The 63,175-nt window shown below is 36.8% G+C and overlaps 2 protein-coding genes across 3 annotated transcripts in view; one reads left to right on the forward strand and one right to left on the reverse strand.

Moving 5' to 3' along the window:
• usp1 (ubiquitin specific peptidase 1) overlaps positions 1 to 6,632 on the reverse strand; it is a 13,225-nt gene extending 6,593 nt beyond the window's left edge. Inside the window, exons 1-8 of one of the 2 annotated variants that reach the window (XM_016239696.1) lie at positions 6,493 to 6,632; positions 5,927 to 6,108; positions 5,718 to 5,844; positions 5,414 to 5,512; positions 5,037 to 5,203; positions 4,247 to 4,911; positions 2,803 to 2,970; positions 2,503 to 2,704 (exon numbers count right to left, since the gene is read on the reverse strand). In XM_016239696.1, the coding sequence (XP_016095182.1) occupies positions 2,503 to 2,704; positions 2,803 to 2,970; positions 4,247 to 4,911; positions 5,037 to 5,203; positions 5,414 to 5,512; positions 5,718 to 5,844; positions 5,927 to 6,096 (1,598 nt within the window). In that variant the 5' untranslated portion in view covers positions 6,097 to 6,108; positions 6,493 to 6,632. Of the gene's footprint in view, positions 1 to 2,502; positions 2,705 to 2,802; positions 2,971 to 4,246; positions 4,912 to 5,036; positions 5,204 to 5,413; positions 5,513 to 5,717; positions 5,845 to 5,926; positions 6,109 to 6,190; positions 6,373 to 6,492 lie in introns of those variants that run through there. The other variant, XM_016239697.1, reaches the window with a different exon arrangement.
• Positions 6,633 to 9,849: 3,217 nt separating this feature from the next.
• LOC107556542 (KN motif and ankyrin repeat domain-containing protein 4-like) lies at positions 9,850 to 54,766 on the forward strand. The gene is made up of 9 exons (XM_016239684.1): positions 9,850 to 10,176; positions 44,349 to 44,416; positions 44,675 to 47,077; positions 49,114 to 49,207; positions 51,293 to 51,526; positions 53,261 to 53,345; positions 53,447 to 53,666; positions 54,147 to 54,289; positions 54,524 to 54,766. Exons 2-9 carry the CDS (start codon positions 44,401 to 44,403, stop codon positions 54,764 to 54,766), a joined length of 3,438 nt encoding a protein of 1,145 aa, XP_016095170.1. The 5' UTR covers positions 9,850 to 10,176; positions 44,349 to 44,400.
• The last annotated feature ends 8,409 nt before the right edge of the window (positions 54,767 to 63,175 follow it).

Genomic DNA, 63,175 nt, shown 5'->3' on the forward strand with positions numbered 1-63,175 from the left:
TTTTCAGCAGGGTAATGATACCCATACTGTGCTGCACATTATTGGCAATATTGAGCTGAAGCTTGACTTTGCAAATTTAAAATCGCAAATCAAATCGCAATCTCTGTCAAAAAAAATCGCAATTTGATATTTTCCCCCAAATCGCACAGCCCTACTCACACTGCATGCGTGCTGCGCCCAAGCCCAACTGAACCGTGCTCTGGCCCACCTCTTCCAACTGAGCCAGGGATGGCTAAACGAACAGCGCATGGCACGGAGCGATCACACTAGTCAAACGAACCGGGCTTTGGGGGACAAACGCGCTTGGGCACGGTTAAGATTGCCTAGTGTGAGTCCCGCATCCCACCCGCACTCGCCCATCAAGTGTTGTCTCCGTTGCATTAGGTCCCGCGATAGTGCAGGTCTCTACTTGGAAGGTGCCTGTTATAATGTTATGATCAAGGCTCTGGACTCGGAGCATAACTTGTTTTTCTATAACAAACTATAAAATATATTCTATAAAAAAGTGAATGCCCTGGCAGTGGCAAATAGCTTTGGTTTTATATTTAATTTGATTAAATTAATGTTTAAGTTGAAATTTAAAAGAAATTTTAACTGCTACTCTGTAAAAGGAATACTGCTGTAAAAAGTGTTTGCAAACCAAATGTTATTTCACTTTTGTTCATATAGCAGTACTTTTAAATGAAAAAGTGCGCAATACACTACTTTTGAATTCATTGAATTGTGCGCATAATGCGATTAATCTCGATTAAAAATTGTAATCGTTGCCCAGAACTAATATATATATTTTTTTCTTTTCTTTTAATAATTAAATTAATTAAACACGTTTAAATAGACTGCAGCAATTAATACTTTGTCACAGCGTCTAGTAAATTACACATTATTTTGTTAAGATCAAAATCGTGATTTCTATTTGAGACAAAAAAAAAATTGTGATTCTCAATTTATCCAGAATCGTGCAGCTCTAGAACTAAGCATTAAAAATCTGTAGAGGATACATACTCTGAGCCATTGGCAGCAAAGCAGCAAAGCATGATTGTGATGACTTCTGGTGTTTTGTCAAACAGAAGACTTCTCTCAGCTTCTGTGTAGTGATGACAGGTCGACAGGTCTTATTTATCTTCACCCATAATCCGCTCCACAGATGCAAATTGAGATATGGCCCACTTTAGAGTTTTCAGCTCAGGCTTGGGATCTGGAGAAACTGAAAAAGGAGGATAGTTATAAAATAATCTAACCAGCATCCGAGTGTTCACTGACAGTCACAAACAGAGATGGATTCGACACTGTCAATGTACTCACTCTGAGAATTGTCAGAGTCAGAGGAGCTGTTGTCCTTCTCTTGCACAGGTACGCTAATGTCTTGAAAGTCCTCTCTCCGCTCTGTGAAACACTCACATTCCAGGCAGCGTGTCCGCAGCACCAGCTGACCCTGGAACATCCACTTCAGCACATCCAGGCCTGATTGCTCTAATTACAAAATACAGGCAAATTCTTGTTATAGAAGTTATTGATCCTAAATTTACAGAGCCCCGCACATGACATGGGGGAATATATATATATATATATACCGTATTGGCCTGAATATAAGACGACCCTGATTATAAGACGACCCCCCTTTTTCCAGATGTACCTTTTGGAAAAAGGCTTTTTAAAAACCAAATCTTGTTTTTTCTCAGAAAAACACATTTTGTCTTCAATTATTTTCATATTGCATATTTTTCCTATTTTAATTTGTTTTGAAAGTATGGTAAAAACTGGTAAAATAGTCAAACGAACCGGGCTTTGGGGGACAAACGCGCTTGGGCACGGTTAAGATTGCCTAGTGTGAGTCCCGCATCCCACCCGCACTCGCCCATCAAGTGTTGTCTCCGTTGCATTAGGTCCCGCGATAGTGCAGGTCTCTACTTGGAAGGTGCCTGTTATAATGTTATGATCAAGGCTCTGGACTCGGAGCATAACTTGTTTTTCTATAACAAACTATAAAATATATTCTATAAAAAAGTGAATGCCCTGGCAGTGGCAAATAGCTTTGGTTTTATATTTAATTTGATTAAATTAATGTTTAAGTTGAAATTTAAAAGAAATTTTAACTGCTACTCTGTAAAAGGAATACTGCTGTAAAAAGTGTTTGCAAACCAAATGTTATTTCACTTTTGTTCATATAGCAGTACTTTTAAATGAAAAAGTGCGCAATACACTACTTTTGAATTCATTGAATTGTGCGCATAATGCGATTAATCTCGATTAAAAATTGTAATCGTTGCCCAGAACTAATATATATATTTTTTTCTTTTCTTTTAATAATTAAATTAATTAAACACGTTTAAATAGACTGCAGCAATTAATACTTTGTCACAGCGTCTAGTAAATTACACATTATTTTGTTAAGATCAAAATCGTGATTTCTATTTGAGACAAAAAAAAAATTTGTGATTCTCAATTTATCCAGAATCGTGCAGCTCTAGAACTAAGCATTAAAAATCTGTAGAGGATACATACTCTGAGCCATTGGCAGCAAAGCATTTCAGGTGGATTGTGATGACTTCTGGTGTTTTGTCAAACAGAAGACTTCTCTCAGCTTCTGTGTAGTGATGACAGGTCTCACAGAAATATTTATCTTCACCCATAATCCGCTCCACAGATGCAAATTGAGATATGGCCCACTTTAGAGTTTTCAGCTCAGGCTTGGGATCTGGAGAAACTGAAAAAGGAGGATAGTTATAAAATAATCTAACCAGCATCCGAGTGTTCACTGACAGTCACAAACAGAGATGGATTCAACACTGTCAATGTACTCACTCTGAGAATTGTCAGAGTCAGAGGAGCTGTTGTCCTTCTCTTGCACAGGTACGCTAATGTCTTGAAAGTCCTCTCTCCGCTCTGTGAAACACTCACATTCCAGGCAGCGTGTCCGCAGCACCAGCTGACCCTGGAACATCCACTTCAGCACATCCAGGCCTGATTGCTCTAATTACAAAATACAGGCAAATTCTTGTTATAGAAGTTATTGATCCTAAATTTACAGAGCCCCGCACATGACATGGGGGAATATATATATATATATATACCGTATTGGCCTGAATATAAGACGACCCTGATTATAAGACGACCCCCCTTTTTCCAGATGTACCTTTTGGAAAAAGGCTTTTTAAAAACCAAATCTTGTTTTTTCTCAGAAAAACACATTTTGTCTTCAATTATTTTCATATTGCATATTTTTCCTATTTTAATTTGTTTTGAAAGTATGGTAAAAACTGGTAAAATGTACCAATCACATTTAAAAAAAATACACTAAATATATTCACAAAAAACAGATAGCCCATCTAAATTAGGACATTTAGGCTATCCATCTAATAGTAGCCTACCAAAATCTTAAGAAAACAGTAGAAGTTAAATCTTACTGTAGACTTCAAATCTGGGTACTGTTTTACGTTTTAAAATCACAAAGGGAGTTTGGTCCCATCAGGCTAACGTGACCGTCACGACTCATGCAGCTGTAAGGTTTTCTTTTGTTTTTACTCACTATCTTTACAACACACATTACATTATGTATTTCATGGCACACTCGTATTATGCGTATTTGGCGCCACCTATTGTTGTGGGTGTATTATTGACATGTCAAAGTCTAGACCCTGAATATAAGATGACCGCATTTTTTCAAATGTATTTCCAAGAACAAAAACATCGTCTTATATTCGGGTCAATACGGTGCTCATATCCATTGCTCATATATATATTTATTTATTGTGGTCTCAAATTAGGAATTTGTTTCCTCGTTTTAATATATTGTGGCAACAGTGTACTAATTTGTTCCATCGTTTTTAATTAAATCAATGTGGCTGCAATATACTAAACCGAGGGAATGAATTAGGTTGTGGGAACAAATCCTCAGTTCGTGGCCATGATAAATAATTACAAACAAAAAAAAAAATCAATAAATAAAAGATAGATGTTTCATTGCAGCTCTTCAATTTTTTTTTATAATTTCTGTTTATACCTCTTTACTAATATATATATATATATATATATTTATATTTGTTTTTCCCCCATAATTTACCATCTCAGTTGCAATATATACATATGATCAGTTTGGCCAGTTAATAGTACACATCTTGTATGTTCAAATATTATGTAAAATAATATAGTATATTTATTTGCAATCGTTTAATTGTAGAATATCTGCATTATTAAAAGAATAATAATAATAATAATAAATGGCTGGAGATTTGGTCACAATATTTACCTTTATTCTTTTCCAGACTCTGTTGAACTTCTTGAGTTCTACTCTCATTCTCTGAGGTATCCTTCTCCTGCTTCTCTTGAACACTACAATCTGATTTCTCCTTGGTCTCCACTCTCCCTCCTACATGTGAAGTAATTCGTCCCATGCTGCGGAACTTTGAGAAGATGCTAGGCTGCTTCCCAGATGGCTTCAACCAGCCCAGCTTCCCTCTCCTTGTCCTCTTGCCCACCTCTTTTGGGGGACTGTCATTCTTCTCCTCCTCTGTAGTGCTCCTTCTGTCATTCTCTTGCTCTCTTTCCTCTTGCTCCTCAGTTCCATTCCTCTGGTCAGAACTCTCTGTGGTCATGTCGCTGGAGGACTTTCGTTTTGAGCGGGTCATAGGCACGTTTTCCTCATTTTTCTTTGATTTGCTTTGAGATTTTGGCTTTTTCTTAGCATTGCCTGCTTCTGTGTCGCTCTTCCTCTTTCCACTCAACTGGCCATCAGAGCTACCATCATCCTCGTGGTTAGACTCCTCCATTCCATTGCTCATTGTGCTGTCCTTCTGGTTGTCTGTTTGCTCTTTTTTAATATTGTCACAGGCCTCCTGGATGTTAGCAAGGATGCACTGCAGCACCTCCTGTGCATCATGCTGCAAGTAACCCTCATACATTGGATTAAGCTGCCTGCAATGGAGAAATCAAACAGGTTTGTTTGGAAATGCATTAAAGCCAAGGCAACAGTGAGAAAAACTGAGAGGTTTAAATGTCTTTTCAACGTTGCTGAATGATGCTCTGGCCCACTGCATTACCTGAGCGTGTTAAGCAGCTTGCGAGGTGGTGTGGCAAGCTCTCCGTCGCTGTATTTTTCTGGGTTAAGCAGAAAGCTGGATTGCAACTGTTCCACAGAAGAGATGAGGCTGTGGAAACTACCCAGCAGCTCCATGGGAACAGGTAGGGTGTTCTCACCAGTGTCCCCCTGATAACATAAAAACATGCCATCTTTAACGCAATCAATTATAGTAAAGGCAACCATTTTAACATGACAAACTATTCTCTACATTTATTCAATTAGAAGCTAAATTTTAGAATGACTTTTTCCCTAAATTGAAGCTATTAGTACTGATATGTAGTTATGGGCATAATCAAGGCAAAGGAAAACGCTTTTTAAAAGATTAAATTTACCAACCTCATTTTTGGCACCATCTTCTCGCTGTTTGTCTTTCAGCTTAGCCAACTGACACAACGATTTGATGGCCTCTTTAAAACCAGGACAGTAATATAACACCTAAAATTTGTAAGAAGGGTAAAACGTTTTGATGAGTGGGATCCAAACTACTGTAAAAAAAAATATATATATATATACACATACACACACTGTGATTAAATCATTATGATTTTTATAGTAGCTAAAATTTCAACCTATTCACCTGTGGTGTCCTGCCTGAGTGTCATGAATAATACATGATTAGTGGGTAAGATGAACAGTATACCTGAAGGATGCTGTTCAGATAGCAAGTGTTCCCCAAATTATTAAGCCCAACGAAGGGGACCAGGCTCTCACGCTTCTCACAAGTGAGAGGAGATGAAGGGCAAGGCATTGGCACAACCTGGTCGTGACTTGACAGAACAATTAGGAAAAGTTTATATGGTATTTTCAAATACAATCTGTATTAAATAGCCTAATAACAGCATTCCATACTTAGTAGTCTCCTCTGGTTCTGCAGTGCCGTTGTCTTCTGCCGGGGCCTCTGAGAAGTCCAGGGCTCGTTTGGTGTCCTTCTTCTGGAAGAACTTTAGAGAGAGTTTGCTCTTCTTCACAGGACTGCCAACTGCAGCCACCACTCCACCTTCACTATGCAGTCCAGGCATTTTAACTATTCACTACAGAAGATGAAAGAGAAACCAAAGCAAATGTTAAAAAACGAAACAAACTCAATCAAAACATTCACGATCAGCCACGAGCCGCGGGAAAGCCTTAGCTCTGATGTGCCCTAGAAAGTAATAGAAGCGTTTTTTGCTAAGAATATGACTTTAGTTATCAATTTTTTATTTATATATAATCGATTGATGTTAAATAGTTGCGTCATATGATCTCGAGACTCTTAGTTTGATCATTTTTAATTCATATGCATGAAGACACATATATAGCAGTGTGGCTAACTGAGTAGCCGCCCAGCCCACACAACAAGCACGTTCATTTTCAGCAAGAGTAACGTTACTTCAGAGTTACGTAATAAAAAATAGCTCTACATTTAATGGTCTTACCTAAGGAATCGTATTGTGCACGCGTTACATTTTCGCAAAATACAATCCCAAGTGCGCAGTTTCATTTTGAATATACACAAACTTGACAACCGCGTCTTCAGCTGTAGAACTTGGCGCTTTTTCCACGACTGAGACCCCTCCGCTAATGCCTGAACAAAATTCGATGGTCGAATAAATTGTGTGAAATAAAAGAAGGAGCACTGCCGCGAATTGTATAATAAATACGTATTTTTGTTTACGTTTTCAAAACCATGAATAAAAGTAAATATAATTTTGCAGGCATTTTAAACCGATCTGAGATCAGTAATGTGATTGTCGATTGTAACGGCCTTACGGTTTGGTTTTGTGAATAGAATAGAAGGCTGAATCTGGATCAGTGTAAAATAAGAGTTTCGCAGGAAACTGTCTGGACGACGGTACAAGTGGAGGCGTAGATGTTCATTTTCTTAGAAATAACTCGATTCTTCGGTTAAAATATTTTCAAGTGCTTTTTTTCTTCTTCAAAACATCATAACGGCATGTCTTTAAAGTCATCTCAAAATATTGCTGACTTAAAATGACGCAGGACGAGAACGAGGAATTTGATGTTGTTTAGGACGCAGTTATTTGTCACATTTACAAACGTTAGTGCAAGAAACTGCAACATAACTCTTAGCCAAAACATAAAAAATAATAAATTCCAGCTTGCTTTTTTATTCTAAAATAATACGTAAATAAATATGACAAAAAATACTTGTTTTATAGGCCTATAGGTGTTGTTATTATTATTATTTTTAAATGTACTAAAAGTATTTCTTACCTTTCACCAGTAGATGGACATCACGAACAGTGCATGAGCAATGGGACGTTCAATCACCAACCATCTTCATCGGGGGTGTCTAGTCCTGCTCCTGGAGGGCCATGTTCTGCAGAGTTCAGCTCCAACCCCATTTAAACACACCTGAATCAGCTAATCAAGGTCTTACTAGGCATACTAGAAACTTCCAGGCAGGTGTACTGAGGCAAGTAGAAGCTAAACTCTGCAGGACAGTGGCCCTCCAGACCGAGTTTTGGACACCCCTGATCTATATCTACTTTATTTCTTTCTCTCATATTCAAGACAGTCCTAGTTCTGTGTAATATAGCCTACATATTTACAATAAATTGTGTGAAATAAAAGAAGGAGCACTGCCGCGAATTGTATAATAAATACGTATTTTTGTTTACGTTTTCAAAACCATGAATAAAAGTAAATATAATTTTGCAGGCATTTTAAACCGATCTGAGATCAGTAATGTGATTGTCGATTGTAACGGCCTTACGGTTTGGTTTTGTGAATAGAATAGAAGGCTGAATCTGGATCAGTGTAAAATAAGAGTTTCGCAGGAAACTGTCTGGACGACGGTACAAGTGGAGGCGTAGATGTTCATTTTCTTAGAAATAACTCGATTCTTCGGTTAAAATATTTTCAAGTGCTTTTTTTCTTCTTCAAAACATCATAACGGCATGTCTTTAAAGTCATCTCAAAATATTGCTGACTTAAAATGACGCAGGACGAGAACGAGGAATTTGATGTTGTTTAGGACGCAGTTATTTGTCACATTTACAAACGTTAGTGCAAGAAACTGCAACATAACTCTTAGCCAAAACATAAAAAATAATAAATTCCAGCTTGCTTTTTTATTCTAAAATAATACGTAAATAAATATGACAAAAAATACTTGTTTTATAGGCCTATAGGTGTTGTTATTATTATTATTTTTAAATGTACTAAAAGTATTTCTTACCTTTCACCAGTAGATGGACATCACGAACAGTGCATGAGCAATGGGACGTTCAATCACCAACCATCTTCATCGGGGGTGTCTAGTCCTGCTCCTGGAGGGCCATGTTCTGCAGAGTTCAGCTCCAACCCCATTTAAACACACCTGAATCAGCTAATCAAGGTCTTACTAGGCATACTAGAAACTTCCAGGCAGGTGTACTGAGGCAAGTAGAAGCTAAACTCTGCAGGACAGTGGCCCTCCAGACCGAGTTTTGGACACCCCTGATCTATATCTACTTTATTTCTTTCTCTCATATTCAAGACAGTCCTAGTTCTGTGTAATATAGCCTACATATTTACAAATAATACTCAGATTTTTTTCCAATCAACTTTTTTTCTTCTTCCAATATTAAGATTGCATTTTAAAATGTATATGAAATACTTTGGAAAGTGTAACAAATTAAAATGTAATATAAGAGGTCGAACTGCTGTATGCATAACAATGATAAAAGAAAAGGCTGTGTAGAATAGTGCTGTATGGAGTGTAGCAGATTACACAACTGGACACAGCTGTCACTGCAGTGGAATGTAATTTCACCTGCCCATGTACATTATTATACAGAGGCATATAATCTGCAGATGTGCTTGAGGAGGCTGATCTCAAACCACTCAAATCATCTAAGCATCTGCTGATCATTTGTATCCGCTTACTTAGAAAATTATTTTCTTTTGTGAGTGTGTGTGAATGCACCTTTTATGTAGAGGAGACTGAGGCTAGTTGGCTATATGTCAGTAACCACACAATGCATTCAGGCAAATTGTGGTTGAACTGTGTTTTTAGGACAAGAATATTTGCAGTTGAGGCAAGTAGTCACATGTGTTTAACATCTTGTATTTATGTGCAAACAATTAAATGGCATGAATTCATTTAAAATTATGACTATAATTATTATAATGCTATATAATATTATTTTAATAAAATAATACATTATAGTATTTATATTATGTTTGCTCAAAACAATGGTTTGATTTTTTTTGTATGTTACCTTTTATGTCTTTACTGTATTCATTTGTGTTTAATCCATTTCAATTTACAAACAGAAACCACCTCAAAACATGTATGCATCATGCAATAAATATTCACTAGATTGGACAAGCCTGGTCTCCCCCATAAGCCAAATATCAACTCTTGTATTACTATACTTATATCGGAATGTAGGTAGAAACCCGAGGAAATGCATCTCTTTTTTATTCCCCTACAGTGTTAACCATGAATTTTTCAAGAACGCAGTCACTGTCGGAGGAAAAACAGCCCTGGGAAGAAGCTTTTGAGTCTGGAAATGCGGAGAAATAGACCAGTGCGCTCAAAGAATGAGAGGCATGTCCTGCACTCTTTTCAGCCTCAGCTGAGCTGTGTGCTGTTTTTTAAATCACTTTACCATACTAAACCTACCTCAGTGTCAGTGACACAATACACACCAGCTGGATCACACACACACAGATGATGTCAGCTCTTGGGGCAGAGCTCAAGCAGCATAGGCAAAGTGGTTAAACAATAGTTTAATATTTTATCAGTCAGCTGTACTTTAATCCTAAAGCATTTGAATGTGATGGGGAAGCTGGATGGGGGGTGTTGGCTGATAAGGCTGTGTGTGTGTGTGTGTGTGACCCTCTGACTGCCATTGGATGAGCTCTGTGGGAGGGGGTGTGTTCAGGCTCACAGTATAGCTTGTTATGAGAGCCTTCTGCCATCCCCTTCCACAAACCTCAATAACAACAGTATCTCAGCCTCCGAGGCTGAGTGTGTGTGTGTAGGGGAGTGAGGAGTGCCTCTACCGCCGTTGCAGCTGGTTGCGGCTTCCTCCCTGTGCTGGATTTCCTTGAAGGCCTCATCACCTCTGCATTGCCTAGGAAAAAATAGGGCCCCCCCAGAGACTGAGGTAAGTGATGTGAGATAATACATTCCATATCTGTCAGCTCCATTATTCAACTTTTCTCTTGTTTACCTTTGGAAAATGCAGCACACCTTTATAGATCCCACCCACCATCCCGTAAAACTACCCTTTTGATTTCTTGTTGAGCATTTGAGGCAGTTCTTCTTATTATGTGCTGTTCTTCTAGTAATAATTCAGTGTTCTAGATTGTACTACATCCTTCATTGCAGACCTTGGTTGTTTTTATAATAGCTACGCTTGCCACCTTGACAGCATTTCTGGCCATAATAGACCCCTAAATGTTGTTAAGGTGGGCAGCCCGTATCTCGTAGCACAAATCATCCCATCTTGCGCTTGGCAGTGCTGTTTCAGTTTACCACCCCGCTGGGTTGTCGTTATGCCGAGCAGCGTGTCAATCTGGCAGAGATGCGAGACACGCGAGCAGGGAGCGATGCGTCTAACCGTGCCGTAGTGCAGCACTCGTCTGCAGTGCTGCTCGATAGCTCAGGCTCGGTTATTTCGCGATGGTGACTGGCTCATTTGCAGCGACCCAGAGACGGAGAGCTCAGCTGGTCAAGATCTCTCTGATATGCGCGATGCCCGAGGCGAGATCCTAGCTGCCATGTAGAAAGGTTCCGGTTTGATTTGCGTGCAGAGCGTGCTTTCTTGCTAGTTTCAAGCGCTACAGAGGATAGAAGGTTTTGGATGCAGATGCTATGGGTTGGTCACTGTGCATATATTTGGACATAACAAGGTTAGGCTGCTTTATTAAGCAATGCATTTTCTAAACAAAACAGATATGCATTGGAGAGTCCAAATATTATTATATTCACCTGACAAAAAATATGATCTCCTTACAGACAGTCAATTCCTTCTCACAGTGTGCAGATTATAGAGCATATTGGGGGGGGAGAGAGATTCATTATTGTTTTAATGAATCTCTTCATTAAAACAAGCATGCAAGTTTCAACACGGTTTTCAAATGTTTAAATAAAGATAAGAGTTCAGATAAGACCAATGGCCCATGTGGATGATTAGTGATTTCAATTAAATGTTTTGTTATGATGTGGTTTCTATAGTAAAGTCCATCTTGAATCTTTACTAATAATTATGGTTTAATGAAACACACGTGTCAAAAGGGGGGACCGGCTTGTAAAGGAAATCACTCTCTTTTAATGTTAGATTTAAAAATAAATTATGAATTTCATGTCCTAGGACAGTTTCAAATGAATATGAAGATATCAATTGCCGCTCAACTTTATTGATCTTAAAGTTCTTTTTAATTGTATCCATTTTTTGTGTGAACTGTTTCGCTTAAACTCGAATGTGCAGTGTTTTGCAGAACCAAAGAATATAATAAACCAAGAATATATTATAATATTGGGGAAAAAAAGATACTGCAATGCAGAAATACTACATAGAACAAATTGTTATATTTATTTTATATTAGAAAAAGTAAGTAAATCAAACAATTCAAGGACCTGCAGTGCTTCTGAGCTGGTGTCATGTATATGAGAACGAGCTGTCTGATTACTTGTATGCTTTAACAAAGTGTTTGTTTGTTATTATTCATGCAACAACATTAAATAAATGTATTTATAGAAATATTATCCTAAAAGAGACAAAATTATCTTAAAAGAGACAAATACAATTGAACAATAATATTTAAAAATTAAAATAAAATAATTTAAAATAAAAATAAAATGTAAATAAATAAAAGCAATATGTTTAATATATTTTCAATATTATTGGCAAATGTAAAGATAAAATAAGTTCTATAAGCATTTCACAGAGTTGGTAAACTAATATGCTATTTGTAAATTAATATATACAACTATATTACCAGTGCATGTCACACACACACACAAAAAACTTGTTTTAATTTAAAAAATATTTATTTAGCTGTGGAGCCTAATTTTTGTTGCGCAACGGGAACCTCTACCAATTGCATGCTGCCTTTACAAAATTGCCTTTACATTTTCATAGTTGACCTGACCTAAAAATTCCTCTAGATGAAATTATCAACCCCCTTGCAAGTCTTTGTATAATTGGCTCACTGCCTTTGCACATGTAATGCCTCCCTAGGAGTCTACAGGCTGTTTGATGTTGTCAGGAATGCAGAGGTACATTAAACATGTGACCTTAGGGCCACCCAGGAGCTCTGACTCTCTAAAGAGTGTGCAAGTTTACCATCACTCTGGTGAGTCTTACTATGTGATTTTGCAGGCCCTGTGTGTGTGTGTGTGTGTGTGTTTTTTTTTTGACAGGTTTTTGTCATAACTTTCCATTCCAAATACAACTTGCCAGATGCCACTACATGTCATTTATTGTGATGAAGGCCAGCTTATTTATTCATTGGTTGCATTTAGTTATAGATTTTTATATTATTTATATATTGTATATGTTTATTTATTTATTTGATTATGTTCATCCTTGGACCGTTAAAGTAACATCTAGTAAACCCAGGAGACATTTACTACAGAAATAAATGGTCATGTTTTTGCTCTTGTGATCAGTCATGTGGGCTTCTTGCACCAGTGACTGTAATTCCATGACCTGGTAGAGCTCTGAAACAGGCCCTTAGTGGAAACAATGCCTAGAGAGATGTACTTTAAATCTACCAGATAAGTTTTAAGTCTCTTGACTATTGCTGTTAGACTAAAATGGTTGTATTGTATGTTTCTTAGGTTTTTGGATGTCTGAAGTGGTGGGCATGAGAGAGCTCGTTGTGGAGGTTATGGAATTTGGCATAGCGTGGTCTCTTGGGAGTTCACATGTGAGGCTCTGTGGGGGCGATTCCATGTCCATTGTTTTCTGCTGAAGGACATTTCTCACAGAACGGAGATGGAAACAATGGCTGATATAATTTGCAAGCTGCTCCTGCCCTTCAGATGTATTCCTCATATGTGTGTCAAAGAAAAAACGTAGTATGCGATCAAGCAGACACAGAAGGATATCTTTTAGAGCTACTCAAAGGAAAATCATCTGACAAAAGTAGTTGTATATTGGCTTTTCATGGATCTCGTTCTTTTTTTCCCAACCGTTTATCAGTGAAAGCAGCATAGTGAGTTAGGAATGTAAATAAGTTTGCTCTATATCAGCGTAGTATCAGCAAATCAGTTCCACTGCGTTTGTGTGCTGGCTTGTGTATGTGCTTGCAAATGTTCAAAGACAAATGCTGGTGTTTAAGTGTGTTCTTGTGGTTGATCTTTTGAACAAATGTTCAGTTCAATTTGATGGGATCCATCCAGGCACATAATGTCTTCACATTGTCTCCTGGACAAGTGAAAGCCACATGGGTATTCAAGTTTCATCCAAATTCCCATACCACCATTTTTTTATTTCAGTTTTTCAAATCTGACAGCACTGCAGCTTCTGTTGCCTCATGGGATAGCAGATTGCCTGCTGGTTGCACAGAATCTCAGCAGATGCATTGTGTCATCTGGGTATTGTTTTCCTTCTGTATGATAAATACTGATAATGAATACAGAATATTTAGACATCCTACTCATCTTTTTCCCATACTAAGTCACAGAAAAGCAAATGCATGTTGTATTTTCCCCCAATCCTCTTTTCTTCAGGCTTAGAGAAGCTGCAGATGTATTTCATCCATAGAAAAGCTTGGAAAAGAGGTCTACGCAGCTTTCTGTTTTTTTATCTAATATTTATATTTTATTTTATTTCAGCTTTTTTCTTTAGATATGCTGTAGATTTCGGACTTAGAGAAGCTTGGAAAAGAAATGCTGAATGGAGGAGTTAAAATCGTCTGACCTCTTCAGGCAATTATTTCTGTTTGTGTCTGCTTCTGCCTGAATTCTTTCCTGTTTTAAGTCATAAAAAGACACTTGCGCAACCTTCAAAACATAGTCTTCCTACATATTTCATTATTATTCCATGACAACAGTGACATTTATGTAGGTAGTCATAAAGATTTACATTCTGGACTAGAAAGATGCAATTAGTGCTGCATGAGTTGAGAAATCAAATCATCTTTTTTTTTTTTACACTCACCTTCATTCACGTTCACCTCTGCACAGCTTGTGCTGGATATAGAGGTCTTTATAGATATGATCTGTCACGTACTGTGAAATCTTCAGAGGATGGGGGTTTGTCTATTGCCTTTCTTGCACTCTTAGATACGCAGTGACATCAGCAGTCTCCAGGAGAGAGCTGATGCAGCAGTCAGCAGAAGTGCAGAGAAACAGAGAAAGAATACATTGAAGAACCTTGTTACAAACGCTGAGATTTTAGTATGCACATTCTGATGTTGTGTGTCGAAACAGCCCTGTACTATTTCTCTGTGGACTCCAATAATGTATCCAGACAGTTGGGGGTGTAGTAGTGTCAGAGATGTAGGTCATATGTAAATATGTTTTTAAGTAATCCTTTTTTATTAATGCCCTGTCTGGCATCAAGCTTCTCTGTATATGTCTTTGTTATGAGAATATATAGTGTAACCTGGTAAAATGCTGGTATGCTGGCTACAAAATTAAAGCTTTGTTACTGATGTTATAAGCTTTCGTTTTGTCAGATGTTTAAAGCTTCTTGTCAGACGATTTGCCACTTGCCAACATAGTAGATTTGTCAGTCATGAGGTGTTGAACATTAATATGAACGATGAGCATCTGTTGCTGTGTTGCTATGTTGTGTCTTACAGCTGTTTCTTATTTAGTTTGTCTTTGATGTCTACACCTGATGCTTGAATTTATGATAGTGGAATGGGTTATTGGCACGAAAAAATTGCTGTTGACAGCTTAGACTTTTCATATAATATTCACAATTCAGTATTTAAATCTTAAAGAACAAAAATCTGTTACGTTTCTGGCTTTTCGTCAAATATTTACAAGATATTGAACGTTTTATTCGTTGGATGCGCAGAGTAGTTTACTTTTTCAGTAGTTTTTCAGACTGTTCATGAAAACAATTACACCATTTTTGGTCTAGATTTACACTGTAAGAAATGTTTGTAATATTTACAGAAAAAGTCTGTAAAAATCTTATAGTACAAACCTGTTAATTAACACTGTAAGTCACCTTACCATATACTGTAAAAACAGTAAATGTTTTAGCATTGCATTATATGCAATTTTACTGCAAGATACTGTTAAATTGATGTTTTTTGGAAGTAAAAACCATATAATAACGAGACAATTTACCATGAAAAAAAAGACATTCTCAGAATTCTCTGTGTGACACATTTTGGTTCAAATAGATTTTATTACATTATATGCTTTCATATAAAAATATATGTGGTTATAAATAAGCATGCACCAATATGCCATGTCGTAATACCAGAAACATTGTCACAGTATTTTTTTAAATGTTTTTTTTATTATTATTATTTAATTGGATATTTTATTTATTTATTTTACAGTGATTTAGTTGTGTTACAATTAAGTCAGATAAGCCCTAAAATGTTAATGTGAAATATCAATAAAACATTTAATAATTAGAATGATTATTTGAAAACTAGATGAATTTACTATTTAACATAATTAGAGTTTGCTCCTGGCTGCACTGAAATGTAATCTGAGGCTTAGTAACCATAAAATCAATTTATCTGCCTTTAACATGCATTGTATAATCCATGGTATAAAACTAAAAGCTTGTTTGATGATATCTGATTCATAACAAATAGGCTATTGGCAAGATTTAAATATTGTTGAGAAAACTTGGTATGATCATCTTTGAAGTTGGTAAAAAAAAATTTAAAGCTTGCCCTCCATATCCTGTTCTCATTCTCTCTAATTTACCATAGCAGACAGCCTTTCCCCCCCATTTTTAATTACTATTGCACCCTTGGGTAACTTCCAAAGCTGGCTTGAAATATTTCATACCTGAAGTATATATTCCATGCAAAAGCAATCAAAGGCTGCAAAAGCTTTTATTTTAATTTGAGAAAACCTTCTCTATGACTCAAAGACCATGGTGGCTGTTCTAGTGGTCTTTTTTTGTATAATACCCTGCACCGAAAGCAGAAACAAGATTTTTGCTGGGCGACAGATGTGCAGTGGAGGAGACAAAATAAGAGCCATTTTATTTTTCTATACCAGCCTTTTTTTTCCATCTTACTGTGTAGCATTGGCCTTTCTATATTTCTGATAACATTATATACAGTACCTCATGTCACTATAGCTGTTTAATGAGTGGCATCACTCACTGAGCAGTACTTACTTAGTGTTTCTTGATATTTAGCATCGATAGTGCTTTGATGAAGAGACGTTAATTGCTCTGCAAAGCAGAAAGCTTGACTGAGAGTGGTCTCATCCTGCTAGATTAATGCAGAGGAAAGCTGCACTGAAACTGATTAGACACTAATCCTAAGGGACGGTCATACACATTTACAGCTGTGCAGATGCAACCAACACTTCCACCGCTGATCATGTTATTGTTCTCACATCTATTAAAGGGATAGTTCACCCAAAAAATGAAAAATATTACTCACCCTCATGTCATTCCAAACCCGTAAGACCTTCGTTCATATTCGGAACACAAATTAATGAGTAATTAATGACAGAATTTTCATTTTTGGGTGAACTGTCTCTTTAATCATTATCTTCCAAATGCATTGTTTCATTTCCAGCTTGATTTTGCTATCTAAAACGGCATGAATGTTGTTCAAAAATCCATTCTGGATTTGAAAATTCCTCTATAAGATTCTTTGCTTATTTTATTTAGAATACTGTGCTTTTGTGTTTTATATTTGGGTTATAAGGAACAGTTTTATGTTTTCAATTTTAATTTAACAATACAATAGCGCTGTCTGTCTGTGTGGTGATTAACAACGTGCAACAGATGGCTTTTTTTGGATCACTTTTTGTCAGTAGAGCAAAATTATATACAAAATAACTGGCCATATTGAGTCTAAAATTTAGGTTTTAACCATGATAAATGTTTCCAATTGCCATTAGTTGAAGTAATAACAAGCGTCCAGTATCCTCTGAAATCCAGCCGGAAGAGCACCACATTTTTTTCTTGTTATTTCTGGTCAGAACTCTAGAAAGAAAGTAGGGAAGTCTACATTGCAAAATACTTTTGGTCCTAAAGGAAGAAGATGTTTTTATGCTTCTTATTAATTCAGCCACATCCTAAATACAATACGTGCCCCTTCTCAAGATCTAACAGAAAAACCTGAAAAGGAATTCAAGCTATAATTTAGGACAACAAATCTGTTTTTCATTCACAGCTTTGGTAACTACCACAAAGAAAGTATGTGGCCACCTGCTTTTGACTGCTTTTCTCTTGCTGTTCCAACCATCCGTTTGTGTTATTTAGATAACAAATCTTTCCTGTCTGAAATAAAGCCTTCATCCAACCTGTGCTATCTAGAATAGCAGATTGAGATGGTTTGAGATTCAGAATGGATTTGACACAGAAGGAAAGAATAATAAGAAAACAGATAGCGACACAAGTGGGGAACTGAAATTGCTTCAGAAAGCAGCTCTGATAAGAATAAGATGGCATCACTGGATTAGAGAGCGAGTGAAAGACAGAGTGATGAAGAAAAGATATAGATGCAATGTGCTGCATTGCCTCTAGCTCTGCTTTGGCCTTTTGAAAAGGTATCAGACTTTTCAATATGGAAGATTCTCAGTGTGCCAGATGCTTCCTGTTGCAGATGACCGCTAACTGAACCCCAGTCCACAAATAGCAGTTTCATTTATGCCTGTGTGTGAGAACAAATATACAGAATAATTTCCCAACCACTTTTGTGTTCTATGCTAATTATAGAATTCATTTGTTGATAGTTATGTTTATACAAGAGAGAATGAGAATAAGAAATTGTAAATAATAAAATAGCAGCCATTCATTGAAAAAAAGATCCCATCTCCTCTTTGTTTGTGCATTAGCCGGACTAGTGTACTAAAAGAGGAAAAACTGATCAATCATTATTAAATATTATTGCTGATTCAATAAGCCATCTTGTTAATTTATTAATGTTTAGATGTTTTAGAATGTTCTGATCATTCACTCTCCACAAGCTAAGGTAAATTCAGTAGGCCTAACATAAAATATATACACTTCAGACCTCTGACCTCCTTATGACTCTTAAGTTCAGAAAAAGGGCAGTGTTACGCCTATGCAGTTTAGGAATATGATGATAGTTTTAAGCACGGTGTAATTGTGAAATTAGAAACAAGCAGCTTCACATGGCTAGAACTTGCTGGCTAAAACAGTGTCAACTAGAAAATTGCTGACAATGCCAGTACATGAAGAATTTATAGTTCATAGCATGTGAACATCTAGGATTTCCTCTGTGGCTGAGACATTTGGAAATTATTTTATTCCTTTTAGATTTCTCAGAGTGCTTGCATGTTCATTGCATATGCATTTTTACATAAATCTGCTGTTTCTTCTGTAGCCTTATAGTCTTATAAAACACAGTTCAGTGTTAGCTTAGATTGTCTTTAGTGGTTCTTATTTTGTCCTTCAGAGACGTAATGATCAGATGTTTCACCATCAGCGGAAATGGAATAGGAACCTTGCCCACAGTTCCTTAGAGATGGGCTGCACTACACGAATATGACCTTGAAACTCTGTACTGTGTTATTTCCTCTTAAGCTGGAGAAGTTTTGCATTTCATATGGCCTTTTCTTTCTTTTTTTTCCTTCTTCCTCCTGCTTTCTTTTTTATCTATCCTCAGGAGTTATGAGAGGACGGACAGTGTTTTCCTTTAAATGCTAATCTGGGAAACTGTAGCGATTGCTTTCAAAACGGCGTCTTTAGATACCATAATATCTGGTATATGTTACACCAAAAGACAGATAGCCGACTGATCCATAAGCAGAATCAGTAGCGATATGTGATTTATTGAAGCAAGAGATAGTTAATTCAAGATCCCTTCCATGTCAACTGTTAAGATATCAAGTATTTTCCTCAGACATGTCCAATGAGGGAATTATCCAGACTCTTTTCCAGCAAGTATGTTATCACATTTCCAGATATACCGCACATGCCATTTACTGATAACAGAGAGCACTTCAAGTTCAAGTTGTAAGTGAAATGGTGCCAGGTGTGGGAGAAGATTCCTTTAAAAACTTGATCTGTTTTTCTAAGCTGTTACTTCTTAAACATTCTCATGCCTCTGATCTGAGAGATTCACTTCTGGAAGCTTCCAGCCTTTGGAAAAATGAGGATAGCCAAGAGAGGGGGAAAAAAGAGGGAAAGAAAAAATTAAAGAGATGAAGTAGGCAGATCAAAGAACAACACAATGCTGCTTGTCTGCTGGAAGAGGAGGAAGCCAAAGCCTGTGAGCTGTGGGTCAAAGAGGGAAAGTTACGGTTCCAGCTTTGTAGAAATGTGTAGAAATTCCAAACCTCATTTTTCAAGAAGTAACATTAAAATGTGTCTAGAAGCATATTAATATATAAATAGCCATGTACACTTTCCAAAGAACTTGTGAGCAATTTGTGTCTGAAAAGTGTTGGAGGCGCTATATGCGTTAATTAACTTGAAAACTTTAACCAACCTCTGTAGGCAAGAAAAACCTTTTTGGTTTATTAGAAAAATCTCTCTGCAAAAGAAGAAAACATCAGGCTGGAGCTCTTGCCATTAAACCATTTTAGGTCCCCCGAGAGGTCTTGTGTACTGCCCACTGAAATGTAACCAGGTTCTTATTTCCCACAATGCTAGAAGGCAAAAAGCTGTGTTTGCTTTATAACCACCCCCACTACTGTATCTAATCTGAGCGACACGATCTTCCATTTTAAGCATTAAAAGATTCACATCTAATACATGTTTTGTTAGGAATTTAATTAGTTGTGTTATAACACCCTGTAGACTATATCTGGTACATACTGTAGTTTTAATAGCTATTGGTAGAATTCATGTGTAAGCTTTTATCAGACACTTCAATCCTTTATGTACTGCGCCACTAGCAGTGCAAATGTCCACTGACAACCAAGAGCTACCAAAACGAGATGCTGGAAGTGGAAAATCAATTCACTTTCTCTTTTACTCTTTCTCTCTCATAACTGCGAAAAGCTCACAAGAGAGCATGCAGCGTTTTGAGATTGATTCTGTTGACAGTAAATTTGCAAGTCTGAAAAGTTGCAAGTAGTTAGTCATATAAAAAGTTCTCAATCGATGAAACAGCATACAGAGCAGAGCATATATGGGCTTTTAACCGAATCATTGTTTTGCCTCCTGTAGGCATATTTTTGGACTGCTGTATTTTTCAAAACTGCCATCAAAGTGCTGAATGAAGCATTTAAAAAAATACAATATGACATTTCTGTCATAAATATGTATTTTTTTATGAGTGTGTGCAACCCTATCTGTCAGTATTTTTGCAAAAGTCTGTATGTGTGTATATTTGTGTTGTACTTCTTATGGCCTTTTTCTTAGTGCCCAGGGCTTAGAGATACATGTTGGTACAGCTTATGAGAACTAGCGGACCTGAGCTTCACTTGTCTGTCATCGCATTTCTATATGAGCATTCTTGCTTGTTTGCAGCTTCTTGTTTGTCTCTCTCTCTCTCTCTCTCTCTCTCTCTCTCTTTCCCTGTGAGTGTGTATGTATAAGTTCATGTTTCTATTGGTGAAAGGTAGGCTGATGCAATGACAGCAGTTCAGGGGCCATTCTCTACCCACATTTCTTTCACCACATCACATGAGCAGCAGACTGTCTCTAGCTATCAGTGTTTAAAAGAATGTGCATGTTGTTACTAGTATTTAGCCATTGATTAAAAAAAATAGTGTATACATATTACTGTTTCATTTTAGGGTTGGTAAGATTTTGAAAATATCTCTTCTTTTTCTCCAGCCTGCATTTATTTGATCAAAAATACAGTAAAAGCAATTATATTATGAAATATTATTACAATGTAAAATAACGGCTTTCTTTTTTTAATATTATTAAAATGAAATGTATTTCTCTCATAGCAGAGCTGAATTGTCAGCAGCCATTACTGCAGTCTTCATTGTCATGTGATCCTTTAGAAATCATTCTATGCTGATCTGGTGCTCAAGAAACAATTCTTATTATTATGCTTAATATTTTCATGAAAACAAGGATACTTTTCTTCAGGATTCTTTGATGAATACAAGGTTCAAAAGAACAGCATTTATTTGAAATAGATAAATTCAATGAATTTAATACACCCTTGCTGAATAAAAAGTATTTAAAAAATCTTACCGACCCTAAGCTTTTGATTTATGTATGTAAATATGCCATATTCCAAGGTTTGGGATTCATACAGCCAATTTACTTGAAATTATAATTAACGGCAAACACCATTTGTTTGGGCTAAATACTGTCAAAATGTACAAACCCTCATTTTGTTCCAAACCTGTAAGAATTTCTTATGTGCAAATATTTTGAAGAATGTTATGAACCAAACTACATTGGAGCCTGCTGACTGCCATTGTATGAGCAAAAACTAACTAACTAAATAAATAAAACAAAATCAGGCATTTCTCATAATATACTTTTTTGGGGTGAACTATCCCTTTAACTATGCATGTGAGTAAAAGATGGCAGAATTTTCATTCTTCAGTGAATTGTCCCTTTAACTATGTTATTTCAGTTTGTATTCCCATTGTGAATGTAATGGACAGACTGTAAGGGTTTGAGAGGAGCTGAAAGAGCACAGGGAAACATATCTTGGGAATGAGGGAAAGAGTGACAGTAAGTTATTGTGGAATGGGCTGGAAAACAGCAGTACCCTGTCAAGAAGTAAATCAAGCAGGAGGGATGAAAAAATGGGCCAAACAACATATGAGTTTGCCCTCACACACATACACCTCTCTTCATCTGTTGACATCAGGTCGCAATTCCTGAGAGCATCTTTATCTCAGCAGAGTGACAGTCCCATTTCTCACACACGTTCATTATCCCACCCTCACTCCTGTGTGTGCGGCCCAAAGCATCTCTCCATGGTGACTCGTAGACTAATACAAATCTGCCTGCCATATTTTGGTATGAGGGATAACACTGCAGTCAGACAGTCAGTATTGCATTATGATGTTTACTTTACAATAATGACCACTGACTCTTCATTATCCAGCTTGTTTATGCCGATAAATACATGAACATGAAGAATTATTATGTTATTTTATATATATATATATATATACACACACACACACACACACACACACACACACACACACACATATATGTCTGTACAGTAATTCAAGTTAATTACTGCTTGGCTAACATATTTGCATAGCTCCATGTATTCTATGTATTCTACTTAAAGAATAGAAAGAAAGAAAGAAAGAAAGAAAGAAAGAAAGAAAGAAAGAAAGAGATGTGTAATTTTGTCTACACAATGAAAGTTTTTTTTTTTTTTTTTTTATAAAGTAACAGCTGAGCCGATGCACATCTCCATTCAAACACAGCGGTGATTCGTTTATGAATGAACTGCGTTTTTAAACGAATCTAGTGAGTCAATCATTCAATTACCCATTCATAAAGATAGTCACGTACTTCGTTCCTGAATGATTCAGCAGTTCGAACGAATCAATTGAATGAATGATTCAGTGATAAAATCAGTGACTTGACGCCACCTGCTGGCAGTTTTAGTTAAATTTTTAAAGCATCTTTTCTGTTATTTAAATCATTTCTATATTCAAAATGTTATATTTAAAACATTAACCTCAACATGAATTTAATTGCACTCATGCGACCTCTGAGCCTCATTAAACGCCACAACACACACACACACACACACACACACACACATATATGTCTGTACAGTAATTCAAGTTAATTACTGCTTGGCTAACATATTTGCATAGCTCCATGTATTCTATGTATTCTACTTAAAGAATAGAAAGAAAGAAAGAAAGAAAGAAAGAAAGAAAGAAAGAGATGTGTAATTTTGTCTACACAATGAAAGTTTTTTTTTTTTTTTTTTTACATTTTTCAAAATATCTCAGAACTGTGAGTTTACATCTCGCAATTCTATTTTTTTGTCTCCACCATGGAATAAAAAAGGTAATTGCTCATTTTTATGTCACAATTCTTACTTTATTTACCTCACAATTCTGACTTTTCTTAATTGCGAGTCACAAATCTCACAGCTCTTTTTTTCTCAGAATAGCAAGTTAATGTCCTGCAATAGTTTTTTGTTTTGTTTTTGTCTCACAATTATGAGTTTCAATCTCGTAATTCTGACTTAATTGTGACAATTATGAAAAAAAGACAAAATTGTGAGATATAAATTTAGAATGAAAACAAGCTTCCATACTTTAAATTGTCCCTGTTCTCACCTTCATGACATGAATGAAAATCAATGGAGGACAGACATAGCATGCATGTAAAGTATGTTATGCATAGACTGCTGCTGCCCATCCATTCTGGAAGACAAGAAACTCTTATCTGGTCATATGTTTTAAAATTTGTTTTCGAATACATTGTCAGGATTGCTCTTGACATCTCATCATTTTGTCTATTTGTTTGTCTGTCTTTCTAAGACATGTTTAGAGGACTATAGATGGTTTCTGTTTATGCTGAGCAATCTGCAACCCATCAGCCTGTATATCTTTTTTGTCTGAATAAATAAATGCAATAAAAACACATTTTTGTTTACCCATGTGGGATCCATTAAATAGCTATGCTCTAAACACAATATTTTGTTACTGTTCAAGATGAATTCATTCAGTGCTTTTTTCAATGAAAAAGCATAGGTTAAACAAAAGAAATTCCCAAAGGACCGATAAGTCCTTATCTGTTTTGTTTTGCTAGACTCCTTTACACTTTTGTTTTGTTTTTTTTACAAGTTTTTGCCCCAGGGTATTAAAAGAATGATTTGGCAGATATTGATTTGAAATGATATCTCTATTTATATTATGTAAATTTCATTCACACTAAAGAAAGTGGAACCCATTTGTGCTCAGTCTCTATTAACTAAAGCCATTTACTAATTTATCACAAAAAAATAAATAAATAATAAAAACTATGCCAAGAATAACTGCAAATACTGCAATTTTACTGCTTTTTGCCTGAAACATTTTAATCGGAATTTGATATTTCTATTATACAGGCTATGTTTTATTTAGGTTTTAATTAAAATGTACAGTATAATAATCTTCAGCAAAAGAAAAATAAACCATATATGTAAAAAAACTATTGAGAAACGGAAAAAAAGGAGTAAAAATAGGGTTAATCCACTGAACATATTCTGAGGCCTTGTGCTGAGAGCCCCACACACATCCCTGGCTGGGAAACTCGTGATTATTGATAGTGGGAGCAATTTGGCCACATCCTCAGCAGCAGAGCACAAACAGCCCCCAGCAGCAGATCTGTAGAGTTCCAGAATGTGCCTTATACACACAAAACAGAGACTGTCCATTTAGGAGACAATGAAAAGAGCCTGTTTTCTTTCTATCTTTCTCTTTTGCCTTCTCTCTTCTTCAGTCAAACACAGTGGTGAATTGTATAAACAATTGCACAACATTTGTGCAAAAACCTGCATCTTAAGATATGGTAACATTAGGCAAAACAATTGTGAATGTGAAGTGACGTGAAAGACATGTATGACCTCTGAGAGAAGTCACTTTCAAACCAAGCAACTTTCTGTTGGTCAACGTTGCAAATTGATTTTGCCTTAAACATGAGCAAAAACTATGCAATGAACTTTTTCAACCTCATGTGAACCTCTCAACTGTGCAGATTCTTATTGATTGACTGGCTTTTGTCTGTGAAATTTCGCCAAGCAGCAGTAAACGCAACTTTATGAACCCCTAGTTTGGTTTATTCATATCTGCGTTTATATATTTGGTCTGTTATGTATATTTGATTTTTTTTTCTGTGTAAAGTAAGCTTGACAGCAGACTGAAATTTGGAGAATCGTGCCATGCGAATTGCATACAGTGCAATTTTTTGGCCGTGATTTTGCTGTTACTTGATTTGCATAATTCCTGTAGTGTGTCAGGTGCAAAAACAAGCCAGACAGTGCATGGAAATGAACACTGCTGTCAGTGGGCACAGTTTGTTTTTAGTCATTCATCCCTCAGTGCATTCTTACTGTATTCTCATCTGTTTGTATAGACTAATGGTGAAATGATATGCTACAGAATGGCATCACCTGCATTAAGAATGGGGATGGGTAGGGGGATGTCGGAGATGCTTGCCCCTCCAACATCCCCCTACCCATCATAATCAATACCCGTCGCTTCATGTGCCTCCTATGCCCATGGTGGCCCCAGACTGGATTCTAATTTCCAGCTCTTTTGTCTTCCCAAGCATGGACATTTTAGTATGAGTTTCAAAGACCATGCAAAATTAATGAGGTTGATGTCTCTGAAAAGTAAAGTCTGTGGCACCATCAAAACATTGCTATTTTTGAACATCCTGACCAGCCCAACACAGTAACATTGGCTTATCCAATGCCATGAATTTGGGGAGCTCTATCTGTTTGGCTGACCAATTATTTTATTAATGTAATATTTTTAACAGCGTGGTCTGTCTCGATTCTCAAATGCATCGACAAACATGTTGTATAAGTCAGTGTATTTGTATCGTGTAAAACAATTCATTTGACTTCTTTTGCCTTTAGTGAAGTATCATGCAGAGCAGTGGGATAATTTTTTCATAAATCGTAACCAACCCACATTTCTATGTAACTGCCTGCCTCTTTTCTGTTCCAATTACTTATGACTAAATCTATGCGAGATACTTTTAACAGGGCCACAAAGTTTTATTGTTGTGGTCTCTCTCTCTTTCTCAGACGTTTCCATTAGTCTGTATTCTGGTCTGGTCCAGACATGGCAGTTTGAACACAAACAGAGGTTCTTATCAGTCTTTCTCACACTGCACTCTTCCCCAGGAAACCCGTTGAAAGCTCACTTTATCACACGCTCTGCCCTCCACACCTCCCTCAGCTCCAGCCATTCCCACAAGCACACTTTTACCTTTTTGCTTGCTCCCCTCTTCATCTGAGATATTAAACATATTTTAGCTTTTTCTCTCTCCATCTAAATCCATTTCACCAGAAGCAATGTCTGTCTCTCTCCTCTCTCAATAACTCTCTTACTCTTTGTGAGTTGTTCATTGTTTTTCTAGTTCATATCTTTCTGCCTTTTTTTTCTTTTTTTTGTGTTAGTCATGTGCTAGAGTTCCTTTTTTCCTCTTGAGATTGTTATAGCTCTCATTTAAGGGGCATCCCAGCAAAGCAAAATATGTTTTTTAAGGCCTAAATACAATAAATGACTTTTCCCTCGATTTACAGTTTGAATAAGTCGACACTAGTTGCCGAACATCAGAGCCAGTCAGCAGATTTGAGTTGACAGATTTAATTGAAAATTGCATAGTGTATGATGGTCACAGACTCCAATTTTTTAGCTTCAGACTGTGATTCCATCCAATCGGAGGATATCAAACATGTTTGATATTTTGAACTGATTTTAGAACAAGTATTGTTTTCATTTATCATGTTTCACATTTTATCATGCGAAAAATGTGTGAACGTTTGATTTGATCATTTTGCAAACATTATGGAAACATCACTTTTGAATGTTCTCTGAACCATCTGAAACAAGTAGTAAGTACTAACGTTTAAAAAACATTAGACAGACATCCAACTAAAATGAAAAAACTTTCCTAAATGATGTATAAATAATTTTTGTAAATTATGTATGAAATTCTGTGCTAACATTTTAATAGTTTTATTACCTCTTTCCCTGCCATTGACATCATTTTCCATCATTTATGAGACAATGCTTCCCCTTCATTGATGGAATCTTTTGGCTTTCTGTGTTTTCAATGTTATATGGTAGGATGCGCTATTACAAACTTCTGAAAGAGTACTGAATTTCCGGATCAAAACACAGTGAAGAAGTAGAAACAAGAGATCACATATGTAAGCAGATCCATATGTAATATAACGCAATCATCAAACATTTACTGTTACCAAATTATTTGTCGACCCAGGAAGTGGTATAGGACTGTGCAAGCTTTGGAGGTGCTGATGGAAGCAATCTACTCCATCTATGATTTGATCACCATTCTGAATCTGATCTGGATATTGTCTTTGAAAAAAAAAAAATTTCTCAGCTTTTTGTTAAAACTTTTGCTGTCTCGGTTTTTCTTTTGACATACTGCATGTTCAGATATTCATACAACAAAATATTCTGGGGGCCATGAAAGTTTTATGAAAATGCTGAAAAATGCTGGCAGTGGCTGGCAACTTAAAAAAAAAAACTCTGGCAGGGAAAGAGTTAAAGAGCAGATAACTTTGAACAAATGTTCTATAAATGTTACTGAAAGATATGAACATTTGTTAGCTGAGATTCCACCATTTCCACAATCTAATGGCTTGTAAGCAGTTTGTCCCCTTTATGATTTTGATATATTAAATATTTTAAAACATTGAAACACTGTGGCATATTTTTATTTTTTGGTTGTTGACATTAACTGAATTCTGAATTCAGATGAAAAAGCCTCTAAGTGCCGTCTGAAATTTTCATCTAAAATTAGCATTTTTATCAGTCGCCTATATTTATTTTCAGTTGTTTCACTTTAATGGCATAGAAAGAGGACCTATACATTGCCATTAAAATAAAATTACTGAACCTAAGCATAGGAGCCTGATATAAATGCTCATTTTAGATGAAAATTTCAGACGGCACTTAGAGGCTTTTGCATCTGAGCTCTACTCTTTTGTAAAAGGTAATTGTATTTACTCCCAATCCTGCAATATTCCAGAGCCTCAGTAAATAGAAACATTTGATGCTATTTTTGATGTGGAAGCATTTGATCTGTTAAAGAGTTTGGTCACCTTCACTCCACCCAAGGGGGGTTTTGAGGTTTACAGCAGATGATGAGTAATGCCATATAATTTGTAATCTAATCTACAACGATGCTCACATTGCTCACTTCACATTGTGTGAGCATTAACATCAATTCCTCTCATGCTTTGAGAGAGCCACATGACACAGATGCCAATGTGCAGTGAAGCTTTAAGGAGAGAGCAGAATTTGATACAGGATTGTGGTTAAAGCCAGCGGAGGGCTTTCACGGCTCAGTGTGTTGTCACTGTAGTTAACACATTTTTCAGTTTCTACAGAAAGTTGAGCAGTTTAATCATTTTGGTTACTTGATTTATCTGAACCATTTTAATTATGTGTTGATAAAACCACTATCCACTATACGTTGGTAGATTACAATTTCCTCATAAATGTAGTCTAAATGGAAATTGTCAGCTAAAATAATCGTGAGGTTGGCACCCCACCCACTGTCTGGCCCACCCTCAATCTTACAGTACATCTTACATTTTAGAACTGGGGCTGAGCCAGAAAATCCCCCACCCCTTGCATGTTCAGTTATAAAGAAAAAAGGCTAATTTCGTAATGTTTTCAGCCACTAATAAGAGTTTTAAAACAATTCAAAATTCTGTATATTCAAAATCCGTCATGGCTGAACTGCAACAAATGTGTACCTCTAAATTGACACTGTAATTTGAAAACATCTGCCTGAAAAATCTGGTTATTAATGATAATAAATACTGGGAAATTAAGAACAAGCATTCTAGTCCGATGAAATCAGACCAGAAATCTTTTTCTATACTGCATATGGTACTGAAAAGCTTCAGGTCTGCTGCAATTGTTAGAACAGTTTACATAGTGTTTACTGAACTTATGTTTTTACAGGGAACATGTGCAGCCTGCATCAATTTTCTTTGCAGGAGGCTGGCATTTCTCCTAGAGAAAAGATGTTTGTCTTGGCTTAGATCACTATCCGTTGTTGCTTACTGTTGCATTTTATTAGTATTATTTGCACAAGAGGTGAAGGTTTTGCCTCCATTTCGGCTCTTACAGTATCTCTAATTTCACCACTTTATACTGGATATTGCTAGATCATTATTTTTATTTTCATACAATATTGAAAGGAACTAAATATACTGAGATAACAGCTATTATGCAGTATTAATGGCTTAGTTCACCTAAAAATTTGAGTTTTGTCATCATTTACTGACCCTGATGTTAATCCAAATCCTTCTTTGTTCTGCAGAACACAAAAGAAGATATAATTACATTTTCTCAATGTTTTTCAGTACATACAATAAAAGTCAGTAGGGTTCAATGTTGTTTTGGACCCCGTTTGACATTCGTTATTGAAACATTCTTCAAAATCTCTTCTTTAGTCTAGACAATACGATTGACATACTCTAAAAAATGATTTTTCAAAAGATTATCGGAATACTATTGTACTCTTTCTACTTTCAATTCAATTTCATGTTTAATTTAATGCGTTGCTTGCCATTTCTTTCAATTTCTTTCTGACAATTGTTTCAAAACAGATGATACTAAAATAGCAGACCATCATGGGGAAAAAAAAACATTAAAATAATTTTTTTTTAAAAAGCCAGCAGAGAATGTGATCATAATTTCTGCCTGACTAAAAGTAGTAAGTCCAGAGTATTTCACAGCCATAATTCAGTGAATAAACAGCCTCTGGGCGGTCCGTGGGCATGCCGTCTAAGACTGTTAACACTATACATGGAAAAATATGCTGTAAAATGTGCAAATATGTGAGTCTGACATATGTTAGGGCCGATATGATATCCTGCAGGTTTACCGGACCTTGAAATAATAGATAGGGCCATAAGTTTCTCAAGTGTGTGTACACAGCTCTGCGCTGTGTAAAGTTGTCGACTTTTATGGCTGATAAAGATGGTTGTGTTTTGGCGTGGTGTATTTATGTGACCTATTTTATGAACAGTACTGATATAGATTGCTTATATGCTCACTCTCGCTCTCCTTTCCTTTAGACCCACTGCCAACAACCGCGCTAATGAGCGTGTGCATGTTTGTGTGCATTTGACTGAGAGCCAGCTCGCGTGTAAAATGTAGGGGGTCGGAGTGTGTTTACACACGTTTTCCTCTGATTCAGCCAAGAGACAGTCAAAGGAACAGCAGGAGCAAAGATTCAGACTTTTATTAAACTGCTTAAAAAGATCAGCCGAAACTCACAATACAGAATAAATGCCAGAGATGGCCTCTCAGTAGATCTAAAAATCCATTTTGTGTGTGTGTGGAAGCGTGAACGTGAGTTTGTCTCTCAGAGATGCATCAGAGAGAGTGAGAATACGTGGGTGAGTGTTTTGTGTGCATGTTTGAATGCTCGCTTTTATTAGTGTCTTTAAGACCACTGTCTACTGAAGTAGGAAGAGCACTTTATGGCTACAGGGTGCATTTCACTGGCAATGTATAGATACGCTGAGCACTCTACACCTCCTCCTCTCTTCAAGTCTGCTTTTAATCTAGGCTCTGACACTGGCCGATGACTCACTCTGGACCCAGGTGAAATATGGTCATGGCAGGGCCATCTCAATTCTGTGATTAGACAGACCTCTCAAGCACATTGCAGAGTTGAATAGCTTCCTCCTTAAGGGGCCACTTCAATTTGTTTGCTCCAAATGAAAAAGCCAAAAGGCATACTCCATGGCAGAATCTGTGACAAGAATACAAGCTGGCTTATCTGTGGGATCATCTCAGGCACACACAAATAAGTACCATGTTTTTCTTTAGACGTTTGCAATGGTAAAATCATGGTATTCGGACGTGCTAGTGGCTTAGTTGTACAAAACATTAAGTACATATTGTACATATTATTCATTTTGTATGTCCTGTTAGTGTAATAATTTCTCTCTTTTTTCTGTTTCATTTTTCACATACACCTACCAAACCCAAGGATGATGGAAATGGCATCATCATGAGGCAGCAAAGCAATAGTCCAAAAAAAAAAAGCATGTTAAAATCTACAAATATCAAAAAGCACAATTCAGTAATAATAGTAATAACAATATTTTTGGTTAATTAACTTTTGATTTTAAAGTAGGTTAATATGCTTCTTTTTTATTGAGAGCATTAGAAGTGGCCTTCTGGTGCTTACAGGAATAGTTCCCTCAGGAATAGTAAAAGCGTTTTTTTTTTTTTAAGGTTCATATGAAATCATATTTGTGATGTGACAGACCAAAATTTTACTTACAGGTTTATTCACACAAAAATAAAAAATCTGTCATCCTTTACTCACCTTTGTTTTATTCCAAACCAATAAATGTTTTGTTATTTTTAATATTCTGTTATGATATTTGTCCATAGATTGAAGTGTAGATAATAATTTTCAAGCTTTATTTGTGTACTTTTTTAATAGCTAAACTTTAAGTGTCTGGACAAAAATGATGAGGGTGAGTAAATGATGACATTTTCATTTTGGGGACGAATTATTTCTTTAATTGTTGAAAATCTTTCCTTCCTGTGAGCTGTTAACTGTTGCAACTAGATCATTGTGTCTGCAAGATGAAGCCGAGAACCAAATCAGTCGTATTTGTAAATGATTCAACCACCATTCTTGAGAGCCAAAACATCTGACTCAAATAAATGTTCCATTCAAGTACTTGCCATTGCTACTTATCTCTAGAACTCTGGACATACTAAAGAGAACTAGGTCAGATGTCATAATTTTGCAGAAGGTTCATATGAAATCATATTTGTGATGTGACAGACCAAAATTTTACTTACAGGTTTATTCACACAAAAATAAAAAATCTGTCATCCTTTACTCACCTTTGTTTTATTCCAAACCAATAAATGTTTTGTTATTTTTAATATTCTGTTACGATATTTGTCCATAGATTGAAGTGTAGATAATAATTTTCAAGCTTTATTTGTGTACTTTTTTAATAGCTAAACTTTAAGTGTCTGGACAAAAATGATGAGGGTGAGTAAATGATGACATTTTCATTTTGGGGACGAATTATTTCTTTAATTGTTGAAAATCTTTCCTTCCTGTGAGCTGTTAACTGTTGCAACTAGATCATTGTGTCTGCAAGATGAAGCCGAGAACCAAATCAGTCGTATTTGTAAATGATTCAACCACCATTCTTGAGAGCCAAAACATCTGACTCAAATAAATGTTCCATTCAAGTACTTGACATTGCTACTTATCTCTAGAACTGTGGACATACTAAAGAGAACTAGGTCAGATGTCATAATTTTGCAGTGAATAACAACTTGAATTTCAGTCTGCTCCCACACAAAACTATCATATGGCTTCAAAAGGATTGAAATATAACACGAGTCATAGAAACCACTCTTATGTGTTTTTAGTTTGCTTTTTTTGTTATATTGGAGCCTAAGGCTTTATTAAATTTCATTTCTCATTGAAAAGAGTGGCTAGCCTATTCTTTAAAATAATCATTTATTTGTTACACAGAAGATGGGAAGTCAAAAGGCTTTGGAATGATTGAATGAGGGTCAGTAAATGATGCTAGAATGTTCATGTTTAAGTGAACTATTTCTTTAAGCCCACAATGATTTTTGTTGAGCCCCGAATGCTAATGTAGCATGTACCTCAACAGTTGAGCAGCTGCACTGGCTGAGGCACAAGTGTTGTGAGAAGATAAGTTGTGGTGGAGATCTGGTGTAGCATTGTTAATGGTTAACCTCCACCCAGTACTAATGATTACACTGCTCGTGGTGGGATGCCCCCACAATTCTGATATATTCCTGGGGCCACAGGGAGAGAGGAAGGAACGTTAACTTCAGCAATAAAATATATATATATTTTTCAGACCAGAGTGTTATGAGGCAGTTATTGAGGGAGAAAAGACTATTGAAGGGGAGAGAGAGTGTAAGGGGAAAAATTTACACGAGAGGAAGAGGGTGAGAAAGTAAGAGACCTCCTCAACATGGGTAATTTCATCGGAGGCTCCAGTCGTCGTCAGTTCAATACTCAGATGGTCTGTGTCAAAAGGAGGGCATGGGGAGTTACTGCAGCAGTGGACTGAACATTCAAAAGAGTATGAGGACTGTTTTTTTTACTTTCTGACACATATTTGCTGCTTTTTCCGATGCATTTTTCTTTTCCTCTAGGACCAATATCTCACAATAGCCAAATAAGTTGTCTTTCCAGTATTTATGCACTGTAAAACTCATTTTCTTTATCAGTACGCCTTGCTTTCCATTGTCTTGTTTTCCAGTAAAATATCTGAACATCTTTAACAAGATATGTTTAATTCACCATTTTAATACGTGGATGATATATCTTAAATTAATTAATTACTCTCATGTTGTTTCAAACCTATAAGACCTTCATCTTCGGAATATAAATCTTTCTGACACATATTTGCTGCTTTTTCCGATGCATTTTTCTTTTCCTCTAGGACCAATATCTCACAATAGCCAAATAAGTTGTCTTTCCAGTATTTATGCACTGTAAAACTCATTTTCTTTATCAGTACGCCTTGCTCTCCATTGTCTTGTTTTCCAGTAAAATATCTGAACATCTTTAACAAGATATGTTTAATTCACCATTTTAATACGTGGATGATATATCTTAAATTAAGTTTATTTTTAATATCCTGTTGGCAAATTAAAAACTTAAGCATACATTAAAGTGTTAGTTCACCCAAAAATGAAAATTCTGTCATTAATTACTCTCATGTTGTTTCAAACCTATAAGACCTTCATCTTCGGAATATAAATTAAGATATTTTTGATGGAATCTGAGAGCTTTCTGACCCTCCATAGACAGCAATGATATTACCACGATCAATGCACAGAAACGTAGCAAGGACATCGGTAAAATGCTGCGCATGCTGAACGTAAACAACGCTGATTACATTGATCACGTTCTGGGGTACTCTACAAAATGGCGGAAGACGGTAACTCGGGGAGAAGAACTGCGGTTGAACCCCTGATGTTACATGGACAATTTTACCGTTGTCCTTGCTACGTTTCTGTGCGTTGATCGTGATAATATCATTGCTGTCTAGGGTCAGAAAGCTCTCAGATTCCATCAAAAATATCTTCATTTGTGGTCCTGAAGATGAACGAAGGTCTTACAGATTTGGAACAACATGAGGGCGAGAAATTAATGACAACATTTTCATTTTTGCGTTAACTATCCCTTTAAGTCTTGTGCTTAAAACAAGAAAAAAATACAATTGCACACATAAACACCACATTTAATTCAAGATATTTTCATTGAAAACAATTATTATTGTTCTTATTTCTGCTTTACTCGAAGTCAAAGCTTTTTATTTTAAATTAAAATAAAGTTTGGGGTCAGTAAGCCTTTTTTTTAAAGAATAAATGTAAAGGTTGAACCCCTGATGTTACATGGACAATTTTACCGTTGTCCTTGCTACGTTTCTGTGCTTTGATCGTGATAATATCATTGCTGTCTAGGGTCAGAAAGCTCTCAGATTCCATCAAAAATATCTTCATTTGTGTTCCGAAGATGAACGAAGGTCTTACAGATTTGGAACAACATGAGGGCGAGAAATTAATGACAACATTTTCATTTTTGCGTTAACTATCCCTTTAAGTCTTGTGCTTAAAACAAGAAAAAAATACAATTGCACACATAAACACCACATTTAATTCAAGATATTTTCATTGAAAACAATTATTATTGTTCTTATTTCTGCTTTACTCGAAGTCAAAGCTTTTTATTTTAAATTAAAATAAAGTTTGGGGTCAGTAAGCCTTTTTTTTAAAGAATAAATGTAAAAATATATATAATGGTTTCCACAAAAATATTAAGCAGCACAAACGTTTTCAACATTGATAATAATAATAAATGTTACTCAAGAACTAAATCAGCACGTGACACTGGAGACTGGAATAATGGCTGCTGAAAATTCAGGAATAAAGTACACTTTAAAATATATAAGAAAACAGTTATTTCAAATGTTAAAATATTTGAAAATTATTTCACAAATATTTTTTATCAAATAAATGCAGCATTTTTGAACATACGATACTTCAAAAACATTTAAAAAATCTTGTCAAATAAATAAAATAAAATAAAAATGTTGATGTATTTTTTGTCATTTTTTCTCTATCCCTTTTTCACAATGCGATCAAATCCATCTCCCCCCCTTGCGTTATCAGGTTGAAGTTCAAAGAAAGGGAGAGAGGGTTGCATGTTTTTGGTAGACGGGAGGGGAGCAGCATTCACGGCACATGCTAGGTAAGAGGAATTCCTTTCCTGCCCCCTCTCTCTCTCTGTCACTTTGGGGCTGTCTCTCTTTCTCCCTCTCCCTATCTGTCTTTTTTCCCTTTTTTTCTGTCCCTCTTATCGTTTCCCATCTCTCACGATGATGCACACACTCTCATACGCTCTAGGAGGCATGTAGCACGTTAGTGCAGGTGAGAATCTCAGCCTGTCATAGCGCTCTATGTCTTTTCTCGTGCATGTATGAATTTGTGCCATACATGTGTGCTTGGACTGTGTCGCTGGGTTTTTAAATGGCTCTGTTGCTGCTATTACTGCAGTGCAGGAATAACTGCCGAGCTCCTTTTTCCTCTCAGGCATATAGCCAGCTCATCTCCTCTCCATTATTTGTTTGTGTGTGTGAATGTGTGCATAAGACCTTGCTTAATGTAATTCTTTGAGTACATAGTGAGGAGAGCTTCCTGATGCATTGAAGTAGGGCTGTTTTTCTGGAGCCTCCTGGAAGACGGAAGGAAGGCGGGATCTAATGAGAGTATTGTGCATTTGTTTTGATGTGTGTGTGTGTGTGTGTGTGTGCATTTTGAAAGCGATTGCAAAAACAGGAGAGCCACTGGGTGATTAATATTTGTATAAAATGTGGATTAGCCTGGCTCTCACCATGTGTTGGGACTCTTACAGCTTAGAACATGTTTGACATTTGTAAATGATTATCAATATGGGGCATAGGTTTTATCTCTGTTGGAATCTTGCCTTATGTATGTGTCTGCTGTTGTGGATCCCGTGGGATGTGAATGATCCATACAGACAGAGCTAGCACCTGGCTGTCACTTGCTGGAGCTCGATAACCCCCCTCCTCTCTGTCGCCACCAGCCGCTCTCTGTCATCTCCCTGTATCCATCCATCCCTTCCCCCTTCACTTTAGTGCTCTCTGTGTGCACCTCTGAGAAAACACCTTTGAAATGCATTGCGTTTCTGAATGGTTAGACATTTTCTGTCTCTGTTTCTTCCTCTCAGCTTCGTGTATTGCTTTCTCGCTCTGTAATATGTAGAGTACTAATGAGAATCTCGGACTCGTCTGCTTGTAGCGTTACAAACAGTGTATGACTGAATAATTTATAGACATTTGCTTCAAATCCATAATGAAAGCTCTCTTTCTCTCGCACATTCTCTTTCTGTTATTTGCTTTCACTCATTGACCCAACCAAATACTATTATGGTTGAAAGATAAACTAAGGCCATTATTTCTATCTTTTGAAACTGGAAGTAATAATTTAAATGTGTGCATCTTTGTCAATATGCATTCGCTATTAAAATAGTCAGGTTAACATGTTAATTGGTACAAGTAATAATATAATGTAAATAAATATATAATATAAATGATAACATCATGTCTTATTTTTATAATAATAATCAATAAAAACAATATATAATATAACATAGTAGTTACACACTAGTTTGGGGACCAATTCTCACTATTAACTATAACTATTAACTATGACTTGCCTCAATAAACTCATAATTTGCTGCTTATTAATGGTTAATAAGCAAGTTGTTAAGTTGGTATGAGTAGGATTGAGGGATCTAAAATCTGGTCATTCAGAATAAAGCATTAATATGTGCTTTATAAGTAATAATAAACAGCCATTATGCAAGTAATATGCATGTTAATAAGCCCTAAAAAATATATAATATAATATAATTAGTGGTGGAAAGAGTACTAAGAAATTGTACTTAAGTAAAAGTATTGCTACTTAAGGAATAATTTACCTGAGTACAAGTAAAAGTCACTGTTTCACAAGTGAAACCCAGGAAATCCCTTATATGTACAAATGCATCAGATACGAGGGATCTAAAATCTGGTCATTCAGAATAAAGCATTAATATGTGCTTTATAAGTAATAATAAACAGCCATTATGCAAGTAATATGCATGTTAATAAGCAACTAGTTAATAGCGAGAATCAGTCCCTAAAAAATATATAATATAATATAATTAGTGGTGGAAAGAGTACTAAGAAATTGTACTTAAGTAAAAGTATTGCTACTTAAGGAATAATTTACCTGAGTACAAGTAAAAGTCACTGTTTCACAAGTGAAACCCAGGAAATCCCTTATATGTACAAATGCATCAGATATCATTACAGCTGAATAACATGCAGATAGAGACACTTTGACTGATGGAAGACAATAAACACACAATTGCAATGCAATGCTAATTGACATAGCTTGTATCACAGTATAGAATTTTATTAAAAAAAAAATTCTGTCTCACTGTGATAAGAAGCAACCACAGAAGCTAACTGTTTTAAACACGACTGATGTTATAAAGTGATTTTGGAGCAAAACATGATATTAGTCTCATAAATTGTCATGTCTGACGCTATGTTAAGCAAACATACTACCTATCCCTGTTGCCAGGAGCAACTGTTTTATAACTAATTTTTAAAAGTACATTCACGTATAATATTATGTGGTTGTTTTTAAGAAGGGCAAAAGCAAAGAAGGGTAAGTGAGGGTTTAAAAGAAAAGAAACGGTCTAAAACAGTGTGAATAGAAAGGTGCCAGTAAAAAAATGATGTGGGGTGTGGGTAAGGTTGGGCATTGTTTGAATTTTAATGATTCCGATTCTTGTCAATTCCTAATTTCGATTACAATAAGGTCAAAAATAAATAAAAAATAAATCTTAGATATCCTCTTATTACAAAATATTTCATAGTTAGCTGAATACTATGAATGAAAATCAACAGAACACTAACACAAGGATGTGTGTCCAGCAGAGAAAACAGCCCGCGAGTCTTCTTGACTTGAATGGTTTATTAATATGGCTTTAAACCATTCAAGCACAAAAAGACTCCTGCACTGTTTTCTGTCCTGCAAAGGGGCGTAGCCATCATTTCAGAAATGAGGGGGACAGAAATGTAAAAGAAAAAAACATTTTTTATTTTTTTTGTCTTTTAATTGGCTAAGAAATCAAATTCACTGCTGGGCGATAACCAATCATTAGTATTCTATAATATTTTTTTCTGTATTTTCCTAATGACAATTTTAGAATTGGTTTATACAAACACATAATAAGGCAGAATAGTTTCTATACTGTAATAAATGGTATATCAATTAGCACTGCATTATTCATATATATGTATTACATGGAAATGGCCTGAAATTACTTTTTTTTAAAAAGCTATACAGCAATAGCAGGATGCCTTTGTCCATATTAGGGATTTCCTTCACGTCATAAATTATTATATATTACTTCTACTAGGCCGTTTTGGACTTTCTGTGCGAGAGAGCCCCCCGCTTCCAGTATGAATGAAACATGCACTACATGTGCACATCGTCTCATTTTGGATATGTAAAAATCGTTCGGTCATACATACACTAGCCTATCTAGTTTCTTCGCCCATGTGCACACACATCCAAAGCATGCACACAGAAAAAGTTATTTAAAATGCATCTGATTACTTTAACAGATAAATCATGGTTGATCTATATCAGCCAGATGCATGTAAAAATGTATGCGCTCTTATTTCAATGTTGTTGTTAATGTTGAGGTTATTTTAGCTTCGTATATTTAGTTTAACTGCACTGTTAAAGAGTTTTTACCATTCAACTGAACTGTTTGCATGTATTTTTAGACACTTACATTGTTCTTGCTCCATCCATGCAATAATTCTATCAACCGAGTTTACAGTAAATGTACTTATACTGCTGCATGCTCTGGTAATATCAACGGTATGACCCATTTCAGGAGCTGACAAAATTACTTCAAACGTCAAACGCCAGCTCGCTCTTTTTCTCCATCATGGCCTCCTTTGTCTATTTTTCTTACATTTTTTTTGTACTTTGTACTTTTGGTGAAAAATAAATGTAGCGCAGTTGAATACTTTAATGAATACACAAGTAAAAGTAAAAGTACCATAATTTAATTATACTCAAGAAAGTAGAAAAAATGGACAAATAGTAGCCTACTGTAATGAAAGTATTTGTAATTAGTTACTTTCCATCTGTAAATATAATATAATATAAAACAATAATATAGAAAATGGCACTAGCAATTCCAAGGAATGCATATGTAATTTCATATTAGCTATACAGTATAAAAATAACACATTAAAAATGAAAACATTTGATAATTCCTCCAGACTCGTACATACAGTAGACTTTTCAACAGTTGTGATGAATTAAATTAATTTTAATAGCATATCAGGTAATTCATTCAAATACATTTTGAATTGATTGACATCCATAATTAAAATATTAGCATCCGTTTCCATATGTATGAGAGTGACTATGCCGCTCATCATTGTTAAGTTTAATTGAATAGGACAGTAATACAGACACATTTTTCTCACTGGTGGTCTTACCTTCATTCCAGCACTGTTCTCTCCGGGCCTCCTCTCATCTCAGTAGGACAGATGTTGTGTGATCTCTGCCTCCTCCACATGTATGAAGCTTTGCAGAGCCCTTTGTGTAGATCTAGAACATTCAATGATGGAGGGGAAGTGCAGTAAGCTTTTGCTTCCTGTCAGACAGCCCACTCGCTATCTGTTTATTGTCATTAGATGGGAGCAGAAAAGCTTGGAACAGAGTTGAGCTGCTGGGAAAGAAAAGTGTGGGAGATGATCGTGACCATTAGAGAAGAAATCAGAGCACATTTTTGGCATAGACATAAATGATTGTGACTGTGATATTGATTTTATATTACAACTCAATAAACATTTTACATTTTAGACGATGTAGTTACTGTTCAAGTGTGAAGTTGGAGTAGAAAATGAGAGGAGTTTTTCGCCCTACCCTACCTTTTTGAAACGAAGTACACAGATGAAGAACTAACCGCATGTGTCCTTTCCAACGGGATTATGTAAGCTATTGCAAGAGCGTTTGTGCTTAAAAAGTATATAAATTATTAGTATTTTTTTTTTTAGAAAATGACCAATCATTTAGCTATTTTCACTATATTCCTCAGCTGGGACAGCACTTTGAAGCTGTATTGAAGCTGCAATTTGGACCTTAAACCCGTGGGGCCTCCAATAAAATCCACTATAGCTAAAAATCCTTAAATGTTTTCCTCCAAAAAAATTATTTCTTTGCAACTGAAGAAAGAAAGACATGAACATCAACATAAAGTGTCTATTGAATGCACACTCCGGAATCTCTGCAGAAGTTGTAGGCCATCCAGGTACATGTTGCATACTTTCATTTTTTGAATAGTATGAATTCAGACTTACTATTCTTTTGGTGTACTGTTTTTTACGTTCTGTATAGTATGGAAGTAGGCATTCGGATACAGCAAGTGACTTGTTGCCACCTACTGGCGTAACCTGTAGCTTGACAGTCTGTGTGGAATGTGCAAAATGCAATAATATTAAAGTAATAGGTATGTCAAAAATATTATACAGGCTTAATTTGATTCCTGCGTGCTATACTGTGAAGCCATGCACGACAAGCAGAAAAAAAGAGATATTGTGGCCACAAATTAAGTATTAGTTCCCTCAATTTATTTATTCATTGCCACATTTTATTAATGCATTCTCGTTTTAGTTAAATTGGGGATAAGCTGTAATAAATTGTTCCCTCGTTTTAATTTAGTTTGACAAGGGAACATATTAGTACTTGAAATGAAGGAACAAATTAACAAGCCGTGGGATTTAATTTTTAATTGTGGCCACAATATATTTTCCCCCCAGCATGTTATATGTGGGTCTCTGCTATCCGCTTTCAGATGCTCATGCATATATTTGCGCCCATGCTTTGTGAAGATTGCCAGCATCTCGCAATGCAGCAGTGCCTATAACAATCAAAGGAACATCTTGGTCAAAATGCCTGGTAATGAAAAAAAACAGTTGCTTATGTCTTAAATTCCTTAAGTTGTCATCAATTTTGGTGGGAAAATATCGAATCTGTGCGTTCTCAGACCTGAAATCTCAGGGTTATGTTGAGGATCATGAATAACAGGCATGTGGAATATTAACAATCTTTCCCTGCTTGTCCAGCTGGCATGCCATGAGAATGCCCACAGATGTTGTTTTGTTGGCTGTTTCAGCAGTTTCTGCTGCCTTTGGCTCTGTTTGGTTCGATTTCTTTTCAAGGCTTCAGCACTCCTAATCAGCACTAGATGCTGAGCTTTTAGGGTTGCTGGTGGTTTGTGTGTGTGCGCGTTTGTGTGTATTTTGCTCCTACACAGTTACAAAGACAGCAAATGAGATTGATTTCCTTCCCTCACTTCCGCTCCTTCACTGCAATTTGATTAGTTATATTGAATTAAATATGCTGTGAATAGCTAAATAAACAGTGACTTTCCATTATAGCTCACCAGTACATGGTCCGTTGGGTTATCTGTGAGCTAAAGCAGGATAAAAAAGGTCATTGCAATCAAATGGAATGATTTTTCAGGGTGCAATGGAAACAGATGATTCTAAACATTTGGTTCACAGCAAACTATCTTTCAAAGGAAAGGCGATCTTGAAACAAACTAGAAACATGAAGTCTTGAGATGTACTCACTCAACTAGCCTAATATCACCACCACTGATAAGTTAAAACATATTCCTGCAAATGAGGTCAATAGAGGATTGTATGAAAGTCTTCTTATTAAAGTAATTTCTCTCCAGTGGCCATGATTTGCCATCTTCTTTTATCTCTCTCTCCCACTTGCTTCTTAACTTATTCACTCTCTCTCTTTTTCAGTATCTAATTAAATAGGCAGTGTTGTGTTCTTCGGTTCCATGTGGATAATTGACAAGTGGCTAGGCCTCACTTTACTCAGCAATTACTAGCTGCATTCCAGCTCTGGCTAATTAAGACTCAACGACAGACAGTGTATTTGAATCACATTAAACATTTCTTAGGTTGGGGATGCCCCTTATCTGCTGCCATTCCTGCCTTGTTCCTTTCTTCTCCAGGAGTAAGAAGCTGTACATTTTCCATGCTTGCTGCAGTGTGTCGGATTCTGGGGATTCAGCTGTCAGTCAAGCTAAGACTATTATGGGGTTTTGCCTTGAAACCTGAGGATAAATGCAGGCTGGTTGTACACTAAGGAGTCTAATTAAGATGCTCAATATTTCATTAATTACAATTCTAGCAACAACACTTTAACACAGCATTATGACATCTGAGAATGATTTTCTTAATAGATGTCAAGTCAAACTCAGTATTTCAATTTCCGCATCCAGATTAGGCAGATGCCAGCATGGGCATGTCATATGGCATACCCTCATCCTCAAAAACCATGATGAAACCTATGCCAAGACCTTAGTATCAGTTACACATTTTTTTTTTTTTTTTACTTTTGTATGACTTTTCTCCAATTTTCCTCTTGATGTCAAATACAAAACCTTTGTCCTGAAGTGAAACCAGTTGAGAACCATTGATGTACAAACATGTCATATGGCATACCCTCATCCTCAAAAACCATGATGAAACCTATGCCAAGACCTTAGTATCAGTTACACATTTTTTTTTTTTTTTAATTTTGTATGACTTTTCTCCAATTTTCCTCTTGATGTCAAATACAAAACCTTTGTCCTGAAGTGAAACCAGTTGAGAACCATTGATGTACAAACCCAATTCCAAAAAAGTTGGGACACTGTACAAATTGTGAGTAAAAAAGGAATGGAATAATTTACAAATCTCATAAACTTATATTTTATTCTGTATTCTGAATAAAATATTGAAATTTGAAACTTCCACATCATTGCATTCTGTTTTTATTCACAATTTGTACAGTGTCCCAACTTTTTTGGAATCAGGTTTGTAGATGGCATTCTTATCCGAACAAACTTTACAGTACACTTACTAAAAGTTCAGTCACCCTGGATCAGCCTGGGTTTAAATGCCTTGCTCAAGGCCACAACAATGATTGCTCATGGCTTGGTCTTTGTGGTGACCAAACCAGCAACCTTCTGATTGAATCCCTAGAGCTATAACCCCTATGCTACACCACTCTGTTTCTCTTTCACGGTAGCATCAATTTTAAAACATTATTTTTTAAAGTAAATGTGTTGTGAACAGAAATCATGGGAGCTAGCTGATTGATGGTCTGATCACCAAATGCTGTGTTGGCACTCTGTTATACCACTTGGCTTCAGAATGTTTAGCGCTTGACTTTTCAACCAAACCATGGCTCAAAGGCCATTTCTAAAAAGCATCTGAGGCATATTTCTATCCTTGCTTGTACTTCGGGAAATGCATATCTCCAACAGGTACAAACAACTTCATCAGAAGGCTCTGTTCTTGATGGTGCATAGTGAAAATTTTGTAAATTTAGCTTCAAGTGGTCAAAGTTTTTTCTCTGCCGGTTTGTTCAGATCTGGATATCCAGCAGCCAGCCAATGATCCAGATTTCATGAAACATCGTCGAATAGCAACTTTGAAGAAAATAATGTTCCAAACTGTCCAAATTCCATGCCTTTGGCTCAGATTACAACATTGAAATCAGAGCCAGATGACACATCTTTGCGTAATCTTTCTCCCTTAAATTCAGTACATAGTTAAGATCTGCAAACATGCCCTGAGGGGTTTGACTATGGTTTGATTAAAGCAAAAGGTTTGAAAAGGACCATCTTCACCAGAAGGTTCACATTTCCTGTATATTTTGACTATATAATTACATCTAAAGAGCTCTATTGAATACTATTCATTTAAAAATTGCACTGTAATCATACACAATACAATATTATTGTTAAAAAGCTTAAAGGTCAACCTACAGTATGGTGTTGTTTCAGAATAACAAAAATTTGAGTGATCTTTAGTGACTGCTGAAAAGTATTTATTCCCATGCTAAATCAAAGACAGCAGTTAGTTTTCTTATAGTCAAGCGAGATTGTCTTTTGCCTGCAGTATGTTTTCTTGCCACATTTATATGTTAAGATGACTTCAAGATAGGAAACATTCGACAAGTAGATCTGCAGACCTGAAACCTGAGGGTGTATTCAGTTTTTATTAACATGATGTATTTTGATCAGCGACCTTACGTAAGCCCCTGAAGAATCCTAAATCTAAAATTGTAAAATTGTTTTCCACTGCTTAAATCAACCCCACATAAACTGTGAGCCATCTGGAGTAAATTTAACAGAATGAATTACAATGTCACTGTGGTTTTAATAGTGGTGTGGTGTAAAATGGCACAAACAAATAATCTAAAGTCATGTTGCACAGAAAGTAAGTATTATAATTTGTACAGGAACTGACAAATAATTATGGTTGTCACTGATACATTAGGTGATTAATAAAAAATAATGTTAGATCTGTACATTTGATCTTTCTACAGGTTTCCAGTGTTTACAACAGATCCCACCCATGATACTGCAAAAACAGAAATAATGGACAAGAAAAGTGGTAAGAGCGCCAGACTGTTTGTTGTCATTTCCAGTTTTAAATGTGTAAAAATATTCCTTCCACTTGTCTTCATACAAGGGTTGACAGCAAAAAAGTGTTTGCATTTCATGTCTTCCAAATCCTTGCACAGTGATAACATCATCAACTGTTTTGTTGTTTTGACTAATTATGCTCCATATGCTCAATAATACAATGGCTGCTTGAATTGGAATTACATTGAGAGGATGCAAAATGTGTAATATGTACCTTGTATTTCAGCAAATGGCTTTCCTTCCAAGGCCACAGATAGTGGAGTACAGCGTAAACAGCTGCCATATTCTGTAGAGACCCCCTATGGGTTTCACCTAGATCTGGACTTCCTAAAGTATGTAGATGACATAGAGAAAGGGAACACAATCAAGAGGGTGCACATCCAACGCAAGAACAGGGGCCCAAAGTACAGCACACTGCCACGCAACTTCAGCCTTCCTGGGCATGGCGCTCGACCTCTAGCCAAAGACACATGGGCCAATACTTCCACTTTAGGGTCCAAACCCAAGTCGCGTGTTACTGAAGTCCAGCAGCTTTTTGAGTTCCGAGCCAGTGATGCCACTAGTGGTAGCAGTAGGACCAGTGGAAGCTCCCCTGCCAGCCAGTCAAAGATGCCTGGGAGTGCTTACCTCCCCTCACCAAAGGCTGCAGAAGAGTCTCAAGTACAGACCTCATCTCAGAACGAACAGCCCATGGGCCTTAATGTTAGGCCTCACCTTTTAAGAGCCTCCAGCATGCCTATTAATGTTCCACGAAGGAAAGGTTCAGATTCAACTGATGAGCAGAGTTCCCAATCGCAGAATGGCTCAGCTGAGAGGCTTTTTCGACCAGCGGATGGAGGTGACAGGAGAGGCAGTGTTCCCCAGGACAGGGCCAGCTTGCATCAACAGATCACAGCTGCACTGAAAAGGGTGCGGGAGTTAGAAGAGCAAGTCAGGACCATCCCTGAGTTGAGGGCTCAAATATGCTCTCTTAGAACGGAGAGGGAAGAACTGCTTCAAAGAATTCAAAATCACAAATCTGAGCAAAAGAGCGAAGTTCCTCAAACTGGTGCGCAAGACAGTGCTGTTCCTCCAGCTTTAAGTGAAAAGAAAGATGCTCCTTCCATTTACACGGCTACTGCAGCTGATCCTGAAATTGTTCAAGCAGCACAGTCCAACAAAACCACAGAACAACAGGAACAAAATCTTGTGGTGCAGGTTATTGTAGAGCAGGAGTCTGAAAAAGTAACTGATACAGAGTCAGAGAAGGAACAAGTGCCAGCTCCAGTGTCTGTCCCAGTAATACTCATAGACAAAGCAGAAACTCCAACTGATCCAGATGAAGCAGAGGGACTTTTGCAGGAGTCTACACTTCAAGAAGAAGCATCAAAGAGTCTTTCAGAGCAAGCAGAAAAGCAGGATAGATCATCAGAGACGTTGTTAGAAGATAAACAGTCAACGCAGTCACAAGGGATTTCAGAATTAGAGGAATACGTTGCTGCATCTGAATGTACATCCACTCAAGAAGACACTGCGGCTGTTGAGGGACCAAGTGTAATTACAACTGAAGAAATTACAATAGCCCAACCTGCTGAACAGAAACTTCTCACTAACCTGGATCTGGAAGCAAAACTGAAAACTTTGGAAGAGAGTCTAAGCAAGACCAGTTGTGAATTGGAAAAAACAAATGCCTTGCTGAGAGAGAAGATGAACGAGAATCGACGAAAGGATCAGAGAATACAGGAACTGATTGATCAAGTGAAGGAGCAGAAAGTTCAAGGTCCTATCGAGACAGAGCCGCTATCTGAACCAGTTGTCACATGTGATGCATCAGTCAGTACAGACAACAAAAGTGACGTGGAGAAAGGAATCGCAACAGAACCTCAACCAGCTGAGGGTCCCAAAGAAACAGACTCGAAATGCTCGAGCACTCAGACAAATATAGTAGAAGCTCGAGACATTGAAGTATTAGCACAAGTCACTACAGCAGAGAAAATTGTAGGGGTTGAGCTTGTCATGTGTGACCAGGCAATGGAGACTGAAGGCCAGGATAATCTAGAAGTTAACAGTGGTCAACAGGTCTCTGAAATGCTAGAGAAGACAGAATCTGACAAAGAACAAGAGGGTGATATCAAAGATAGTGTGTCAAGTCAGATTATAGATTCCAAAGTCAGTGAAATCATTGTTGCAGAGAGTGACACTGAAGAATATGTCATGGTAGAAAGTGCCATGGTTGAGACTATGGGCAGTGAAAATGAAGTCCCTATGCCCACAGTCCAAGAGACTGAATCTAAGGAGAGTGTTGAAAGCACAGTAACAGACAAAGCAAGAGAAGGAAGAACTTCAGGTTTGCAAACACAGCAGGAACCAAGAGAAACACAAGGACAGGAACCCCAACTTCAGTCTCGAAGGGCATCTGAATCCACAGCTTCTCCTGCTGCAATCGGTCAGGTTGTTAATCGTATACAGGGCCTTCTTAATGAGCAGTGGGCCAGCCTGGGAAGTGGGGGCCAAGATGCGAAAGGAGAGAGCTCTCAGAAACCTCATTCTTCCAAAATAAGCTCAATTCAAAGCCACCTGAGAGGGTCCCTCAGTGCCCTGTCTGCCTTTTACTCACCTGTTCAGAAAGGAGGGGCTGCACGACAATCAGGTAAGATTAGGTTTCACTCCATATAGTCATGTGTCTTCTCAGTACACTCAATAAACAGATAATAATGACTGATGTGATTGTCTCTTAGACTTACAGTAGATGGTTAGTTCAAGTGTCAACCATGTTACAACACTAAGAAAAAACTAAAATCAGTATTCTATGAACCATATGAATTTATTCTGCAAACCTCAAGGATTCGTAACCAATTTTATCAAGTTCAAGTTCAAGTCTGCTTTATTGTCAATTCTTCCACATGTACAGGACATACACACAGATAATTGAAATTGCGTTACTCTCAGACCCTTGGGTGCATACAGATAACATAAATACAGATTAAATACAAAATACAACTATACAAATAAGGTCAAATGTAAAAATATATATATAAAGCACAAGGCATATGGCAGATAGAGTGCAAACCAGTAAAGTAAACAACAGTGCAGAAATAGTCTCAATAGTCTCTTATGGTTCTCAAGTTAAAAGTTTTACATTCTAGATACTGTCAATAGATTAATATTGTATGTTTCAGTGTCTGTCCAATCATACAAAAAATGCAACTACTATACCATCATGGCCACACTTTATTTTAAGGTCCAATTCTTGCTATTAACAAATCATTAACTGACTTTTTCCTCAATAAACTCCTTTCCTCAAATTTGCTGCTTATTAATAGTTAGTAAGGCATGTAGTTGTTAAGTTCAGGTATTTGGTAGGATTAGGGATGTAGAATATGGTCATGCAAAATATGTGCTTTATACTGTAAGTACTAATAATCAGCCAATATGTTAATAATAGACATGCTAATAAGCAACTAGTTAGTAATGAGAATTGGTCCCTATACTAAAGTGTTACCCAGTTAATACACTTTACATTCAAGCACTTACAAATACTATTGACATCATGTTGTCCATTGATAACTAGCAAACATTCCAGTTTAATCTGTTCTACATAAGAAGTTGACCCATACACCTGAATAAACTCTCCTTACAAGATAAGTGAAACAGACCTTGCTGAGTGTGAAGTGAAGGTTTTGGGAGCTAGAGATGACAATCTAAAGAGCTAAAAGACATGTTAATGTCAACTTGAAATAATACGTTCAAATATGCATATTTTTGCCTGATTATGTATGCATGTGTAGCACAGAAACCCGTCTGTTGCAATGCAGGGACCCAGTGGCATTGCACATTCATATTGAAGTTGCTTACTGTATGCCAATATAATTTAGGAGATGTGTGTTGACCGTTTAAAAGCATCTGGCTCATATTACAGTGCTTGCAAAATGATGCGGTCTCATAAATACTGGCATCCATTGATATTTGTGCAACCACAGTTAATTATACTCTTTTGTTCTAATTCTGTTCTTCAGCAATTCCACTGAATATTGTACTATGGTCACTTAAAAGCAACCTGTTTTACTAAATTGAGGCTAATTTTGATCCAGACTTATTTTGTTGTGTCCTGGGGAATGCCCACCATCTCATGGGACTTTTTGAGCTTTTTTTTTTAGCTCCCAGAAGCTTTTCAACTCTTTGATGTCTTGTGTTTTGTTGTAATTGCATCCACTGGCTCCTTTGGTTGTTACACACCTCTGTTCTCTTCAACAATCTCAGACAAACAGGGAACAAATCTCTAGAAATGCATTGTACTATTCTGTCTCTTTTACGATCACATGACTGATGGAGAATTTATTGTGGTATAGGTGAGAATGGTGGTCTCTTTTTATTTCTTTTAAAATATAAGTACCTCTGTGACTCTAACAGTTGTTTTGACAGTTTGGTATGCTTCATTATGAATGAGTACATCTGACTTACCCTCTCTGTGGAGCACAGCAAGTGCACGGTTCAGCATTTTGTTGTTTACATTACTTCTGGTAAAGGCATTTCAAGACATTCAAAAGTAATATCTCCTAGACTTCTTTATTTTCAGTTTGGACAAATGGTTTGCATTATGCATAGAGTTACGTTTGTGCTAGGGATGATGAACAGGTGCAAACTTGGCTTACATTTTCACATATCTGACCATCTCCCCCATATCAGGCCTCAAATCCATCATGAAGAAGAACGATTGTTCTGACAAACAGGGCAACGGGGGAGCGAAGAAGAACTTGAAGTTTGTTGGCGTAAATGGAGAGTAAGTTTTTTGGCATATTTACCTGCATGCAGCAAAATAGTTTATATGGATGGTACTGCTTTTCATAAAATCACCTGCCATCTGTGTAAAACTCCTAAAAGTCTAATGGGGGACATAAAGGAAGGTTATGCCTTACATTTACTAATTCCCCCAGAATCACAATTGCTGGTGTTTTCATGTGAAGCGTCTATTTCATCAACATCCATGACATCAGATGTCCGGCCTGTCTCTTTGCATCCCTTAATCTGTTTCATCCTTCATCACAGTGCTCTGTTAGAAATGGGCCATGAGGTGATGGCATTGCTTTCTGCCAGAGCTGTTGCATGATGAGTGAGGCCTAGTGAGATGACACGAAGAACAAAGTCCTCTCTCTGTCCCTCTCGCTCTCTTGCTGTGTCTCTGTCTGTCTGCCTGTTGCTGTGTGCGCCGGCGAATGATTTGTTTAGCTTGCCATCAGAGATGGTTCTGTCTCAGCTGTATTTGACCAGCCTTCAACAATAAGATAATTATCCTGATTGAGTTAGGCAAACAGCTGGCCTGTCTGATCAGAAAGGAATAGCTAAAATCAGCTAAACTGATCTATTTCTTTAGCACATAAATTTGGAGTTCGTATTGATCTATTTTATCTTTTTTTTTTTTTTATATGTTGAAAATATATTTACTTTTAATCTTCATTTGACCAAAAATATTTATTTCAGGTGCAAGAAAGTACATTTCCAATCTTACATAGAGCCTACATGTATGCTTTATTCATTACTTATATCTATTCAAACTTGTATTCATATGTGTTATGAAAAAAATAAATCTTCAAATGTTGCATATGTGAATGTATTAAATATATGGAAAGCAAAATATATTTAAATGCTTTGCATTTAAAAAAAATTAAATGCGTTTATTTATTTTTAAATGGCCAAAAATATATTGAAACATATTTTTGTAAATATATTTTTTCGCTTGCAGTAGTGCTGTACCATGAATTGCTGGTGTTTAAGTTACTCATATCAGCTATTTCTGGAGTTGGCACCCATTTTGTTTTGCTGCAATATGCTGGTTCCTTGAGCAGAAAATTTCAGAATTAATTAATTAATATGCATGTCTGGTTAACAAAACACAAGTTAGGACCTTATCTTATCAGTATGTCAAAACATGCTGGAATATCTATGTTGTGAATAATATCAAGTGGCATACATGTATGACCTTTTATTTATACTGCTGTTTTGAAATATTATTTGAAAAGACTGGGAGTGTTGGCAGATTTGGCTTGCGTCTATGTCTGATAGACTTTGATTATCCTGAGAGGCCCTGCACTGCTGTTGTTCGATGACAGCTGGTGATTTCAGAATTTGCACACAGTTTTGACCCAAACCACCATAATATAATTTCATTCTGTTATTTAGCGCTGTCAGCCAAGCACAAATAGCAGTATCAAAACGCTGAATCGCTGCCTTTGGCTGCCCAGCATGTTCATTTTCTGTCCAATTATCTTATTTATAAGCCATATGCAAAGCTATTAGACTAATCACATTTGGAAATCTTGATTACTAAGACTATAGCAGAAGACATAACACTCAACCAACGCATGGCCTCCTTGACTCTGATCTGAAGTACTCAAAAGAGGCCCTCATACTTACCACGCGAATAAATGTATAGTCACCTGACCTGCATCTATAGGCCTCCATTCACCCATGTCCCTGAGGAATTGTGGGAATGCCATTCCTCTGAAAACATCCATGAAGAGCGGCGTTATTCAGACAGACTCAACACATAAGAACCCCTCAGACCCCACAGAGGACCCTCTCATTTGAACAACTTGTATAAACAAGAATTTTACATGTCCATTCACAACCAACAAATTACATTAGTTTGCCATTAGCAGTAAGGACTATGCAGAATATAGATTATAAGACCCTTTTATCTTATTAATGTAAACCAAATAGTTTTAAAATGTTCTGGAATAAAATAAAATACAATTTGTCATAACTAAACACAGGGTTGACATAAAATCCTGATCATAGAAAAGTTTGCTAATGCAAAATGGGATACTATTAAAAGAACCCCCTTGACTCAAGTTATCTGTGTGTCCAGCTATGAGACCACCTCCAGTGAGGACTCCAGTGGGGAGGAGGATCAGGACGAGGCTGAGGAGGTGGATAGCTCAGAGCCTGAGTTGGAGCAGGGAGAGGAGAGTGGAACGGCCCAGGAGGAGGCTGCTGCTGCTGGGGAGCAAGGTGATGGGGTTCAAGCGGAGGTGGCAGAGGGCTCTAAGGAGCCTGATGCTGCTCAGGCCGCCATGAATCCCCAGGAGGAGCAGCCTGTCAGGTGAGATGGAGGGCGGAGGTGAAAAGAGGGGTTGGAGTGACTTTTCTTATTGCTAACAATAAGTTACTCATACAAGTTTTTTTCTAAGTGCCTATGGCTTAAGTGCTCAGTTGATGAGAGTTATATTATATTCTACATTCAATGGCATCTCTGTCATGGACCAACTTTCAAAAAGTAAGGAAGAGCCACATGACTTTTATTTTGTGCTAGTCCCCTTTACCTTTTCAACCTGGTGTGAAAAGCTCATTAGCTCATAATATGAGTTTGCTTAACACATTAAAGTGTGCAGTGACCCTTCATGCATGTTTCCCAAGGCAGGAGCCTCTGTTATGAATCAGACACAATCCTGCCTTTTGTTCTGTCCATCATCTGGCAGGAAAGTACAAGTGCTGAGTGACAAGTTTAATATGCCCAGTCACTGGTCCACTTAAAGGACTGCTTCACAACAAAAGACTGAACTTTTTAAAGCTACACGGCCGTATGGGAAAACCAGAGCATGTGGTCTTCTTTTATGACTATGAAAACACCTTTTTTATTATAATATTCATAATTTTGGGGTAGGGGAATGCTGTAATTATACTTTTTTTCTTTTCTTTTTTTTCTGATGTTTTAGTAAAGTTGGCAGACAAACAAATGGCTGATGATGTTGAAATTTCATCTGCATGCACTCTCATACACCAGACAAAGATACATTTACAGTGGGTACGGAAAGTATTCAGACCCCCTTACATTTTTCACTCTTTGTTATATTGCAGCCATTTGCTAAAATCATTTAAGTTAATTTTTTTCCTCATTAATGTACACACGGCACCCCATATTGACAGAAAAACACAGAATTGTTGACATTTTTGCAGATTTATTAAAAAAGGCTTTAGTTTTAAGTTAATATTAATAAACCAGATATTCTTCTGCAACTACTTCCAACCATTAATATCTAATAGTATCAAAAGTGTCAATCTTTGGGTAGAGTAAGATTTTCTTTCTTTCTTTCTTTCGGTTACAAAGGATTTCTAATTCAAGTACATGCTGTTCTTTTGAACTTTCTATTCATAAAAGAATCTCTAAAATATGTATCACAGTTTACACAAAAATAATGCACAACTTTATAATAAGAAATGTTTCTTGAGCACCAAAACAGCATATCAGAATGATTTCTGAAAGATCATGTGACACTGAAGACTAAAGTAAAGGCTGCTGAAAATTCAGCTTTGCCATCAAAGGAATATGTTTTCAAATTATTTTAAAATCTTAGGCCCACCAGTACACATGCAAGGGTCTAAAAACACATACAGAATCATGTAAAATATAAACATTTTGCATGTGCCAGAAGTACATGAAGATGTTTGTGTCATTCAAATGAAGATGTTTATGCCATTTAAATATTGGTAACAATTTGCTTGAGAGGCCAGTCTAATACGAGTCATCCTTAACTTATGTTACCAAGATTCAAATTACCAAACTGCATTCTATTTCATATGTATCAAATACAGATATTCTATTGAGGCTCAGGTCTGCAGCCAATCTGTATTTGACAGTGATTTTACATAATTCGTCTGAAGTTGAAAGACTGATGCATGATTTAATCTCTCTTTTTTTTAATATCGCTTTTCATTGTCTCTTTTTGTAAACAGTTTTTTTAAGCTGCAGAAAAGACACTATGTCCTGTCTATTTATTTATAAGTTTGATAAGTTATTTATTTATAAGAAGTTACAGCTAAATCTGTGTCATTGCAGTGAGTTAGTTGATAAGAACTTCATGGCTGCTTGTCATTTCCTCAAAGATCGCATGGCTGAGGTTGCTTCCCCAAATAAAGACATGGTAAGCAGTTAATGTTGATTAATGTTGAAAATAAATGCACCTTAACCTAGATGTAATTTTAAAGTACTTCAGTGAGCTAACTCTGGACTATTGAATCTCAGAGGCAGGTTCTGATGGTGCTCTATCAGGAGTGGTTTCGCGTGTCCAGTCAGAAGGACTCTCAGGCAGAGACGGTCACGCTGTACCTGAGGGAGGTGGGCTACCACACTCCCACTCTGCTGCGCTATATAGTAAACCTGGCCGATGGTAATGGAAACATGGCACTGCACTACAGTGTGTCCCATTCCAACTTCTCTGTGGTCAAGCTGTTACTAGACACAGGTGAGAGACCTAAGAAATGTCTGCATTTTAATTCGTATTTAAAGTAGGAGTCAGGCAATATGGGTTTTTCGATAGCAAGATGCCAGAATCAAGAGAGCTGCATGGCAGCATTTGTTTAATTTAATCAAAAAATACAAATAAATCTTGATATTATGAAATACAAGATGGCATTACTGTTCATCTGCTAAACAGGCATGATTATATACGGTAATCCCAAAATGTCCAAAAAATTGCTGATTAATTGGTTTGGATATATCAGTCTGTTTTCTAATTAAAGTTTTTACATTTATAGCAATTTTATATTATTTTTACATTTATAGTAGCAGTTTTCACTTCCAGTTTGCCTTTTGTGTGTGTATCAATATATTTATTTTATAGAATGGAAACAGATGGTGTTTAATTCTCATCTTCTGTTTCTCACTCGCTTTCACTTCAAACTATTGGATATACCAAAGTTCTCTTTAATTTTATATTCATTAGGATTGTGTGAGGTGGATCACCAGAACAAGGCCGGCTACACTGCTATAATGTTGGCAGCTCTTACTGCGGCAGAAAGCCCTGAGGACATGGAGGTGGCTCGGCAACTATTGAGAATAGGCAAAATCAATGCTCGAGCCAGCCAGGTACACACAGCAAGACAGTGCAATATCCTGTACTGCAAAAACACACAATTTTGTTACTCATGTAGGCCTACTAACATTTGTTATACCAGACAACTACATTCTTAATGGTTTATCTTGTACACATTCTTTGAGTGCAGCAATGAGCTGTTATTTAGTACATTGTTTATTTGATTATATGGCATGATGAAGATTGTTTTATGTAAATAAGATTTTTGTTTTATTACTCCATACTAGTCAGGGCAGACAGCACTGATGCTTGCCGTTAGTCATGGCCGGGCAATGATGGCCCAGGTTCTTCTGGACTGCAGTGCTGATGTGAACATACAGGACCAGGATGGATCCACTGCTCTGATGTGTGCCTGTGAGCACGGCCATACTGAGATAGCCAAAATACTGCTGGACAGACCAGAGTGTGACATATCACTCATTGATAAGGTGAGAGAGACACTGCATTTAAAAACACCCCTTTTACTCTGAGGACACTACATTCCCATACTATTCTTGAAAATAGGAATTTTTCCATTTTTACTCCCGCACTAGAAATTTGACGGGCCTACTACTCTGCTTTTTCATATGCATTTTAGAAAAATACATTGTAAAAATTATGTGATCAATAAGTCATGGTAACCTATGTTTTTTTTAATTGAAGTAGGTGGAAATGTTTTAAAGTGTAGGTGCTTTTGACAGTGTGTGACACTTCAAAGTGCAAGACATAAGATAAATTGACACATTTGGAAATATGTTAAAGAGCAATTTTGGTGAAAACGTGAGACTATGAGCCTCTGCTTTCACAAAAGAGCCACATGAAGCTGGCAAGCCATGAGTTGAGTGCTTACTTGATTTCAAGGAAATGCAACACTGCCACCCAGTGGTAAAAATTAGTTACTTCAGATTTTTAAAATAGTTATTTATTTATTAGTTATTTACTATTCATGGGTCTAGCTTTTATTATTATTAAGAAAAATGTATTCTTATATTATTATTAGCAAAAATATTTTAACATAACTACATGTATGTTAAAATATATTTTCTAATAAAAATATATACACTACCGTTCAAAAGTTTGGGTTCAGTAAGGTTTTCTTTATTATTATTATTATCATTATAATTTTATGTGTTTTGAAAGAAGTCTCTTATGCTCAATTTAAAAATATTACTATTTAAAATAACCGTTTTCTATTTTAATATTTTAAAATGTATTTTTTTTTTACCTAGGATGGCAGAACTGACTTTTTAGCAGCCATTACTCCAGTCTTTAGTGTCACACAATCCTTCAAAAATAATTGTATTTTGCTAAATCGGTGCTCAAGAAATATTACTTATTATTATCAATGTTGAAAACAGATGTGCTGCTTAATATTTTTGTGGAAACCATAATAAATTTTTTCAGGATTATTTGATGAATAAAAAGCTCAAAGAAAGGCATTAATTTGAAATATAAATCTTTTATTTTGACCTTTGTTTCTTGGCAATTTAGTGTGCCCTTGCTGAATAAAAGTATTTAAAAAATCATAAAAACGAATAATCTTACTGATCCCAAACTTTTGAACAACATTGTATATTTAATTATTGATATCAGATGTGTTTTGCCTAATTTGCTAAAATATCTGGATGACGACTATTTAATACTTACATATAATATACTAATACTTACTTTCCAATATTGTTTTCTTTTAAAAAAAAAAAGGGTGTTTTTGCCAGTTATGACAGTTTCTCAGAATCTGACAGTTCAATCCGTCCCACAGGCTGGTGAAGCCATAATAATGCATCTTTAATCATTTAAACATTTAATGCAGTGGCTCTCAGCTGGACTGTGACCCAAATATTAATCACAGGTCTGTTCTTATAGGGTTACAAAGAACTATAAGTGTGCATATACACTGATTAAAATTTTAAACGCAACACTTTTGTTTTTGCCCCCATTTTTCATGAGCTGAACTCAAAGATCTAAGACTTTTTCTATGTACACAAAAGGCCTGTTTCTCTCAAACATTGTTCACAAATCTGTCTAAATCTGTGTTAGTGAGCACTTCTCCTTTGCCGAGATAATCCATCCACCTCACTGGTGTGGCATATCAAGATGCTGATTAGACAGCATGATTATTGCACAGGTGTGCCTTAGGCTGGCCACAATAAAAGGCCACTCTAAAATGTGGAGTTTTACTGTATTGGGGGGTCCGGGGGGTCCGAAAACCAGTCAGTATCTGGTGTGACCATTTGCCTCACGCAGTGCAACACATCTCCTTCGCATAGAGTTGATCAGGCCCAGTACCAAACCATTCCTTGCCTTTGCAGGTGTAACAAGGAATGGAGTTTTAGTCACACAATTGTGTTGCCAGTATGTCTCCCATCTTTAATCACCAACATAGAGCCAAGCACTGAAAAAGAAACAAGGAAAAAAAAACTTGAATGCTGATTTACAGTAGAAGCTTGTTTTAATTATTTTAAAGGAATAGTTCAAGCAAAAATTAAAATTTGCTGAAAATGTACTCGTCTTCAGGCCATCCAAGATATAGATCAGTTTGTTTTTTCATTGTAACTGATTTGCAGAAATTTAGCATTACATCACTTGCCCACTTCACCTGCAGTGAATGGGTGCCGTCAGAATGAGAGTCCAAACAGCTGATAAAAGCATCACAATAATGCAGTTATTATTAAAGTAAAGTTTTAAAGTAATCCACATGACTCCAGACCATCAATTAACTGTTGGGCAAAGATGCATGTTTGTAATAAACAAATCCATCATTAATTTTTTTGCTTCAAATTAGTGAAAACGTTTAATCTGAATCAGGAGACAAATATGCACATTGTTTACAAGCAACAACAGTGCAAAACAGTTCTAAACCAATATGTTGGTGGATTGTGATGTCAGAGCACAACATACGATTAACTTTTTTCACTTGAGGAAGCATTATTGTGGATTATGGACTTGTATTTTGGCCAGAAGCAATGTTTTAAAGTTAAAATGCCTTGATGGATTTGTTTCATGCAGCTTTTTGCTTCACTAGACGTTTAATTGATGGACTGAACTCATGCAGATCACTTGTGAATTATTGCGATGTTTTTATTAGCTGTTTGAACACTCATTCTGATGGCACCCATTCACTGCAGAAGATCCTTTGGTGAGTAAGTATGTAATGCTAAATTTATCCAAATCTGTTCTGATTAAGAAACAAATGAATCTACATCTTGGATGGCCTGAGGATGAGTACATTTTCAACAAATGTTAATTGTTGGCTAAACTATTCTTTAATTATTATTGGTAAAATACCATTTATCTGAATGGTTTAAAATATTTTTCTGTCCTATTGTTCTCTTCACCCAAGACAAAAGGGTGTGTGGAATATTTCAGAACTACAGTGACAAATTATTATAGCAATCAGTTGTCCTTTGTAATTTATTCACTGTCAGAGTTTATCATATACTCTAACCTGCTGCAATATTAACTTCACAATTTCTCATCCTGCAAATTGTGTTTTCAAGTTCCCCTGCAGACAGAATTAAGCAGCACATAATAATGGACTGGACTGTAGTTGCATTATCTGTACATTGTGCCTGCTTAAAATAAAGACTTCAACAGTTGTGATGAAGAGATATGTTTAACAACCAATCAATAACTCAGCTGGACAAAGTATAAATCTATATATGTATACTGTGTAACAGTATCTTGTGGGAGGTGCTGTGAATTAATACCCTGAAATGTAATGACTATTTATTTCCAATTCTATATTTTTGAGTATATACAAGTATATGCATGGGTAAAATATTGACTTAATAAAAACATGCATTTTGTATTTGTCTTTTCTGTGTGGTTTAAAAAAAATCATTCAGTTTATCAAGGGTAAGATGTAGCATGCAAGTCCTAGAAAGTGTTAGAATAGCTATAGAGTTGGCATTAATCCCCAACATATTTGCAGATATATGTATATAGAATAAATTAGATTGCGGATTAACCAATTTATCTGCGAGTAAACAGCAATCTAATCTAAAAGACATATTAATATTTCTTAATAAGCATATTAGAAGGATTTCTGAAGGATCATGTGACCATAAAGAAAATTGTTACTGAAAATTCTGCTTTGCCCTCACAAGAATAAATTCCATTTTAAAATATAAAACCGTTGTTATAATAATTATATATATATTTAAAAATTTAATAATAGTATTGTATTTTTGATCAAAGGAATGGAGCTTGTCACACACACACACAAAAAAACTTAGACCCAAACATTTGAATGTAGTGTATTTTTAAAAGCATACATTTCCAGGGGGATTTTATGAGACACAGAAACCTTTAATGACTTGCTTATCTACTGACACATTTTTGGAGAGTTCTCAGTTTACAGGAAGTCGAAAGAAGGTCAGAATGTCTAGTACATATGTAAATGAGTAATTTGTAATGCAGCACAGAGAAACTATGTAAATAAGTTAAAATACACTACATCACTTTGTTTGATAAGCTTTCAGCCCTTCCATCCTACAGTAGGCTATGCTTCAATATTATTTAGTAGACTACTGTATATGCAGTTAGAGTAATCTCATTGCGGCTGCTTCCATACTTTTTCTTCGTAAAACTTTGCCTTTTTCTCTTGATGTGGCTTATATTGGGACTCTGCCTCACCTCTTCATTCACTCACTCAGGTAATGCAAAATAAGATAGCCTATTTAAGACAATAAATGTAATCAAATACATGTTTACATATGTATGCCCAGTGGTCGGCAACAGGCGGCCCGCGGGCCAAAACTTCTATAATATAGCAATAATATCTGGCCCTTAGCGGCTGTTTTCTGAAATAGACCTGTCATGATAGCAAGTTACTCACAATAAGAGTATGTGAGCGGACGCGGAGTGGAGCGGTGTGATTTTGAATGGAGAGAGGAGCGGATTTTTTTAAGGGTGCTTTCACACTTGGTTCGATTGCTTGGTCCGAACCCGAGTTCGATTGCTCCCCCCCGGACTGTGTTCACAATGGCTGTGTCCGAAATCGCCCCCTATACCCTTAAATAGGGCACTATTTGAGGGAACAGCCCTTTTTAGTGGTGTCCGAAACCATAGTGGACGTTCTCGTGTGCATTCTCGTGTGCAATCCCACAATGCACTGCAAAAACGAGTGTACAACTGGTGCACGCTCAACGGCAAGAGAATGCCCATAATGCACCGTGAGAGTCACGCGCCGAATGAATTCCCGCATCTCCCCAGAAGATGGCGCCCGCAGCTGAATAATCAATCCGTTCAGCATAATGTACAACACGGGTATAAATTCATTGTAAATTGACTATCAAATTGTTTGATTAGGGTTTATACATCATTTCCGTGACAGAGTTTAATCGTACTACTGGAGCTGCTTGCTAGTTTCAAATGATTAATAAACAGCAAGCACAACTATGCAAAAGCGGCATTCCTTCCCGTGCACTCAGTGTCCGAATTCCCTACTTGTTTTCATTCACTCCTAGTGAACTGAATTAGTGACCTAATGTAGGTGTGGCAGTAAGTGGTCAGGTGCTTAGAATATTACCAATAAGAAGAGAAATCCTATAGACGACTACGCCACCCGGAATACACCGGGACATAACAGTCCTAAGCAAAGGGACACAGGTTCGTTGCCAAAGGCAGGGTGAGCATCATATTAATAAATAAACAAAAGTCACTTTATTAACATAGTTAATAAAAACACATACAACACTTCACACCAGGTCTCAATGCATCACACGTCTTTACCAATAACTTATAAAACAAGTACAATACAATAAGAGAAAATAAAGGGGGAGGTGGCCAGCAAAGACCCTCAGATTTCTACCCCACACACACACGAAAAATCAGTAATATTAAACACAGCACTCCATGTGGACACGCAGTACAAGGTACCATGGCCAACCCCTTCCACCTAAATCCACACACCAAAAGATACAAAACAAAATATAACAGACGGACCCAGATGAATTCCAGACAGAATAAAACTGAGTAGAGCGGAGCAGAAGTGCAGTCAGTTACTTGAGGTTCGTTATGTGTCAATTAAGATCGTTAGAAACCCCTGGACATGCAATCAATCCAAGAAAACAGTACATCGCTCACCACGCAGGATTACAGCTACTTGCAGGCCCATATCTGAAAGCTGGCCAACAGCCAGCACACGACAGACAGGAGGATAACCCAATTGCTAGCACTCAAAGCTCCACATGTCACAAAGGGGCGGTACCAAGGATGATGCATCCCAAGCGACCAAACACTCCCCCTTTTATAGGCACACAGGTACTAATTGGCTCATGAAACTTACCCAACTGACCAATCATGATAAAGTATGAACACTGATAGGTTCACCTGTTTGGGTAAAGCCAGCCAATGATACTGGGTCTATACCTCACTCTGCTACATTCCACCCCAACATCAGGCATCGTCGCCCCGACGATGGACAAACCTTAGGCATGATCCCAAGGCCTGAGAAAACTGACACGGCACTGGATATTACACCAGAGGGTGACATGGCCCCTTTTACCACCTTGCCCACTGTCCTTGGCTAGCAGTAGACATTTCAGCACTGACCAGCTATTGGCCTTAATCTTCAAGAAGCCTTAAAAGGTTAACTAGCAATGTTAATGCCAATTAAATTGACTTTTACACCAGTGATACCCACATTCACTGGCATCGGCAATGCCCCAACTTACCTACACCAATGACGGTGAGGCTATCAATCCCACTGGAAGGCCAGATTTAGAGGGCTCAAAAAGCACAATGTCATGCAGAAACCACATTGACCAATTTACTGTTACTAATTGAAAATGCCCAATACAATCTGCCATACCCTGCAACCGCATACCTTTACAGAACATTGCAGCTACAGCAAGGCTGGGAACACACCTTATGACAATGTTAGGACACACATTACAAAACTCAGCACCTGCAATTCAAAGGCTAACTCAAAGAGAAAGGTACAACAATGATAGCAATGCTGCACTGGGGCTCTAAAATTAACTTAAGATGTCATTCAATATGACCAAGCTGCATCTGCCCCACTTGGTGGACACTAGTTTTCGGACAACTAGCATGCAAAAGACTGCTCACTTCAAACCATAGGACGGACCTCAAGACATAGGGTGAGGTGCAAACCTATCCGTTACACTTCCTGGCAACATGGCCAGGTCGCAAACATTTAAGTCATCTTGGGATTTACCACAGGAGGACCAATTTCATGATTAAGAATCACGAACACGAGGGGTATAGTGACACTTCCTGGCCTATGACCCAGCCACAAGTTCCAAAGAGCTGATCCAATTGGACTCGCTGCGATTTCGACAGTTCCCTTGACGGGCCTAGCTCTACCCGGGCACCGTGGGCCTCTAACAACTTTCTCCCTTGCGCCCCATACTACATTACAGGCACAAAGAACTAACCTTGATGCCAGGCCCCCCTCAGAGTTCCCTCCCATTCCCACCCAAGGACCTCCAACAGACAGCCAGTGAGCAACACTAAAAGGATTCCAGCTCGACGTAACAAATACCTAGTACCTACCTCCTGTTAAACAATTTATCACGCCCAGGGGGTTCTGAATTTGACAACATGCATTCTATAAAAGGAGCTCCTCTTCCGATTACCACTCACCAATTGTAGATGGGTCCATCCAAGGAGACTCACAAAAGAACCTGCAGTGCTGCTCTGCCTCTAAAAAAAAAAAACACATGCAATACAATCCCCTACAAAATATAAAGTCAAAATGCCCTTCTCACGTCTGCAAGAAATGAGAAAATAAAAAAACTCACCCTGAACTATGGCGATCCTGCCGACTACGTCAAATGTGGCAGTAAGTGGTCAGGAGTTTGGAATATTACCAATAAGAAGAGAAATCCTATAGACGACTACGCCACCCGGAATACACCGGGACATAACAGTCCTAAGCAAAGGGACACAGGTTCGTTGCCAAAGGCAGGGTGAGCATAATAATAATAATAAACAAACAAGTCACTTTATTAACAGTTAATAAACACATACAACACTTCACACCAGGTCTCAATACATCACACGTCTTTACCAATAACTTATAAAACAAGTACAATACAATAAGAGAAAATAAAGGGGGAGGTGGCCAGCAAAGACCCTCAGATTTCTACCCCGTTGCTTAGTAACGATGGCGCAGGAATCCTAATGTGTTGGTTCTAAAAGTGCCATCTGGATGCACATTGGATACAGATTTTACAATGTATGAACTGAAGCAGGTGTTACACGGGGTGAAACATACATCGCCAGGAAAAGACGAAATATGTTATGAAATGATAAAACATCTTTCAGATGTGTCTCTGAACATTATTTTAGAGTTTTTTAATAAGATATGGGAGTTAGGAAAAGTCCCTACCTCTTGGAAACACGGAGTGATAATTCCAATTGGAAAGCCTCAAAAAAAGGATCACTCAAAAGCATCAAATAATAGACCAATTTCTTTAACATCTAATTTATGCAAAGTGATGGAGAGAATGATAATTAGCCGATTAAATTATGTAATAGAAAAGAAAGATCTAATATGTTCATATCAGAGTGGCTTTAGAAAAGGGCGTAATACAATGGATTCAATAATATGTCTAGAATCTGACATTAGAAAGGCAATAGTGAATAAGGAGGTGTTGGTAGGTGTGTTTTTTGATGTGGAAAAGCCTATGATATGCTGTGGAAAGAGGGACTTTTAGTTAAATTAGACAAGATGGGAATAAAAGGAAAAATGTACAATTGGATCATGGATTTTTTGATTAATAGGACCATACAAGTAAGGGTCGGAACAAGTTATTCTAGGACTTTCTCAACAGATAATGGGACCCCACAAGGAAGTGTGTGTAGCCCAGTTTTATTTAACATAATGATAAATGACATATTTTCAATGATTGGACAAGGATTTGGTAAAT

Source organism: Sinocyclocheilus grahami, unplaced genomic scaffold (genome assembly GCF_001515645.1).
Source record: "Sinocyclocheilus grahami isolate Dianchi unplaced genomic scaffold, SAMN03320097.WGS_v1.1 scaffold572.1, whole genome shotgun sequence".
Taxonomy (NCBI): domain Eukaryota; kingdom Metazoa; phylum Chordata; class Actinopteri; order Cypriniformes; family Cyprinidae; genus Sinocyclocheilus; species Sinocyclocheilus grahami.

Coding starts and splice junctions, on each gene's coding strand:
- LOC107556542 (XM_016239684.1), top strand. Junction 53,346..53,446: donor CTTCCCCAAATAAAGACATG/GTAAGCAGTTAA, acceptor ATTGAATCTCAG/AGGCAGGTTCTGATGGTGCT. Junction 54,290..54,523: donor TCAATGCTCGAGCCAGCCAG/GTACACACAGCA, acceptor ACTCCATACTAG/TCAGGGCAGACAGCACTGAT.